Source organism: Rhodamnia argentea, chromosome 4 (genome assembly GCF_020921035.1).
Source record: "Rhodamnia argentea isolate NSW1041297 chromosome 4, ASM2092103v1, whole genome shotgun sequence".
Lineage (NCBI taxonomy): Eukaryota > Viridiplantae > Streptophyta > Magnoliopsida > Myrtales > Myrtaceae > Rhodamnia > Rhodamnia argentea.
The window spans coordinates 30,023,523-30,095,611 of NC_063153.1; the positions used below are offsets into that span (position 1 = coordinate 30,023,523).

Genomic DNA, 72,089 nt, shown 5'->3' on the forward strand with positions numbered 1-72,089 from the left:
CAAGCATGATAGCGAACGAAGTAAGTTTAATTTAAAATTGAGTGAACATCTAAAATTCTTAACTAGCTTCACGAAAAACTAATCTTGTGAGGAAATTGTCCAAAAAGTCATAAACATATCACATCTTTGTTATTTTAGTTCTAAACCTTTTAATTGTGTTGATTGAGTCTCAAACATTGTCGTATTGTGCAAATCGAGTCCATTCGGTCACTTTTGATAGAAAATTGCTAATTTATACGTCGCCCGTCCTACATAGCTCGATCAACATCGACATGGATAATTTTTAATAATATTGTAATATTTTTGTCATTTATTTATTCTTTTCTTTTTCCTTCTTGCTCCGGTCACAGGCTACGACCTCGCCAGGTCCTCTAGCGAGGGCGAGCCTCACTCGAGGCCAACCCTTGGCGGCCTTCGGGGAGCCCGACCGTCGTCCGAGAAGGCTGGTTAGTCTACCCTCGCCGTTAGTTGCCTTTGGCCCGTCGACGGCCATGGCCGAGGCTCGACGATAGGCAGAGGAAGAAAGAACAAAAGAGAAAGAAAATAAGAAAAATAAGAAATATATTAAGATATCATTAAAAATTATGCACTTCCAATTGAGCCATATAGGATGAACAGCATTCACATCAGCGATTTACAATCAAAATTGGTTAGATGGACTCAATTGACAAAACGTTGAAAAAGTTTATAACTCAATTGACATAATTAAAAGGTTTAAGACTAAGTTGATAAAAATGCAACGGGTTTACGACTTTTTTTAACAATTTTTTTCATAATCTGCCCTTAGTGGACGCTTGCCAAGAAACTTGTCTAATGTGGAATTAAGGCTTTATGACGTGGGGGTTGATTATGTACGAGGACGGATCAGTGCCCACGACGTTCATTTGCTTTCACATCCTCCAGAGTATTGAAATATAATTTATCAAATGAGCTGACAATCCTACAATTATGGAACACCTGGTTTTTTGCTTTGCCAGTATCACAGCTAAACGAACTCAACAAGACCACTTTAAGGAAACCTTGGAAAGGACTTTAGTTAAAAGTTTCATAAAAATAACGACAACAAGAGGATGGTTGAGCTCGAGCTGACGCTTGGCAGCGCATCGAGGGCTGAAAGCTTCGGCGGCAACTCGGTGCTGAGGTTTTGCGACCCTAGGCTAGCCGGCGCTAGAGTCGCACGGCCTCAGGCGAGCTACAGATATGGAGACAGAGGCTCGAGCAAGCTGGGTTTGGAGACCAGAGGCTAGCGTCAACCTCGGCGAGTCCCAACCTCGGAGACCCTCGACGAGCCTCGATCAGATGACAAGGCACGCGATGTTTGAAAGGGAAAAAAAAAAAATATCATCTACACAAAAAGCAGCATTGCCAAAATGCCGAATGTCAATACTAGGAGAGACTTGCATTGGCACAACAGGCTTTGCAAATGCTAATTTTAGGTCAAAGGTTCTTGGGAATATACTAAACAAAGAGCCTCAATTTTGGCCAGTGATCTTAGGAGACTCATCAAAGTTCTTTTAGAATGCGGAACCAAACGAACCCTTCGCGCACTGCTCACGAGTGTAATGAAATTCGTTTTTCTTTTCAATAGTTTGATTCTTCATAGTTTCAGAAATTTCATGTGAAGGATCTCATAAATTGCCCCTATATGCCACTCAAAAATAGATGACGTGGCACTTGCAGTTGCACTTTTTGACATAAGTTTCACAGCCTATACGTAAATTGCTTTGAGACTTAACTAATCCAATTAAATTGTTTAGGATTCAATTGCAATTTCAAGTTTACGTTCTTGAAAAGCTTTGAGCTGATCGAAAGGTCAAAAACTCAATCGCGTTCCGTACGTAAGGGCCAGGGCTTCTGGCGAAACCTTTTTCCGACAGCCTGTTGGATGTCCTTCGAGATGATAAGCGAATGTTCGTATACGGTGTGATTATTCCTCCTCATCGGCATGAATTCGACTTTGAGCGATCTTCGACCGCTATCCGGTCGATCCGGCTTTCCGTATCTTAAATATGGACCAAGCAGTTTATTGTTAACACAAAAATGTTGGGGGCCAATTTTTTTTGGAGGTGCGAGGATGGAAACACACATACTATGTAACCCATAAAAAAAAAAACACAAAAAAAAAAAGTACAAACATGAATAATGGGCCAAATCCTCGTTGGGCTTGACACAGTTAGTGTCTACTAAAGCCCTGTCCCTTACGCTCGGCCCAACTCTACTGAAGCCCTCCTCCTCCTCTCCTTCTTAGCGGGAAAATTCGCAACTTTCTGGCGCCCAAAACTCAGTGCGTGCTCGCCATAGCCCCTCTCCCCTGTCTCTCTCTCTGTATCTTCTCTGGTTCTGAGACGAAGAAATGATGTTCTCCAGCAGCCAATTCGACGGCTTCGTGCCTTCCCAGTCAACTCAGACTGCCGATTCCGCTTCTCCTAACCCCTCCAAGGTATCGTTCCGTGGTTCTAGATGCAGACCCATCTCCCTCTTTTAGCTCGTGGCAGTAGGATTCTTTGATCTAGATCGAGATTGTCGGTTTTTCCGGCCTTCGTGGTTGCAGAGCTGGGGGACGCAGGGGCTGATCCCTGTCACGGTGAAGCAGTTGAGCGAAGCCCATCAATCTGGGGACGAGAAATCGAACTTCTCCATCGACGGCGTCGACGTGACCAATGTGAGTAGGGCTTGCGCTTTCTCGTGTGGAAAAATGTCCTTGTTCTTCGTGCTCTAGGAATTGCATCGCGGGGAAGACCCGAAAGGAAGTTCCTTTTTCTCTGGCTTGGCGATATTCTGTTGTGTACGAAGTCACATTGCGATTCCCCGGTTTGGGTTTAGGTCACGCTGGTCGGGATGGTGTCTGAGAAAACCGAGAGAGTAACGGACGTGAGCTTCGCTTTGGATGACGGGACTGGACGAGTTGAATGCAGAAGATGGTATGGTAGCCTCCTCCTTGGACTGTAATGTTGCTAGTTGGGGCATTTCATTAGCACTCGCTACTTGTATGCATTCTCCAATCGTTAAGAAATTAAAGTTTTAATCTGAAGCATCAAGAAAGAGGTGATTATATTGGCTGGAACTTGTGTAATGGTAGATGTGGTCTTCTGCAGAACCAAAGTATACTCTTACCCTTTTTCTTGTATGAATAAATGGGTTGCACCAAGTAAGTTACATCTTTTGTGCTGGATAGGTTGAATGAAAGTTCAGACACCAAGGAAATGGAAGAAATTCAGTGAGTATTAATCCATGTTTTATTCTCTATAAAGTTGCTTTTGCACTTGTGGAAATTACGATTGCGCTGTAAATTGTAACACTTGTTGGTAAACCAGGCCACGAGGTTCTACGGCCTAAGAGAATTCACTGATTTTTCTTGCATATTTTGCTAGTGATGGTCTATACGTTCGTCTTGTTGGGCACCTAAGAAGTTCTCAGGGGAAAAAGCAACTCGTGGCCTTTGCTGTTAGGTATGTCATGTTCTTTGCTTCTTATGCATCCATAATTATTCTTGCTCTCTTCATATTGGTGTGTGCACTAGTGCAAATACTGCATCATCCATAATCACTAGTTATTATGACTTTGATGAGAAGCTTTATCATAGTAAACCATTCATGGAGTCATTATATTACCACCCCTATAGTAGTGTATTAAATCCTGTGGAGAAATTTCTCATTGTCGATTTGCAAATTATACCTCTCCTACTGGAGGACATGAACCAAACCTTGGCAACCTCTGCACGTACTAATTACAAAAAATAAAAACACTGGGTTACACCTGTCTAAAAGCTTTATGCTCCCAATTATGTGTGTTCTAACAAACTTGAATGCAACAAAGAATAAGCACCGATAGCTACCTATGTCATGGCATAAGATCTTCTGGACAAATATTGCTGATTTATTGGGGCATGAGACCTTTTAATATGCTTGATACATCTCATAATTGATGGTGATCATTCTCGTCCATTATGGCTACTTATTTGAGATTATGAGGAAGTTGTTTGTGCATTCTTGATTGCATACTGTAAATTAAGCATCTCATTTAAAGAAATTTGAAATTTCAGAATGGATCATGTTAGATGCCACTTCTTAGCTTGGAATAACTTAGTTTTTTATCTTTTCTCTGCACTCTTTAACTTTATTGTTGTTTAAAATTCTTTGTTATGGATTTTGCAGGCCTGTGACCAACTTTGATGAAGTTACATTCCACTTTATTGATTGCATACACCAGCATTTACAGAAGTGCAGAGTAAAGGTACTGCATATTATTGGTGCATGTCATTGTCGACTAAGAAGTTACATGACGTAACTTGCTGGTTATCACAAAAATAACACGTATAGCCACTTACATTGGAGTTGCAGGGTGATGCGAATGCTCATTCCCAAATGGAAGATTTTTCCACAAGCACTCCAATGAGGAACATATCAAATGGGTCTCAGGTAGCTCCCACAAACGAAGTATGTGAAACACGAGAACTTGTTTTGGTTTTTGAAGTTTCTAACTGTGCACTTGCATATTGAATCCAGAATACATCAAAGTATTATCACATGAGATTGTATTTTTCTTCGTATAGATCTCTGGACAATTATCTGTCGATGGACTCAAGGGCTCTGACCAGAAGGTCCTTGAATTTCTACAACAAAACTAGTAAGATAATCTCCGAAATCTGTGTATCTCCTTATGTTTTCCCCTTCTATCTATTAGGCCAATACTGATTTATAGGTACTAAAGACGCTAATTATTCTTCATTATAAGAGGCTCCTTGGCTTTGGAGAATATGTTGTCTTTATGGAGAAATGGTGCTTCAATTGAATGCAACATAACTGAAGCTGTTCCTTGGGGTTGAATGGCAATATTGATCCTTGATTCAGTTTTAGCTTACTGAACCTTTTTCATTCACTGATATCTGTAGTGCACAAGAGAAGGGTGTCCACAGAGATGAAATTGCGCAACAACTGAAAATTCCTGTCAATAAGATCATGTAATCTCTCTCTCTCTCTCTCTCTCTCTCTCTCAGAGCATGCACATGCTCATGCCTCACACTGGACCCCCCTCACACTAACTACATACTTGTGAATGGTTTTCCTTTTTTTTTTGTTCAAAATTTCTTTCGGTGAACAGGGAATCAATCAGGACTCTTGAAGAGGAAGGCTTGATATATTCAACTATCGACGAATATCACTATAAATCAACTACGGATGCTTAAATGGTCAAGCAAGTTGCTAGTTTGGTTTTAGTTATGCGTACTATCGTGTGTTCATACTTTTGCACACTTCCCTCTTTCCCTGGACAAAAAGAAAGGCAATCTTAAGGATTGTTGGGTATGGACCTCTCTTTTTTTGTTGGTTAGCTCTACTCTGCATTGTTATTGACTCATGAATTTAAATTTAGTGCTGAACACTTTGCTTTGTCCTAGGGGGCCCATAAATTCATTTCTGCACTTGCTAGTTATGAATTGGAATCAACATGTCTTCCAGGACACCCAGGGTCATGTAAATAGATGGTTCGAGTTAGCATTTTACCCAATGTCTGTTCAGAGCAATGAATCTGAAATAAATTACTGTAGGCTTGCAATGCATCTATATTCTCAGATGGCCTTTGCGGAGATAAATGCTGGACAAAGAAACATGGATCTTCTCCTTTTTCAACAACTGAATTGCTTTAAATCTTGTTTTAGCGATTTTGGCCAGTCTAGTCTCTGCTTCATTCGCTTGCCTGTGTACTGCAAAATGAATGCTTCTCATGTATAAATTGTTTCCGTATAGTTCTTTAAGATGGCAATCCTACATTAGGAGCATGTGTAAAGAAGCCGATGGTTCTAGGAATACCTATTTACAAATAAGCATGACATGAAAGCATTAGAAACGTATATGGAGAAAAGTACACTGTAGCCTCTCATTTGTTGGTCAACAATGAATCTATATCCCATGTTGAAGGAAAATCTCATTGTTATCAGTTTGCTATTGATTTTGCTAGATGTTGTTGGTAAGTTCTCGGATCTGTTCAAATCATCCGAGATGATGGAATGAGAGGTGTGTGAAGTGCCACTTACTCATAGATGCAATTCATGACTTATTTGACATATTTTTACGTGTTGTCATTGACGTGGATTATATCAAAGAGTAGTTAGCTAGATACTTATCTGTCTTGCACCCAAAACATAGGAGTTTGTCAGGCAAGATCAGTACTGGTGATCAGCAGAGGCTACATTGGTTTGAATTATTTGAGTTTCTGCCAGTGCGAAGATCTCTCTTGTATCATTGAAGTTATAGTTTCCAAGTCCAAATTGCGGAGATAGAAACTGGTCGGGTATTTGATTCGTTGCGAGACTTTCAGGTTCCTAGTTGTCACGAGTCGAGTCCGAGTTTTTTTTTTTTTTTGGGTTGGAGAGTCGGGTTTAAAAGGGGTTCCTTTGGACATACTAGTTTCTTATTGGTAAGGGCCGTCCCAAATCTGTCTCATTTGAGGCGGAGGCCAGCCATCTTATCGTCAAATCCTACCGTGTCCTGCTGCCCATTCCTTAATGGACCGACTTGACCTACATTTACGATCTCGATTTCGCGACAGCCAATCATTAGTCAAGAGGAACAACGTACGTCATACTTCCCATGTACAAGCAGACATGAAATGCCTTTCTTCCCTTCATATCGGATCGATTTGCCAGGCCCGGGCAGTATATTCTGGGTGGTTAACAATGCTTCTCCCTTGGGTGTTTTTTTCAAAAAATAATTACGAATTTGGGCCTCGCTCGACGGTTGATATGCTAAACGAGGAGCTGGGGGATATGCTAAACGAGGAGCTGGGGTGGGCCCTACTCGTCACTTGGCAGTTGGGCTGTCCAGTAGCTCTAGCTGTGAGCAAGGCCTGCCTGGGCCGGTTTGTTTTTTTTTGGGTGTAAATTTCATATATATTTTTAATTATTGATACTTATAACATTTAATTTATTTATATTTTTTTTTCTTGTGAAGCTTATCTTTATAACATAATTAGTAATAATTAATGTAAAAATTTATTAATATATTTGCTTACTTTATTAATGAAAAGTTCTATAGGCATTTTCAAACTCTTGGGCAACATCTAGATTAATTCGTCCAAGATTCAATGTATTTCGTAATGAACGTCGTCTTACCTTTAATTGCTCAATCGGAATGCAATAGAGAGTGAAGCGTTAGATTGAAGAGCACCGTTAAGAAAGTATGGGTTTAGTCAAATATTTTTGGACGTACGAACTCTCTCCCCTATGAGAAGAAATGAATTTTGGTGAACCCTTAGAAATGGTTTTCATGTGGCAGCATTCCCGATCATCCCATCCATCACATCACAGAACAAATGGTGGTGTTATAATGTAATATAGTCGCAGGAATATGTTGGAAACCGCAGTAATAAATAGATGAGAAATCGCAGCAAAAGAGTTAAAAACCGCATGGAAAAATTAAAAATCGCCGCAAAAAAGTGAAAATGAATAAAGAAAGGAGAAAACTTTGGAAGAGCATATCTCATTGCTCGGGCGTCCGTTTGGGACGAATTTTTTTTTTATTTCACGTAATTTTTCGAGACGAATCCATTGGCAAACTGCTGGTTTGGCCTGGCTTTTTCTCCAAAAAATGCCGTTTTCCTTGTCAATTTTGCATTTTCTCCCTCCGATACCACTTCTCGATATTGAATGAACCCTCTTTTTCTTCTTTCCTCTTTCAATATTTCCATGCCAGACTCATTAAATATTATAAGTATCAATAATTAAAAAAATATAAAATTTTAAAAAAAAATATCGGCCCCCTCAGCAGCTCAACCCCCCCTCCCTCTCTCTCTCTCTCTCTCAAGCTTTAGGGTTCGAGCGCACTAGGACTCTGGTACTAGAGGGCAATTCTTCTTTCCTCTTTCAATATTTCCATACCAGACTCATTAAATATTATAAGTATTAATAATTAAAAAAATATAAATTTTTTTTAAAAAAATCGGCCCCCTCAACAGCTCAACCCCCCTTCCTCTCTCTCTCTCTCTCTCTCTCTCTCTCTCTCTCTCAAGCTTTAGGGTTCGAGCGCACTAGGACTCTGGTACTAGAGGACAATTAGGAGCTTGAATTTCCTTTCGGACTCGTCAGCGGCCGTACAAATTTGGGTGATCAAAGAAAGCTCGAACGTGTTACATGCAATCACAAGAAAACTATCATAAGCCCTAACGGTACGCTCTCTGGATCTGGGAAAGAGGAGGGTCGTTTCCTCATGTTGCAGTCTCGGCGTGCTCATTTTGCCCTTTTGAAGGTTAGTTCGTTCACTTTTTTTTTTTTTAGGTGGGATCTTGTACGAGGGCCAGAAAAAGATAGGAAAATAAAATAATGGGATGAACAGTCGTACATCAGTCTTATCTACTCCTTTATTTGACGGGAGGCTTTGCTTTGTCTATCTCACAATCCTAGGGCTAAAGTGTTATAAATCAAATCAAATTCATGAATGTTGTCGATCGTACGGATGACAAGCTGGATATCAAGAACTAAGACTTGTCTTTATTATAGCGTTGCTCTTAAGATCTGTAGGTGGGATCTTGAACGAGGGCCGAAGAAAGTTCGAAAAATAAAATAATGGGATGAACAGTCGCACATCATATCAGACTATCTTCTGCTGGTCCTGTAGAGTTACAGAAGCGAAGCAAAGCTCTTCTAGAAGAGTCCTCGTTCTGTTTATGGTCGGCATAGGGGTGTTTATTGACAGTTAAGCTGTTCGACGACTCAGGGTTTGCTCTACGTTCCGACGATCTAAGGCAGGTGGTCGCCGTCGGACCGCGTTTATCGCGAACCATTGTAGTTTTTGAGTGTTACGACAATTTGTAAGAGGCTTATGAGAAAATAATGTTAATTACGGCCGACACAAAAATCGACCTATGGGTGGATCTTTATACAGATCGGACTATCAAAAAGTCTCGGAAGCCTCGTTGAGAATTGCTCCGACTTGGTCTTCGAGTCGCACGTTTAACCCCTTCCCAACTTGTCTCGCTCTCGTGTTCGTCCTTCTACTCGACTAAGTAGTATTCCACTCGTGTAGTGGATGTAATGGGCTAGCCTAGAGGTGCCCAAATGGACCGGTGGGCCTGGAACCAGCCCGTTGACCGGGCCCACGGTTCCAACCCGTTTTTTTTTTAAAAAAAAAAAGGGAGGAGGCCGGGTGAAAAGAGCAATTGGGCTTTGGAACCAGCGGTTCCGAACCGGAATTGGAACCGGCGGTTCCACGGAACCGGCCACGTCTAGGGTAGCCCACATAATTTCTTTCAACCATACGTTTGATTGGTTGATTACAAACATGGACATTGCCTGTTTTAAATTTTAGTTAAGGTTGCATGTCAGCAATGCCCATAGCTTGTAAATGTGCCAATCGGAGGCACTCCTCCAATTAGGAATGAAGGATAATATAGCCCGTATGGATTACCTCTCGAAGCAAGGCCGTTGGAAACTAACGTACTTGTCTTACGCATCAAATAGTGTTATTATAAGTGTAAGATTTTATGAAATTACTGTCAATTATTCTAAAGGTTTAAAATATTCGATGAAAGTGTGTTGATACTTGAATATTTCAAAATAAAAAGATGCTTACGATAAATGCTTTCACTGATACGTGAACTTGGGATGCCTCGTTACCGAGTTTGTCGTGTCTTGAATGACTGATTTGAACGAGGAGAACGAGGATTACATAATTGCATGCGTAACATCAAGGAAAATACCCTCGGCAGCCTAACACGAAATTGACACACTCCTCTTGTATGCGTGACCGTCCACGCGACCGGTTATCACGCAACCTAGAACCTTACTTATTGGTTGCACCCTTTTCTAAGCTCAACACAATTTTTAAATCTAGAATTTTATATGAACAGTTTCTTTTGGCTGCGATGTAGAAATTCTGTGGAGCTTTTCCATATGTAGCATTGTATTAACGGCGATTATGAGAAAATATTCTCTCCGTGAATCTAACGTGTCCAAGCCCTCCATATTGAACCATGAAGCGTAGATTTTATCTGAAGTTCGAGCCCTCCATACTGAATCATGAAGTTTTCCATCGAAAAGATATTCACCGAACACCGATACATATTAGGTCAATTATTAGGAGCGCACAGTACAAGTTCGATGCATTTTATCTAGGGAGATCATCAAGAGAAAGTTCAAATTCTAGCCCCTCAATAAATCCAGTTGGACCTACTTTCACTAAAAAACTTAAGCCAAAGTGTTAGGGGCTAACTAGAATATATTAATTACTCCATACCACATCAATTCTTCGAAGTGAGATTTTTCTAACACAATTCATATATGCATCCTAACAACATAGGCCGAGAAGAAATCTCGATCTCAGAAGTTCTTCCCGCCAGCTTGCAATCGAAGCCGGGACAGGTGGGCGTTCCGGCTTGATAACAAGAATCATTATTCCTTCCCGACAACATAGAACGTTTATCCTCGTGCTGCTCCTATCGTTCCTTAATCGACCGACTTAACTTACATTTTCAATCTCGATTTCAAGACAGCCAATCACTAGTCGAGAGGAACAACGCACGTTATACTTTCCCTGTGCGACCAGACTGGAAAAGCCTTTCTTCCCTTCATATCGATCGGATCGATTTGCCAGGCCCCAACAGTATATTCTGGGTGGTTGACGATGCTTCTCCCTCTCTCTCTCTCTCCCTCTCTCTCTCAAGCTTTAGGGTTCGAGCGTACTAGGACTCCGGTACTAGAGGACTCCTAGGGGCGTGGATTTCTTTTCGGATTCGTCATGGGCCGTACAAATTTGGGTGATAAAAGAAAGCTCGAACGTGTTACATGCAATCACAAGAAAACTATCACAAACCCTAAAGTCATGCTTTCTGCATCTGGGAAAGAGGAGGGTCCTTTCCTAATGTTGCAGTCTCTGCGTGCTCGCTTTGCCATTTTGAAGGTTAGTTCGCTCAGTTGATTTCCTTTTTTAGGTGGCACCTTGAACGAGGGGAAAAAGATAGAAAAATAAAATAATGGGATGAACTGTCGGACATCAGATCCGACTATCCTCTGCTTCATCTGACGGGAGACTTTGCTTTGTTTGTCTCGCAATCCTAGGACGAAATTGAATTCACGAATATTGTCGATCAGCATATGGATGACCTTTCGACTTTTAAGGCAGATGCAAGAACCAAGGCTTGTCTTTACTATAGCATTGCTCTTAAGATCTTTATTATAGCGTTGTCTTTATTATAGTGTTTATGAGTGCCCCACCTTCGATTTATCCCATCAAATTGGTATGAGAGCCTATGATTTGAGATCATGGCTTCAACAAAAACTCAACTTCTTCGTCAATATCCTTGTCTTACCAAAGAAAATTATGATAATTGGATTGCTAGAATGAAAGCCATGCTCCATGCTCATGATGTATGGGAAATGGTCAATACTGGCTATGAGGAGCCGGATGATGATGCCACGTGCAATCAAAATCAGAGGAATGCCTTGGAAAAGGTTTGGTCAAAAGACCAACTCGCCCTATCAATAATCTATCAAGTCTTAGATGATTCCATATTCGAGAATGTGTTGAACGCCTTGAAATCAATGGAGGCAATGGAGATTCTTCACAACATGCACCAAGGAGTTGAAAAAGTGAAGAAGTCTCGTTTTCAAAATCTAAGAGGCAAATTCGAGGTAATCCGTATGAAAGAATTTGAGTCGATTGCTGAGTATTTCACAAGAATTTTGGCGATTAATCAAATGAAAAGGAATGGTGAAGATGTTTTTGATGTTCGAGTTGTTGTGAAAATATTTCGGTCCTTGGACAAGAAGTACGACCACATTGTTGTTGCCATTGAGGAGTCCAAAGATCTCATTGTCATGACGATCGATGAATTTCTTCTAAGTTCATTGTAAGCCCATGAAGAAAAACTCAAAATAAATAGGCATGAACCTCCACATCCGAGATGAGATGGGCCAACATGGAGTTCCTATGCAAGTTCGAGGGAATAATCAAGAACGAGATCGAGGCCGAGGTCATTTTCAAGGAAGAGGTCGTGGACGAGGTAGAGGAGACATTACTTGCAACGTCATCAAAACCATAACCAAAGAAGTGTTAGTGCAAGAGGACGGAACTTGAGCGGCCAATGATATGATAAATCTAAAATTCGATGTTATCATTGCCATAAACTTGGTCATTATATTTCTGAGTGTTGGAGCAAAGAAAGTTGCGCTGCAGATGAAAAGGCAAACTTGGTTAATGATGCCTGTTGAGATAATAACGCGAAAACACTAACGAATCTTGCAAATAAGTCGATATAAAATTATTAGAGAAATTACGATGAACAATAAAGGACACCAGATATTTACGTGGTTCGGTTCGAGTGTCGATACCTACGTTCACGGGAGAGCTAGCAATATAATCCACTATAATCGGATAATCGGAGTTACAATCGCTCGTACGCTCGAGTATTTTCCACACCTAAACTAAGCTCGCAGCAAACCCACAAGTTATATCTCAATCTTTTACAGAAAACTCACTCAGAAAAACTCATAGAGAAAATTCGATACTTATTTTGTTTGCTCTACGTACGGCTGAACAAGAACGCCCTTCACGTTCTTTTCTTCTTTCTTCAAGCGGCATCAAGAGGCGCTCTGTACGGCTTCTTTTTCTTACGTGCGGCTCAAGCTCTCAACCGAAGAAACTCCATGCCTTGTGTGGCTGCGATAAGAGACCAAATGAAAGTACCCTCGCCACTTTTATTTTTCTCTCCTATTTGACCTAACCTCTTGGGCCGACAAGCAAATACATTGATAGAATAAAATATGTAAGACCATCTATTTTGTCTTGTAGTGATAGAGACTTTTCTTTTTCCTTTTGTTTAACCACAACAGAGGTTGCCTTTCTTGTACTTCTTTATGCAGTCCAACGTGGATACTTCTTTCAACCGTATCCTATTCTTTTTTTTTTTTTTATAAGACCGTATCCTATTCTTGTGCCCAAAAGATATCAACATCTTTTATTTCCAAAGCCACGAAACATTCTTGAATGAAAGATAACACCGATTTTGATAAGATCAAAATCCAACCTAAGATTTCTCTTGAACATTTAATTATCCTATAGTACCGATCACGTCTCAAAATACCATTTAAACTCGAGATATATTATAACAATGCCGACCAAGTTCTTTTATTGGCCTTTAAAGAAGATGAAGGCGGACAAAGCGATGCGTGGTATCTAGACATTGGTGCAAGTAGCTCCATGTGCGGGAGAAAGGAGGTGCTTGCCAAATTGCATGAGATAGTCAAGATGTTTGTCGAATTGTATGAGAGAGTTAGAGGGAAAGTCCCGTTTGGGGATAACTCCAAAATTTCTGTCCAAGGCAAATGTACAATTTTGGTTCGCTTAAAGAGTGGTGCACGTAACTTTATTATTAATGTGTACTAACATTTTGAGTTTGTGATAGCTTTTAGAAAAAGAACATGTCTTTTCCTGTGTTACTCTTTTGCCGGTAAAAAGCAAGGCTCACCTGTAGAATTACCGAAGCGAAGCAAGCTCTTCCAGAAGAGTTCTTGCTCTCTTTACAGTTGGCAAGCCGGTGTTTATTGTTACTTAAACCGTTCGACAACGAAGGGTTTGCTCTACGTTCCGACAATCTAAGGGAGGCGGCGGCCATCGGGACGCGTTAATCGCGAACCGTTGCAGTTTTTATGTGTTATGGCACCTTGTAAGGGGATTATGTGTTAGAGATATGCCCTAAAGCGACTATGTAATAGTTACATATTAGGGATTTCAGTTGTATTTTCAATTTATTATTTAATTAATGGAAAAGACGTATTTATTCATTTGTCCAATTATTTACTTATATGAATAAATTCCACAAGATCGGTTGTGGCTGGACCTATTCTTGAGACGTTGAGAATATGTGTGACAGGTTCACAGTTAAACCGAATCTTTAAACTGTTCCCTATTGATGGATCATTGAATGGATATCAATGATCCTGTTGAGACCGGTGTGTTCTTAACTTCACCATTGAGCATTGGATGCTTAAGGGAATGACGAGTCACAAGTCATTGGGTATTGCGATGCCCGAGTTAGAACACAAGTGCTTGTATTGGACAAGTTCACTGAACGTGACACGCATTGACCGATTAGCGACATGGAAGCTTTTAGCGTGGTCAATGTCTAATCGTTCATGCTTTGGTATTGTATAAATAATCCTTAGACCCGAGGCACAATGTTGACTTGTGTGTTGGATGGCTATGGTTCACAAGGACGCATATTGATGGTTCGTCGATCCGTCTCTGTACTTGATGGTTATAGTTCATACACATACGAAGTCACACGTGTGTGCAAAATGGAATCTATCTCCTTGTTATATTCAAGGTATGATATCCTATGCGATTTAATTATGACAATGCATTGAAATCCTCGGCCGGGGTTGTATTCGAGAATAAAATGTTTATGTCTCGTATAAATGCATGTCGATTAAATTTGTGCAAATGATCGAATTGGTGGCTTGACAAATATTCCATGGCCTTTGTTCGATCGGGATATAGTCAGACAGAGGGATTGAATTACACTGTAACTAAAGCCGACGGGTTCATTATGTTCTTAAAGCATTCACACTGTCTGGGTAGCCATGACATATTGCTAGATGTCACTCATGGCTTGTAGGACCTAGAGGTTGATCGGGACAATCAATTCTCTTGGAAGTACTAAAGTGTTAGTGCATGTCTTATTGCCAGCCAAGTAATGAACCTATGAATGTCACACACCTTAATCAATACATGACGACGATGAACGGAAAGACAATATTGCAAATATGTTTGCAATTACGATATACCGATTTTAGTCGGGCTAAAATTAAATTAAATGTGATTTAATTTCAATTTTATTTTTGGTCATAGGCGCAATTGCATATGATGCACACGTATGTCCTAAATCGACACAAAATTGTTGTGCCGGATTTGCACACATATCATTTATCTTTTGTTTTGTTTTATTATATAAATATATATATGATATATGTTTATATATAAAACTAGGAAACAAATTTTTAAAAGATAAAAAAAAAAAAATTGGTTAATGCACACGGTCAAGAAGTTGACCGTGTGCATTTGTTTATGCCGTGTGCTGCACGGTCAAGAAGTTGACCGTGCAACACACTTGCACGATCAGCAAGCGGTTGCTGATCGTGCACATGCATGATCGGCAACTGCTTGCTGATCGTGCGTTTCTTTTGATTAAAAGAAAGCGTCACAAAAACAGTTTTTCTCTCGTCATTAGTGTGTGTGCATTGAGAGGAAAAAGACGAGAGTGTGAGAGAAAAAAAAAAAAAACTCTCTTGACATTTAGGGTGCGTATGGTAACGCTCCAGGAAAAGTGTTTCTGTTCCCAAAGTGTTCCGGGAACACTTTGGGAACAGAAACGTGTATGGTAAAAAAGTGTTCCCAAAGTGTTCCGGGAACACTTTTCAGAAATGGGAACACTTTTGGAGCAGAAACGAGAAACAAAAAATACTTGTTTCTTTGTTCCCGTAACACTTTTATCAAAGCTTTTGAACACATTTTATGACGCAAGAGGAACACTTTTTGCAACCCTCTGTTCCTGGACTACTCCTTCACATTTTCAAAGACGACGACTTTTTATCAAAGCTTTTGAACACATTTTTTTTTTATAGTTACCAAACGCGTTTCTGTTCCCAAAAATCGTAGCCGGAAACAGAAACAGAAAAAAGTGTTTCTGTTCCAAAAGTTGTTCCGGGAACGTAAACGTTACCATACGCACCCTTACGTTCTTGCAGTGACCGAGAATCAAGCGTGCGGAGAATTTGTTGCCACGAATTGCTAGCACAATTAAGGTGGTAACTTTCGCGTGTTCGTTCTTCCGTTCGTCTTTGTGATTGGTGGTGTGTCCGAACTAGAGGCTCAACACTTGTGGGGCTCGGATAGAACGTCCGAACCTTTTTCGTTTCAAGCACGCTTCAAGAGGTAACTCGTTAATCCTCTTTCGTTTAATATGATTTTCGATTGAAACGCATGAACTACACCTCTGGAGATACGTGTATAGGTTTTTATTTACTTCCGCTGCATTTATGATTTATTTGCCTATGCATGTTACGCAAATCCCAACATTATGAGAAAATAACGTTAATTACGGCCGATACAGAAATCGACCTCCGGGTGGATCTGACATAAATCGGACTTTCGAATAGTCTCAATTGCCTCGTTGAGAGTCCGCTCCGCGAGAACATCCGCTAATCTCCGGCTTGGTCTTCGCGTTGCATGTTCATCCCGTTCCCAGCTTGCCTCGCTCTCGTGTTGGCCTTTCTATTCGACAAAGTAAGTATTCCACTCGTGCAGTGGCTAGCCCATATAATTTCTTCCGACCATGCATCTGATTGGTTCGTTACAAACTGTGGACATTACCCACTTTTAATTTTAGTCAAGTTTGCATGTAAGCGATGCCTATAATTCATGAATGTCCCTACAATTTGTAAATGTGCTAATCAAAGGCGCTTCCTCCAACTAGGAATGAATGATAATATAGCGCATGTAGATTGCCTCTCAACAGTACGGTGGAAACTTACGTACTTGTCTTCTACATGCAAATAGTGTTATTATAAGTGAGACATGACCACTGCCAACTGCTCAAAAGGTTTAAACTATTAGATACGGGCGTGTCTTAATATTTGAATATTTTAAAACAATAAGAACATGTCGGCCGTTAACGAATACAGAAACCAACACGCCCCGAGCAATGGTTATGATAAATGCCTTCAATGACACGTGAACTTGGGACGACTTATTATCGAGGTTGTCTTGTCTCCAATGACTAATTTGCAAGGGGTCTCAGGCGCAGGATTGCATAATTGCATGCGTAGCATCAAGGAAAAAACTCTACATGTGTTATGTTCGGCAGCCTAATATGAAATCGACACACTCGTCTTGTATGCATGACCGAGAAGAGAAGTTGAGATCGACACGACCGGTTACCACGTAACTGAGAACCCGGTGAGGGCCGCGACACCCTTGCCCTGTGCCGGCAAGGGAGTCCCGGCCCTAAGCCAAGGAAAAAAAAAAAAAAAGAAAAAGTAAAGAAAAGAAACGAAAAGAAAAATGAAAAGAAGAAATGTTTTTGATAAGATTCAAAACGTTATTAAAATATAACTACGTTAACGCCGGCTATACCATGTAGAACGGTCGGCATCCATGTTATCGTTTCTCGCCAAAATTGGCCACACATGTTGAATTGGCACAACGTCAAAAGGCTTAGGATTAAATTAACAAAAAAAAAAAAGATTTATGACTAAATTGGCACAATTGAAATAGGTTTAAGACTTTTTTGATAATTTTTCCGTAGCATTGTATTAACGGCGCTTACGAGACAATGTTGTCTCCCGATAGCGTGACTCTAACATGCTGTATTCGGCATAAGTAAAGTAGGCCCCGAAAAGAAATCTCGATCCTAAAAGTTCTTTCCTTCGACTTGCAATCGTAACCGGGGGCCAACAGCCGCTCCGGCCCCGATAACAAGAATCGACATTCCTTTCCGACAACACAGAACGTTTATCCTCGAGTTCGCCCCTACTTTGCTTTCTTCTCCTCTTCTTCTTCTTCCATGCTTCTTCATGAAGACGTACTTAATGTTCGACGCCAGATACGTGCCGTCAGGTGGAGCTGGCCATCGGGTTTTCGGTCCTTGGAATAACAAACTTTCAAATGTTCGCCGGAGGCGGAGGCGGTGACTTTCGCCACCATATTTTCTGGGTAGCTAGCGAACTTTCCAAAGCTTCCAGGGAGGTATTGAAGTTTAAGTGTGGAAGGAAAGATCCCCAAGGAAGGGTAGGCAATTGTGTAGTAATTTAAGTAAAAAACCCTACTTTAACATGGATTCAATTGCGTAGGTATATTGATTGGTCCAAGACGGTGAAAATGTAGGTCCGTCTCTATGGTTTTCCACAGCGGAGGAACACCCCCACATGAAAATATGCCTTAAAATAGTGGGGGTCGTCCCACTCCTCGGAGGTAGCGCCGGATATTTTGACAGCTTCTTTTCACGTGGAAGTCGGATCAGACAGCATTGGAGCTTTATATCATGTCAAAATGATTAATCCAAAAAGACTTAACGCGGAACATATAAACCCCATAAGCAAGCTGACGCGGGATGATTTAACACCCCAGATTGGGAACGACATGTGGACTTTGATGGGCGCATTCACGCTAAACATGTGGTTCTTGATGCTTTGACGAATCAGATTTTCTTGCAGTCTATCGTTTGAATTTCGAAACCGAATAAAGAGAATTTGAGTCCGGGAATTCTCCTTTTATATTTTGATAAGCGAAGGACCAACCAACTAATTATCAAATAGCAAGTAATCTCATCTGTACAATCCCAAAAAGTGGTCCGCACTACTCATGACGAGGCTGAAAAGGAGTGAACATGTGCACAACAAGTGTAATAATTGGACGCGTGGGGGATGCAGCCTCGACAAAATAAAGTAACCACGTACACGAGGTAACCTTTCCCCGTATGACATGCTCTAGAATTTTAGGGATTTATCATTTATGCTCTGATTTTTATTTAATTCTAGACACTTACAACTTTTCAAAAACATTAGGACGCCGACATATCGAAATTTCACATAATTTCCTCATTTTGTTTTTTTTGTGTGTGTGTAAAATATGTGTGATGCAGTCGCGAAAAATTATGGATAAGTACCCTGCAGCTTGAACCAATTCCTACGGTGATGCATGGGAGCGCATTATTCGAGAATTAAGAAGATCTTTTTTAAGTAAAAGTTAGGAAGTAGTCCTAACAAATGATGATTTGAGACGAGGTTCGGCATTTTTGAACTGCGAAATGCTCGGTTTCCATTTCGGTTGTAGGTGTAACCAACCTGCTATTAAGTATAAAGATCTTCATTGGTACATAAATCAACTATATACCACCATTGATGAATGCCAGAATAAGCGACATTCACTGAGCCAAGAGCGGCCCATCCGAGTAAAAGCTTCCATGGCCGGTTGGACCAAAATGAGAATCCCAAATGGCGCGAGCAATAGGTCTACGAGTTACAAAAAAAAAACAGGTAAGTCTTTGTGCCGCTCCCCTTCAAGCTTCGGCATGCGCCGCACGCGTATCTTTCCGTTCTTTACTAGGATCCGATTTCCGACACGACCCCAAAGCACGGCTCGATCCCCATCACGGATCGGGCGATACGATCGGCGAGCCGCTCGTTCGTTCGGGGTTCCGGCCTGCGCCCGCGATCCTGACTCTAGAGCCACGTTGCATTCAAACTAGACCTATATTACCAACGCGATTTGTTTCAATCCTGTGGTCATTACAAGAACATGATCGTTTGTCGTAAGTTCTTCGTGCTTGATCTCGCTTGGTCTGCTATAACGATTCAAATTGGTCTGAGAGTCCGGTTACCTACGGGAGCACGCAAAGCCTTCATTAAGGTCAAAAGCGTTTTTGGGCAGTTGCAATCGCAGAGCCGTCGGAGTTAAAATAATGTGGACTGTCAAATTACCTTTCTCACGGTCAATACTTGCTCCAACTTGCCCCAACCCGCCACATGTAACAATAATAATAATCACAAAAATCAGAGTAATAATAACTATAATTACGACAATAAATTAATAAATCCAAGGCTAACGCGATTTCGGAATGTTTGGTTATTTTTGTATGACCGAAAACCCGTTATCACGTCGATACGTCTTTATCCGGCGAAATGTCTCGCGAATAAAACGGGATCCAAAATTTTGAACGAGTGATCTGCGCTCGCCTTCATAACACGGGGAGCCGAACCCATTCCGGGAGCCCCCGCCGATGCGTCTGGCCCATGGAAGATTCCTAGATGAATACGGTATACGAACAGGATTGATTTAGTTCAGTACATGTATCGGATTCACGCGACGCTTGTCGTGGACCGGAACGGGGGTCCCCCCAACGAGGTTTTATTTTACAAATTATCACAACAGATGTTTAATTTAAAAAAGGACCAACATTTTCTAAAACCATGGATTCCAATCCAACCCGACCTTCTCTTCCTCCTTGCCTTTTAAATTCAGGGTGGTGCGCCCGCAATCCCAAAGCTCCATCGTCACTTCCCCATTCGAACCCTTTCTCTCTCTCTCTCTTCTCTCCTCTCCTCCAGGTGCATTCAAGAATTCAAGAGAGAGAGAGAGAGAGAGAGAGAAAGCAAACAAGAAGATGGGGAGGAGCCCGAGGTGCGACAAGGACGGGCTGAACAAAGGAGCGTGGACGGCTGCGGAAGACAAGATCCTGGTGGACTACGTCAAGCTTCACAGTGAAGGCAAATGGAGTCGCCTCTCCAGGGAAACTGGTAAAGTTAGAACTTTAGAACTTACCTATCTCCCTTACTTTCTCTCTCACAATTCCATGCACAGGAGGGAGCTCCTCCCCCGGCACACGCCCTGTCCACTTCTGGGTTCATGCATGGAATCCCTCTTGCTCTGCTGCGCGAACCGGTATTTCGATATCAAAGAAAGCCGTGCGCTGTTTGTCGCAGCAGTTGCTCCGACAATCAGAATTACCATCCTAGGCAGCTGTCCTAACGCACGACATTGGTGCATTCGGACTTCCCCCAGTTCGGCCTGAGCAACAGGAAAAAAGGGTTGTTTTCTCCACGTTATTATATAAGCTCGAACGCGACGACCGTACCCCGGAACTTGATTTTCGCGAGTGCTGTCAACCTTAAATGATGAGAGTTTGTACTCCTGGAACCATACCGCAATAATCCAAAAGGCGGAATCATGCCTGGGGACCTTTCCTGGCGGAACATATGGTCAAGACTAGGTTTTTTAGAGCCTCTTCTGGTTTAAGCTTCTTTAATATCAATCGCTTTTTGTGGCTCCTTTTGTCTTTCATTACCTCCTTTTTTTTTTTAATATTCTTTTTGGCAAGTTACGTCCTCTTCCTGTTGGACTTCTCTAGTCTTTCCAGAGATCCTCCGATAGAATCTGCTAAGCACTGTGTTTCGGAACAAATTCGACGGTAGTCAATTCGGTAATGCGGGCTTGTCGTGCTTCAGTTTTAACACTCTATGATTCTGGTGAAGGTCTGAGAAGATGCGGCAAGAGCTGCCGGCTGCGCTGGATGAATTACCTGAGGCCCAACATTAAGAGAGGGAACATCTCACCCGACGAGGAAGAACTAATCATCCGGCTTCACAAGCTATTGGGCAACAGGTTCAGATCATCACGTCCATTTTTCTTTTCAGCTGATAATTCTAGCTGGCATTAGGAAACCTAGCTGGACAGAATAAACGAAACCGAAATCTTATGATCCCGTAGATGGTCGTTGATTGCTGGAAGACTTCCGGGGCGCACGGACAATGAGATAAAGAACTATTGGAACACCCACTTAGCCAAGAAGCCCGAAACGTTGAGGTCGGTCCAACTTCACTATTCGCAACGAGAGCTGACGGTCCAACCTCGCTCGACGTCGCAGCAAGAGCATGAGCAGGAGAGGGTGCAGGAAAGCAACGTTCGTGGAGTCCCGGATCCAGAGCCGCAAGTTGCTCCACAGAATGCTACTGATGTGGAATTGGGACCATCCCCAGGCGGCAATGACTTGCTGAAGCAAATGCTTCCGGACTCGGACATGAGCGACGGGTCGTTGTCGTTCAACTCGGAGGAGGAACCGCCGGACTTCATGATCGACTTCAACGTGGAAGACATCTGCCAGATCCTCGACTCGGATTTCTCCAAACTAGGCGTCGACCAAGACGGCCATGTCCCCGACGAGGAGCGAGAAAGCAAGTATCCGTCCTATTTAAATCAGCACTTCGCTCCCTCCGGGGAAGCAGAGAAGGATCTGAACGACAGCCTGCCGGCATTCCAATCGCTGGCGTCGCTGTTCGAATCCGACGACGAGAAATGGGCAGGAGACGGCGACAACGCGGACTTTGCTTTATCTGGAAAGAATAGTTGACGTAGCTAGCTGAGAGCTGTGTGTTATGTAGTCTTGGAGTTGGTCGCAATAATCAATCATCATTCACAAAACTTCGATTCATGTAGGGCTTAGGGATCCATGTCACTCCTGGATAATAAATGTGTTATCAATGCGAATTTGATCCCAAACCAGCAAGTGGGGTTTCCCACAACGACACTGGATCGATCCACGTCAAGCCTCAACTAAATGGTCAAGAAACAAGTACACATATGCACGGCGGAACAGATCAAGATCGCAAAGATTTTTTTTTTTTTTGGTCAGCAAGATAAAAAAGATTAAGACGTTTCTGGTTTTGCCCTAGAGCCGTCCTCTGAAAAAATTACCAAAAAAATTTTAAACCTATTATAATCGTGTCAATTCAATCTTAAATTTATTTATTTTTTGTCAATTGAGTTCTAAATTTTTTGTATCTGTGCTAAATTTCCATTCGTCCAACTTTAGCCAGCTAGCGTCGTCAGCCGCAGATGTGGCAATTTTGAATAACATTTTAAGGCGTTTCAAATTTTTTTATTTATTTTTTCTTCCCCTTCTTCCTCTAGCCGGTTGTCGGATTAACGATCGGCCAAAGGCAAGGCGAGGCTCGACCTTGCCGTCGTGAGGCTCGACCTTGCCGTCGTTGGGTGAGGCCGACCTCGCCTAGCTCTAGAAAGGCTCACCCTCGCCGACAATGGCATCGACGATTGGTTGACAGAAGAAAGAGAGGAAAAAAAAATAAATCGAAAAAATATTAAAATTATCCACATCAGCGCTGGCGTCCACGTTAATGACAATCGATCGAAGTTGGTTGGATGGACTATATTGTTCTGGCTGTGCTGTTCAGGCTTGACGTTCAGATGGCTGAGGTGGCCAGCTAACTTTCAGAGGCAATCTGAGCAGTGACAATTCATGCGTGTGGGGATGGACAATTACCTGACAGGTTTTGAGCAAATCTAATGAAGCCTAGTCCCTAGTACGAGCACAAGCATGTGATCGAATGACGTTGAGGCCTCCATGTGGGGGACTTGGTAGAGAAAGGAAAAAAAAAAAAAGGTCCAGTTCTGGTCATTGTAGCAGTTAATCTGTGGGTGCCTATACTTGTACTTCAAATTTTGGCCTGTCCCTTATCTATGTAATGATTTCCTTCCTGAGTAGCCGCGGCCGTCACGATGGAACCTCAACGATCTTTTCAGTTCAGAAATTGAAAATTTCAATAGCTCGTTCAAATTCCATCGACTGCACATGACCAAAGGCCTGCAATTTAACTGATTCGTGGATCAGTGAAGTCTTTTATGAGTATCGGACGGTCGAGACTACGCATCCGAGCCCTTGAGTTTTCGAAAAAAACCATGGGTGGCCGGTTTGATGATCTCACAGTGTGCATTGTGCAATGCCTTATTGGAATTAAGCTTGTTTGATAGTTGTAACTAGTTTGGGCTTAAAATACTCGAAATAATTGAATTAAGTCGAGAGTTCACTTGTAAAGGGTGAAGTAAAGGGGAGATATTACTCGATTTATTTAGCAGAGAAATATGTATAGATGGCATTAGATTTTAAGACTAGTACCAAACATTTCCTTTCAATTTCAGCACTTTATGCCGGCAATAATAATTAGGTACTTAATTTCGAGTTGTATTAAATAAGTCATAAGTTTTGAAAATGGGATGAAGGACCACGTGGAAACAGATCGATGGGGCCTTTTAATCGATTTCGCATGCTCAGAGAGATAGCAATGGAGAGGTGGGCCAATCGTGGACTGGACCTTCAAATGAGATTCGCTCCTATTGCTTGGACCACCCACATTGAGAATTGTCTCCCTGGTTCCCTTCGCTTCTGTTTTTCATCAGCAACCGAAGAAGAGGCGCTTTGTTTCGACGTAGGATAATGCGGGCTCCGCTTCCATTGACACCGTGATGAGCGGCGGCGGCGGCGACGGGCTCGCTCAAAATGAGCAGTAGGTATGACTCAAGTAGAGCATTCTGTCATAGCTACAGAACTGCCGTACAACGCACGGTAGGATTGCCGACGCTAGTTGCCGCGTCATCATATTTACTTGCAATTGTACAGTTTCTTCTTCGTTTTAGGTTCGTGTATCACGGGCGTTTAAAATCAGGCAGACTCTAGTGACAAGACGACTCGCGAAACAACAACCAGGGTCACCAATCATATAAAATGTGCGATTAGGTGGTAAACAGTATAAAATTCAAAGGCTATAGAATATGTTGTTGGAAATTCTTGCAAAGGGATCAGAAGGTGAGGACACCGAGTCTTGGCTTTGTACGCCTCCATCCGTATCTGATTTGTAACATATCTTTCCTTTTCGTGGTCATACCCGGAATCAAACCGCCGTTGATTTCTTTCGTTTGGAGATTGTTGCATGTGTTAATATATGGAGTCATTACTTTTGAAACAATACATTGAAGTGTTAAGATGTATTCAACTAGGGCTGACAATTTGTTCGTGTTATCATGTTTATGTCATTCAGTTTCATTACCAAATTTCCCAATGCGATTACGATCACAAAATAATTTTTCAGTTAGACTGAGGCGAAATGTGCCTGCTCGAACTCGTGTCTCGCGGCATCCCCCACGTCACTCGAAGGGCTCGCTTTTGTATTGTGACTGAACCGGGGAGCCATGGCACCATTGATGAGCCTGTTACTGGGGGGGCGTCCCTGCACCATCGGAACGGGCACAGTCGGATATGAGTGATGGTAACATGGGAACTCGCGATAGGACTACTTGAATGGCATGAATATGCCCAAGCCCTTCTTCATGATCGTGCGAGATTGTCTCCGTCTCTTTCTTCGAAAGCGGCTCAGAACAGCACTACACGAGGGTGTGGATTCATTGCTGCAAAGAGGAAGAACCAACTCAGGCGAAATCGGATTTTGAAATTTCTTGAGCACCAAAGGATAAGCAGGACAACCCAAATGGATACTAATGCATATGCGCATGACCATGTGATGGGAAAAGACCTAGCAGGCCAGCAATTCTGCTTCCATCCTCCTCTTCCCTCTCCTCCTTCAGTTTGTCCCCCTGTTTGGGTCAGTCTTCCAATCTGATCTTCGAGTTACTACCGAATCTTCTCTGACCAGGTTCACTGTTGCAAACCGCTTCATCTCTTTGTTGATTATTTTCGTCCCCGATTCAGCACTCTTCTTCCTTTCCGTGGGAGCATTCTTCTTACTTTACTATTTTCTGTTCCATTAAACATATTTTGGTCAGAAAGACGACAATTAGCATTTCACAAAGGGCAGGAAAAAATGAAATAAATCCAGTCCATCCATCTGCACCCTGGTCTTCTAAAAAATATATTCCCATACGTTTTTGTACATAAAAGCTCGGGAATAGATACTCCTTTCCTTCTTGAAGACAGACGTAGAGAGAGAATATCAAAACCAACTCTAAGATCTATTGAGTCTCAGTAAAGGGAAATCATGACAAGGCCGAACCTTTTACTCCCTTCCATATGAAATGCAAATTTTGAGAACGCACATGTAAAGCAAGCGAAAGAACTTGATTTAGAATTAATCAGTTAAGTGACAGATGCAGAAGTAACAGATACCTTCAGTTCGCCAAGTTCACAAGTTTTCAGTTGTACCTCAGCATCATGAAGACGTATCTTGAGAAGCTTTTTTTCTAAAAAGCGAGCAGTATACTTTCCTCATCTCTGTGAAGCCATTCAAGCTTATACTTCCAAAATTTGTTCAGATCTTCTTTCTTTTTTCGCACAAACCTATCCATCTCAGCCTTCATCTCACTGTGATAAACAAAAGGTGTCAAACTAAAACCCGCCATGAAGAATCAGCACCACGTTACAGCAATCATTTATCTAAGTCAAAAATGAACAAGGAACTAATACCTTAAGACGATTGTCAGTTGCCTAGATTCACTCAGTTTCTGGCATACGTAGCTTTTGTCTAACCATATTGGAGATCTTGATATTCCTTACTTCACGTAAACATACTTTTCTTCTTCACTTGCACAAAACTGGTGAAAAAGCGCAGCTCGATCGACCTTTGCAAGTTCATTGACCTCCCTCGGCATACTGAGAACTGGTTATGTAAACTCTTCCTCCTCAGGCACCAATAAAATAAAATATACTATATCCAATTCCACTTCATGACCACTAGTGAAGGGCTGGTAGCACCATCGATGAGTCTCTTCCGCATCCATCCATGGTAAGATTCATCAGCATACAGAACCTTCACAAATTCATTCATGTGGGGGCCTGTTTCAATGTCTCAGCGAGTACAAGAACTCAAGTCAAGTCATCTTGTTCAGTTCTCAACTGCTCCTTAGTCTCTCCTTCACCATCCACAATCTGCATAAATTCACAAGTAAATTTGCATATATTCAATCTATAAGCAAGTTGCCTTTCCAAGACAGTTGCTCCGAATTGAGAAAAAGGCTCCTTTCATTATGTTAAAAAGAAAATCACTTTAACAAGGTAAATACCAGATTCATGAAACACCCACTGACCTCACAAGAAAAACGATTTGCTTGAAACAAGCGAAAAAGTTGTAATCTTTTCATGTATTTATGTCTTCTTCAATGTCAAGAAGATGCACAAGACCAAAAAAGGAAATAACAGATGACGTCACTCCATTTCAACTTTCAAATGGAAACATCACAATGAAGTGATTGAAGGATCGAAAAATTGCTATGTTTGCATGTATTCATATCTTCTTCAATGTCAAGAAAATGTACAACTAAAAAAAAAACCAAATGACGTTCACTGCATTTCAATTTTCAAATGGAAACATCACAATGAAGTTATTGAAGGGTCCATGGTTACTGTGACTCCTCTGTAATCAAGAAATGAAACTACTTAACTGAGGGAAAAAAAATAAAATTAAATCACAACCTGGGCTTGCTAAAAAAGGCTTCGAACTGGTTCGATGTCGAGAAGAATAAAAAGCAACATCTTGTGCATTACAGGTCTAGTTTACAATAGGCCACTCAACTTAAGGCATTCAAATGCTATCCTGGAGAAATAATTGGCTAGTAATCACAAACCAAAATCAACAAATGCAGGAAAAGATTAACTTACCCTCTTGTCTAAGCTCCATGTTTCGTTTGTATGGGCATTGAACATGGAGGAGATGCAGGAAGTAGATTAAAACCCATACAAGGTCAGTAGGGTTACCACTTGTCTAATTTTTTCTCTTCTTCCATTTCTGACAACTACATTGAGGAGGAAACTCAAACATTTTCTGGTGCACTTAAGTTGTCCTCAACAAGATCAAGTTTATTCAACAACTCCTCCAATTCGTGCAAAGTAATCTTGTAGTGGTCTTTGGATCGAGCGCCTTCCTCCACAATTGGAATGGCACGTCTGTACAGATTGCTATGCCACCAAGCCGGGTTATGCACATCAAGATCATTGGAACCATGAGGTATCACAGGAGGTTGTCTCTTGCAATCCTTGCTCCAACGTGAAAGAATATACTGCCTCGGAATTTCCTCCACACCATTATAGTTGAGAACATTCAACGCATGGCGACAAAGATAACCTTTGTAATTGAACAAGCTGCATATGCATCGAATATTCACTTGAGACGTCTCATACAAGACCTCATAATTTCTAACCTCCTTTTCATTTCCATTTACCACTCGTTCTTTCACTAAGTATGTTATGATTGCACCATTGACCTTTATCTGCCTTGTGTTGAAGCAAGAGTACATTCCCTCGACCTCAGACTGGAATCTCTTGAAAATTTCTTTTGTGTACACCTTGGAGAGCTGCACCTCAAAGTTGCATCTTGTTTTCAGCTCACAGTTCAAATTTCTGGACTCTAGCTCTGCCATGGCTTCTTTCAAGCGCTTCCTATGCAAAACTAAATCATATTTATCAACAAATTCTTTGAAAGACATATGTTTTTGTACATAACCATCAAAAAAGGCACTCTTGCTTTCACTTGCTTGAATAAGAATCATCCCTGCGAAGAATGTATCCTTCAAGTATACAGGAACCCACATTTGCCTATCCTCATATAGAGAACAGAGCCATTTATTGTCCCCAAGTCCATGTCTATGGATCATCTCAGCCCAAGAAGTTTCGAATTCAGCTATTTTCAAAGAATTAAAGACTGATCTCTTCAGCTGTCTTTGAATCACTTCATACCCCTTCAATCCACCCAGTTTTTCATGGACTCTCTGCATAATATACCATGTGCAAAAGCAATGACGAGTTTTTGGGAATACCTCAGAAATTGCAGTTTGGAAGGCTTTGGACTGGTCTGTAAATATTACTTGTGGAGGGTGATTCAACATGCACTTCAACCACGCCTGAAATATCCAAACAAAATTCTCAACTGATTCATGTCCAACAAAGCCACAGCCCAGCAAAACCGCCTGTCCATGATGATTGATGCCAACGAAGGATATCAAGGGAATTTCAAATTTGTTAGCCAAGCACATGGAATCAACAGCAACCGTGTCTGAAAAGTAAGCATAGTCAGCCCTAGACCTGGCATCAGCCCAAAACACATTTCTCAGATGCCCACCATCATCAATATCCATCAAATAAAAGAAATTTGGGTTGGTCAACTTCATGCGACAAAAGTAGTTATATAATGCATGGGCATCTCCCTCTTTAAGCTCCAAATGTTTGGCGCGATCAATGGAATTGATTCCATCTCTCCTACTGATACTCAAGTAGCTATTACATCCAGAGTCGATAGCAGCTGGCTGATACAACTTTATGATATGCATGTGCGTCACAGGCTCTGATGGTCGTTGTGCATTTGCAGCAATAGTCATCTTTTTATGTGACTTGTAGAAGCGCTTGATTTCTGGACTAACCTTATGGTTGTGCTCAAGCTGAACTTCAATTACTCTCCACCTATCAGAATCCATAAGCCTAATCACTATCATTGCAGGACATCCAGTCCTTGTTTCAGGCCTAGGGTTGTTGGCTTCACTTTTTTTCTTGAAGCCTGCACTACTGCAGCTTAGTTTTGCTCTATAACGCTCTTTCCTCTTTGATCTACACCATGAATTGCTTACTCTGATTCCGAAACCCTGTTCCTTTCCATACATATTATAGAAATCATAAGCTTGATCAAAAGAATCAAACTCCAACCCCACAGTAGGTGGTGAGTGTCCTTTCCTTGGTTGTGCATCGCTAACTTCACCCCCGTTAACTATAGCATTTGCATCTTCCTCAAACTCATATTCATTGCCATCATCAAAGAGAGGCTCACTATTTAGATGAACTTCTTCCATCTTAAACGTATTGGAGGAACATTTGCATACAAGCTCAAAGGCAAGGTCACCTGCAGAGAAAACCTTGTTAACGTTCTGAAGGTCAATGAACTGGAGAAAAATTAGCCTGATTGATCATGGCAGACTAGATCCAGAAGAGTACATTATGATAACGTTAAAATATCAATGACTCAGTAAAATGGTGGCCACCAGTTCAAGTGGGAAATAAGTCGGTGGCTCACACCTCAATATTTAATCCAAGTTCAAGCTCACAAGTCTATTGCTCTCCATAATAACAGCGTCACCATCACTAGAAACTCCTATAAGCACTTTATTTAAGCTTATTTAGATGCTCAAATGATTTAATCTCAGATCACCCAAGACATTCGCACACTAGAATCACTGAATTTGCTTAAATCAAGCTTGGTTACATGCCCACCAATCAAGTCAAAGTGCATGCTTCCACTTATCGTAACTTAACTACACATATACGTTTTCAGTTTGCTAGTAAAATCATATATATCCCAGTCACTCATGCCACAACACCTATACGCTCTGTTCTTAGTTTAAATAGATACACATGTGCTTGACTTTGGTTGTATAAGCACATTTATAGTCCGGTCTTCCATGACTCTATACACACACTCTCCGTGTTAGGTTAAATGCATGTTCAAGCATTTCATTATTTTCCCCATAACACATGTATGCTTGAGTGAATAGCCATCATCAAGATATAATCATTGTGTTAATTGATTTTATTTCTAAGTTAGTAAATTATGAGTTTATATGTTGCAATCACCACTTATAATCAAATAAAAGAGAAAAAAGATTTCGCTTTAATTCTTCGGTGCAATCAATCAAAATTTATATTTCCTCATTTAGGAACCATTCAAACGGGTACTTTTCAATAAACCAAAAGGTAATAATCACGTAAAGTAGTCCATTTTGGAATAAAAAACCATTGAAACCAAAGATAAAAGTTAACAAAATATCTAAATAGAATAACACTTCAAGGTGCTTTGCACCTAAAAGAATCCCTGATTTTCTTTTCCCTGAACTTCTTAGAAGATAAGAACTGCCATTTACCTTCAACCTACTCTTCTTCTTAAGTATTGTCTTTGCAACAGTTTTGCAATTTTTTAGGTAAAAACAAGACGAATAATGTTAGACATACTAAAATCCGTCTCTTAAATAGGTTTACAAAGTTATGTTACAGATTCAATTTAGATGGTCAAACGGGTCTAACTTAATTAATTATTTAGGGAATGCACATCACTTAGCAAATAACTTCGGTATCGAAGCATTACTCAAAATAAAAAATCTGTCAAGTGCTAGTGTTTGGTGGCTTTCTTCAGACTCATAATTTCCATATATTTACATTTTTTACTTTTAATTCTACAGTTTTCCTTCAGGATGTGGGTGGGGCCGGTGGGCTAAGTCTCTAATTTTACATTTTCAAGTGAAAATAACGGCCCACTAGGAGTCCTGCTTAAAGAAAAAGAATGGGCTACAAGGGGGCAACATGACAAAGCTCAAGACATACATATAAATAAAACCATATATCATGGTAATTTTTGGAGAGCTCAGTGCAGGCAAGTGCTCCCACACACTAAAATCTGTCCTTGTCTCTTTCCCTCACTATCCATCAAAGTGGAATTATTCATATTTATGGCAACCAAAATCTTTTGATTGGAACCATTAACCTTTTGCTTATTAACTTTCGCTTTTCCATTTATGTGAGAAAGGGAAAGAGAAGCTTCTTTCTGAGATAAGTAATAAAACAATGAAATATATCATGATCAAGGAAAAAACAAAGGATCAATAAAGATACTGTGAGATTTCGCAATTCTCAACTGTTAAAGTTTCTAAAGATTTTCAGAAATCAATTAACAAATTGCATGCCTAACAAATACCCAATGAACATGGTCTCAAAAAAGCATTGTGGGTAATAAACGAGCATTACTCCATGCGTGCTCGAACCCTTGAATCTAGGAGTCCCCTAGGTTTTTAAGCAAACCAATGGTAATCTATACATAGGTAGCTTGTATGTGATTACCCTGTCGATACCTAGGATATGGGGTTCCAAACGACCAAGGTTTTGGCTAAGTAGATTGATGAGAGTCAGACGATTGACTTGAAATTGTTTGTTCTTCCATAGGCTTAAACCTTGGGTTGGAAAGACCTTAGGATTTCCACACTAACAATGTGATAGTCAGGTTATCTCTTTCTTTTTTCCTCCCAAGACGATTCTAAAATGCCAGGGTCAAAAATGCTAAATAGTGCTGAACTAGGACAGGTTCATAGTCATATGTCCAAACATATCAAAGCTTATAGCAAAGATGGGGGAAAATGTATCGAAGGAAAACGGTGAAGATCAAAGGATAGAAGAGTTCTTTTGCACTTTGAGGCCCCCAGAACAACCTAGGCTTAGGGAGATACGACAAAACGAATGGACCATGCTGTGGTTTCATCTCTCCATCTCCAAGACATAGTTCTTTGGGTCAACGAAGCGACAAAAGTAGTGAAACTCTCAGTTGAATCAAAGAAAAAGGGCAAGAAAAGATGCAGGGAAGCTCAAGGCACTGCAATGAAGCCAAACTCGCAGTACACTCCTTATGCCCGTATAACACGTAACTCTCTACATCCTTCTTATCACCGTGTCCCATGCCATTGACCCTCGAAACTCATAACAGGAAAATTCTTATCCTACTTTGTCTAATATCCTGGCATTCAATTGCAGCAGAAGAGCTTCACGTTTCACTTAATCCTACTTTTAGGCAGTTCATAGAAAATGCAGATACAGAACTGTCACAACTATGAAAGCTCAATATTCAGTATCTGAACCGATAATTGGCATCTATTTATAGTTATCTGGGTATGTCTCACTCATTCGTCAGCGGAAGTATGAAAATGTCTGAACTACAAATGTAATCAACTTCACTGCCCTCTGCCCTGTGATCTTCAAGTAGTATCAGACGATTTTCCACAGCCTCGTTCTCATAATCTAGAAACCAAACCATAATCCCTCTCAAAACGTCGCGAAAGCGAACTGAGCACTTTCACATCGATCTGATCATGTCTATCTCATTTATTCCAGGTAAGGCATGAAATCACATAACGCCCCAGCCTAAATCATCTTTGTATAAGAGTTACTTACGTGAAGAGAGATTGAGAGCGGTTGCAGCTTTCGCGCCCGAGCTACAGGTGGAATACCAACATCGGAGGTGGACAGGAGCTCCCGCCGGATGCCACGGCAATCGCCGTCAGCTCAATCGTCCTCCCCTCCAGTTCATCCCGCGACAGTCAATAGTAAGCAACGCATTCATCTTCGGCTGGCTCTCCGACGGCGTCGATTAGCTCTCGGGAGTTGGGGATTCAAAGGGTTTCGAGGGTTTCACGAACCCAGAAAGGGAGAGGTAGAGAGATGGACCGCTTCGCAGTGCTTAGAACCATGGTGATTTGGGATTGATTCGCAGGCAGGGCGGTGGCTTCCGGTCATCGACGCCGCCGTTCCCGCCCGACCCACTCAACTTTTCGCCGGCCGGTGTCGCGCTGGACGGGAAAAGAAACGAGTGAGAAAACGCAACAGAGCTGTTTCCGCTGAAATGCTGACGTGGCCATACATTTGTATGAAATCGCCAATAGCCCGTTGCCACCTCCGGTAGAAAAAAAAAAAAAGGCGGAACAACAAAAGTCAGAATTAAAGATTAAATGAATAAAATATAGAGGGGCTTGCTCTTTGGTCTTCTTTACTCGGCCTTCCTCTTGTAATTGAGGGGGGAGGCGAAACTGAAATCCATCGGTAGATGTAGACCCATTGAGGGGCTTGCGAGCGGCGACGTGATTTCGAAGCCTTCAACTTGATTTCGACGAGGTAGTCACCGGAGGATAGTCGAGATTGAGAGAGAGAGAGATCACCATTGGTCGGCGAGGGTCGCTAGCCCTTGGTTGAGGACTGGCGACTCTCGCCAACACTACCCCACCATCAATCCTTTCCGATGGTGGGGGCAGCGGCGCCCTCGCCACTAGTTCTTTTTTGTTCTTTGTTTTTTTAATTATTATTATTTTAGCTTATTTTTTAAGTCAATTTAAATAAAAATTATATCAAAAATCAAATTTGGATCAAAACGATGTCGTTTTAGCGACATCATCACCACATAAGAAAGTGAAAATGTTTTGAAAAGCCACGTCCATATTTTTCGTTAGCCATTTTGGATGGAGTTATTGGAAGGATTTGATTGCACCAATATGATAAGTTTTAAGACTCGATTGTACTTATTGTAAATTTTTAGGACTCAATTGCATTTTCGTGGCAAGTTTTAGGATTTCTAGTGAACATATCCCATAAGAAAAAAAAAGGTTGAGCCTATAATAATGGAACATATATTTGAAATAAGTCTATACAGAAAGTAGAAGCTAAAATTATATATAACACGGAATGCTCTGTATTTTAAATAAATTGAGATCTGATCTTGTTTTATTTTAAATATTTAATTTTAGTTTTGAGATTAAAATATTGGTGCGATATTAAAGTAACGGGAGTTATTTGTTCCATTTAGTCTCTAAATAAAATATATCTAATAAATTGCGTTGGATATAGCTATAATTTTATTAAAATCCATACACTTCTCAAATGTATTGAATTTATTTGATCACAGTAATTGTTATTGCGCAAAATCAAATAACTTCAAAAAAATTGGTTATGCTTTAATCAACAAAAACATATTTACGAATAACGTGTATCTTAAAACGGAAGTCATTAGATTATTTTTATAAGCTTTACTTTAAATTATTAAAAAATATAGTTTTCGTAGTTCACTTTGATAAACATATTTTATAAACTTTATAACTAATTTGCTTCAAATATATTAAAATGAAGTGAAAATTAGTCATTCGGCAAAATAATAAGCACAACACACACACACACACACACACACACACACACACACACACACACACACACACATATTTGTGTGTATAATGGCACAACATTGTAAATTAAATGAATTTCCTTTAATTATCTAATTTATTGTTTCAGAATAAACTATATCATTTAAGAACATCTCGAAATATCCTTTCTGTATATTTACATTTTAAAGTTAAATATTTGAATTGTTGAAGTCATATAAAAGAACAAAAGAAGCAAAGCTCATGAACTTTGTCCTTATCCATGTTATTAAAATACTAAGCCAAGTGAATTTCTACATTACAATAAGTTTTATTTTGACATATAAATTATAGGTTTAATTACACGAAAAATCTCAAACTGGTATATTTGCGATAAATTTACTTTAAACTAATTTTTTACAACAAAAATTCTCACATTTCGATACACTTGTGATAAATTTACCACAAACTAATTTTTTTACCACAAAAAATTTCAAACTAGTACACATATGATAAATTTATCCTCCGTCAGTTTTCGTTAAATTTGGTTAATACCATGAAAAATCTAAAAGCGGTATGCTCTTGACAAATAGAGGGTAAAAACCCTAAGCTGGTACACTTGTCAACCGTCATGTGTTATCCAACTCAATAATTTGGTGGTAAAATTTAACGGAAACTAAGGAAGGGTGAATTTATCACCTGTGTAAGAGTTTGAGTTTTTTTTATAGTAAAATAACTAGTTTGGGGTAAATTTATAAAAGATGTATCAATTCGAGATTCTTTGTTGTATTAACCTAAACTGTAACACTTGTTCACCCCAGATAGTTACAAGAGGCCCATACGAACTTCTAACAACACAATTTCCTTAAATTCTTTCGCGGCATGATCGATCATATTGAGAGCTTTGCTTCATCTGGAAAACGTGACGCAGAAGGGCGAGCTTACACCGATCTTCCTTCACTCTTGCCATCAGAGAGTAGTCTGTGTCATTTCCACTTTACTTCCATGACACAGACGATGAACCGGAGAAGAGATTGACGATGATGAAGGGTGTTTGATAACGTCAGTCGGCATGCCAAAGTATCGCACCTGCCCGATTAGAAGATATTCCTTCAGATGTAAGTGAAGTTTGGTGAGGCGCAATCCGAAGCTCGACTCGGAGAGTTCATGACGCTCCCTCTGCAGAACAAGTTGCTGCATTTTGGTCCCAGGTAATGGCTCTAACGTGCCACACAAACGTGACGCAGTTGTTCCTGTGCATTCCATGCACCGCCGTTCGCGTTGGCCGTTACTACGGTTGCTTCCATTAATGTCATCTTTATTTCCTCGTGTTGAGGTTGGTTGGCATCAAAAGAGCGGTGAACAGCAACGATTCTTCATCCGACAAGATCATTTCAACTAACATGAACTCAGACCGACCAATGCCCAATTTCGTTTTAGAAAACTTGGCTCTTTTTTATAGGCTGAGTTTTTAACAGTTTGCCATAAACTTATATACAAGGAAAAATGATATAAATGGTTCATGAATTTTGATCTGATGTACAATGTTATCTCTGAATTTTTAATTTAGTTAATGTGATTCATGAACTATCAATAAACATTTCATGTAGTTCTTTCATTTTCTCAAACCACAAATTAGCCATTATTTGATAATTTAACATTTCCATGTTTTTATCCATCTATCTAGAAAAAGAAAAAACTTAGGGAGGTAATATGTCCCGACATGAATAATTATATCTTGATTTGAGATGAATAACTGACTTGGATTATCTGCATGTAACATTTTTTTTGTATAGCGTTCAAAAAACAAATTTGAAGTCATATAAGTATGTTCTGTTAACTTGAGTTAACGGAAGGATGATATCGAGTATTTTCATATAGTTTAGAGATTAAATTGAGTAAATTGAAATTTCAGTGACGACATTGCATATTAAACTGAAGTTCATGAATCATTTATGTCATTTTTCATGTATATATATTATTTTTATATACGTGTGTATATATGTGTATATACCATTCAAGCGTTGTTGTTCAACGTCTTGTCATTTGTTTAGACACCATCACTATGCACATCTTATGTTTGAAGCTATCTTGTCATTATGCTCGAAAGATTCTATCGTCAAAAATGGATATCTTGATATTAACCACAATGGTGACTTTCACAACCCAGGTTAATCTCTTGTCAATGAATTTAGAGGTGGCAAATGGGTAAGATGGATTGGGTTTGTGTGGGTCATAAATAGGTCCAGCCCTAGATTACCCATTTAGCTCATACTGGTTAGGGGTGAGCATGGTCCGGATGGGCGGTTTCCACCATGAAATCGGGAACCGCCCAGTAAGGACTGGTTTTGAAATATTAGAATCGGGAATAGCTACTTGTTTCCATGGATCCACCCGATTCCCTGGTGAATTCATGGAACCAGTCCCAAATCCCTACAAAGTTGCATTCATCAATAATATTATGGTAAACCTAGTTTTTATGTGGGTACTTCTTTGCAAAGGAAAATTGAAGGAAACGAATTCCAATTCTAAAACGACGAACGTGCGGAAAAACATACGAAACATGCCCAACGGAATCACAAACTTGTATCACCGATCGGGATACGATCTCATAAGGGAACGTATCCGCTGTCCACAGATTAAATGCTTTTGAAATGCGGCCTTGCAAGAAATCGTTGTTCGTTCAAGTGTAGGAGAGTCTCACGAGAGTTAATGTTCTTGAGAACGTTTTGGGAGAGAATAAACTGTCATAGTGGAACTAACGTATGTTCCTTTTCTCTTTCATCTTTTATTCAAATGAAAGATAACTGCTCCTTTTGGTAACCTTCGATAATCATTGTAGGTTATTAGCTCATCATGGGCGTACATCACATTATCATGGGATCATGGGAACCAAGGGTGATAGGTTAATTAATTCAAGTCAGTTAATTCCAACATCTCTCACTTGCACATTATGGGCTATACACAATGCCCTCTTCTCTACAAGGTTCATATCAGCAAATAATCTATGCAATCAACATACACAGGGAGCTCGTTGCTATGCATCTATTAGGAATATATAGCACCTCAAAATTGGACATAATCAAAAATAGATTTTCGTATACTTTACCCTAGGTCAATTAGTCACATATATATTTTTATCGATCTCTTTTAAGTATGATACTTTGTTTTCACAATTATGAATATACAAAATAATCAAAATTGACCGGTCGGTGAATACAAAACTATAATGTGACGCAAAGTCTAAATCGATCTTCTTTCTTCCCTTAAACCTCTCAATTTTAGTTCAGCTCACTTTTTTTTAGAAATGTCCCATTATATCGAATCAATTTCATAACAATTGGCATCATCATAAGATAGCAAATACCGAATAGAAATCTTGAAAATAAGTAATGTTGTGAGTACACCAAATGAGGAACACTTATCCTCAAGAGTTTCACATTGCTTAAAAGATGAAATTAAAATTTGTGCCATTTTTTATTGGTCGTCTCATGCATACATAGTATAAAATACGTACTATGGTATTTCCTCCCCCATAGAATGTATGTTTTTCCACTTAATACCATACGGATGATAATTCGGACATATGCAATGTCTAACTTGAGTTTACAAATCTACTCTGTTAAAAAAATTCATCAGAATTCTCATTTGGCATTAAACATAGGTAAAGCAAAATATGTGGGTTATTTCACTTTCGGATATAATAAACATTAAGTCCTCATCTTAACATTCTGTTAAGGCGACATTTGTATTTTAAGCTTGAGCTCTTAATTATCATCTAGATAATAAGCTGAAAATTATCTCATCTCTATTCATCACACTATAAATATGGGCAATTAATCGTGTGAGTGGGCTAATATCTCATTTATCCGACATACCTTTTCAATATAATGCACTAAGCATTAACATCTATAAATGTTATAAAAACTCATATGCATTACTAATGACAAACTTTTTCAATAGTGAATATTCGTGAAAATTACAATATCTAGTACATCATCTTCTACGTAGTGCTAGAGATTTTACATGACTATGGAAAGTATCTCTAGATATCGGCTTCATCATCGGATTTGCTAACATTTTATGTATAGATATATACTATATGTTCACACCCTTTCGTGCAACCATGTCCTTAACATATTAATACTTAATGTCTATGTGTTTGGTCTTATAATGGAACTTAGGATCTTTAGAGTAAGCTGTTGCTGCTTGGCTATCACAATACACCAATATTGGATTCGTAGCATCTTGCAACACTTATGTGATCTAAAAATCTCCTAAGCCAAACACGCTCTTGTGCTGTCATTGACAATGTCACAAACTCGGCTTCTATCGTGGACAAAGCTATACACTGTTGCTTCTTATCTTGTACTCCAAGATATGACACCATTATTCAGTAAGAATACATTTCCACAGGTAGATTTCCTTTCATCTAAATCTCCTCCCCAATCAGCATCAATATAGTCATCAAGTTGCAAATCACTTTATTGATAACTTAGCGAATAATCGGTAGTAGCCTTTAGATACTGAAAGATTCTTTTAACGGTGGACCAAAGTGCTTAACCTTGATTAGATTGGTACTACTTACCATTCCAACTGCCTAACAAATATCGGGGCTTGTATAAATCATAGCGTACATCAAGCTTCAGACGACACTTGCATATGAAACATTTTTCATTTGTTCATACTCTTGTGGAGTCTTAGGACACATTATGCAGCACAATCATTCATTTTTTGCAATATCAGTATCAATGTATTTACAATCTTGCATACGGAATCGTTCAAGCACTTTACTCATGTACGTCTCTTATGAAAGAGATAACAACCTCTTCGAACGATTTCTTGAAATCTTAACTCTAAAAATATATGCAACTTCACTAATATCTTTCATCTCAAAATTGTAAGACAACCAACTTTTGACTATCTTAACAAACTCCATATTACTTTCGCCAATTAGTATATCTGTCGCGACCTAAAAATTGATTTTCCAGGTTAACGGATTATTAGGTTAATTAGATTAACTAACCTAATTCGGACTCTCCCAAGTCCTACCGAATCGCAACTTAGATTCAATTACATGCCAAGATTTTAAATTGGAGCCGCCACTAATCTTTTGTGGTAGGTAGATTAGAAACCTAAATAAAGTATTCAGGAGAAAATACTTTATTTCATACGAACCAGAGATTAAATGGATTCGGAGACTTGGTTACATTAACTTTTCAATTAATGCCTTTTGGTACCCGATTTTCATGAAAAATCCTTAGTTTGATGATTTGAATTAATTTTTTTTTGGGTTTTCTTTTATTAAATGCAATGCTAATGCAATCTACCTATATGACATGTGAGATGTAATGACATGGCAAAAATGTGTGACATGGCATAATGACTTGGCAAATATGCACGACAAGGAAAATATAATAATGCAAACTAAACTATAATGCTATGCAACGTGAATGGTATTTTTTGGTATATTTTTGTGTATTTTCGGATTTATGAAAAAATAAAAGTAAAAACTACCTTAACGTGAAATAACATCTAATTTAATTTAAGAAATTGATTTCTCAAAGTCCTAATTTTATTAGACGTTATTTTCATGCAAAAAGTGAAGAGAAATGTGATTTAGCTTAAGAAAACGTGACGTCTTTTTTGGGATTTTTTAGGAATTTAATTAAACAAGAAAAGTATGAAATTTGAACAAAAATAAACAATTTTTCCCGTAATACACCTTTAATTCCGAAATTCCGATTTTAATTCACAACATTCCCCGAGATTAGGGCCAACACGTGAATATATTATAGAATTACCGTCGTCCCTATGTACATAGGGCATACCTTGAAATTCTATTTAGGAATTAGCAATCCGCTCCTCGAGATCAAGGATTTGATATCTAATTCACACGTACGGGCACAATCGTACTTCGACACCGAAGTCATATGTTGCCTTTATGTATATTTTCCGAGGGACAAGGCACTTTGGGGGGGAGCATGAATTATGGGCATGATTGTTTATTTAAGTGCAAATTTTAACAAACAAACAATCACATGAATAAATAAATACGCGCAAGGACATAACATGCAAAAGCCAAGGTTGATCGAAGGTGATACACCAAAGCAATGTCTCAAAAGTCCTTTGGTAGTCAATTAAAAGTTCATTCTTTTATGATCAAAATGGTTTGCTCTATCAACTTTTAATTACAAATTGATGCACATTTAGCAAGATACAATAATATAGGTGCAAGTTATCAATTGAATAAGCATAAATCCACAATCTAAAGTTGCAACATGTTACCTTTTCCAAGCTAAAAATCTGCGCTGCGTAATCCGTCCAAAATAACCGCTTTTTAGCTCAAATTTTCAGCAAATCAAGCTCCTAAATAGCGAAGACTCCACCACCAGACGTAGCTTTGTTAGATCTCAAGTAATGACAAAAGAATGAGCTGTTTTACCACCCAAATAAGGCTAATTTGTGCGCAGACAGAGGCTGGACAATAGGGTGTTGACGACTTTGAGCGTGCGGATGAACCTTAGATGTCGACAAGGCTGCACGAGTTGAGTTGGGATGACGCAAGGCTGAACGATGGGGCTTGGATGCTGCGCTGGATGGCAGAAGGTGGCAGCGTCTCGGTGGATGGCGAACGACAAGACAATGTCGGGATGATATGCCGCGGGGGAAGATTTTCGACCAAAGCTTGCTTGGACCCGAACACCTCTTGCCTTTTGCCTCTCTAAGCTCACGTGTATTTTTTTTTATGACAGTCCCCCCTCCAATGGTCTGGTGGTCTCTCCTTTTATATTAGAAAAAATGTCCATCTTGAGAGATGGTCTTTCCTTTTTTGTAAATATTCATGCATATCTTCTTGATTTTTATTTCTTTTTGCTCCTTTAGCTGATATATGAATATATTTGGCTTGATTTCCCCACAGCCAGACCATGATTCTTTCTCTCTTTATTGAATTTTTTTTTTTATTTATCAAAATCTCACGTGAACGATTGGCTTTTCTCCGCGAAGATTCTTGCCTAATGCCACGACGTCAGAATACTCCACATGTGAAGTACATGGAATTTTCAGACATGAGCCTAAACGAACTTACTGAAAAGTCACGTGTACTAGTCCAAATATTTCAATTGAGCTTCAAATATTCCAACGTCGCCTTTGGTCCACAATAACGCAAATGCAATATATGTTAAACTAAATTAAATATGCTAGGCATGAAAACTTATTTTTTTTGTGAGAACTAAAACTACCTTTTTTTATGCATGATAATTGATTTTAAAAAAAAATCAAAATTTAAGTGTCAACAATATCATCAACATATAATGATAAGATCACAAATTGCTCTTTGGATCTTTTCATATATCTGCAATTATTCTCATTAATCATTTCAAAATCATGAGCTACTAAGGCATTATGAAGACGTATATACCATTGTCTTGAAAATTGCTTAAAGTCATAAATCGATCTTAAAAGTTGACACAATTTTTGTTCTTGGCCTTCAGTAGCAAACCCAATGGTTTGTCCCATATAGATTTCTTCTTCTCATTCTCCATTGAGAAAAGCAGTCTTTACATCCATTTGATATAATTCAAGATATATACTAGCCACTATTGCCAAGATAAGGCAAATGAAGGTAATCTCACCACAGAAGAAAATTTTTCATCATACTCAATTCCTTTCTATTGGTTATACCCTTTCGGGCGAGCTTTATACCTTTCAATTGAGCTATCAGCTTTATGCTTTAATTTAAGAACCACTTGTTCCCAATGGTTCTGCCCCCTTTCGGAAGATCAACCAGTTCCCAAACTTGGTTTAATCTCATCGACTCCATCTCTTCTTCTATTGCATGATTCTATTTTACCTTCTCAAGGAATGATAGAGCCTCATTTACATTCCTTAGCTTACCCTCTTCTTATGGAGCCACTATGAAAGCTTCCCCTTCAATCTTAAAGCATCGATTGGCAATGCTTTCGTGACTTGTTCATCGTGAAGAAGATTATACTCTTAGTACTTCATTCTCCATTGTGCTCCCTCTCGGATTAGATAACAATGATATTGTCGCATCAAGTGGTTGCAATTGAGACCGATGTGTATCACGACCCTCTCAAATCGAGGAGGAGGGCTACTAAATTACTAAATCTCAAGGATGGATTTAGCACGGGTCCTCGAAGACTCATACCAAATCGCCATTGGGGGTTAATCAATTTTGGTCTTAATACGATTATGTGACTTGTGCAAAGGTGCACATGCTTAGAGTCACCACCGGTCTTTGAGGAGGGTAGACTGGATATCCTATTAAGCGGATGGGAGAAGTTGTTCGCCGAATCGCCGCAGGCGGTTAATCAATTTTGGTCTTAATACGATTATGTGACGTGTGCAAAGGTGTACACACTTAGAGTCATCACCAGTCTTTGAGGATTGAGGAGGGTAGACCGAAAATCCTATTGAGAGGATGGGAAAAGCCGTTCCATTTTGTGTAACCAGAGAATTTGTGTTTGGGGATTTTGGTTATGTTGATGTTGCTACTGACGCCTTTTCGATACCAAAATTTGGTATTTTTTTGACATGCTCGTGTAGATGGGTGTACGTCTATTCTATCAATTACAATCAACGTGCAATGTGCGCAATCAAGGAATCAATTCACAGGGATAAATCGCATCAGACGACTCTAGTAAAGCCCTCAAGGCTTAAAGAATGTTCAATTAGGGTTTGATTTCAATTTTGGGACGATTTACCTAAAAGGGCAAAATTGTCATTTTTTTGGATTTTTTGGAAAATTTTCCAATTTTTCTGAATTTCGTATATTTTTTAGGATTTTTCATGTTTTATTTTTTAATGATTTTCTAATTTCTTTATGATTTTATTTTATTTCAAAAAATTGTTCGGACCGGGGGGACCCAACTCGAGCCCATGGGCAGCCAACCCAAACTGTGTTGACACTTAAATTTTGATTTTTCTTTTTAATCATTCATTGCATAAAAAAATTAGAGGCTAACTTTAGTATCTAACAAAAATAATTAATTTTCATATGGTTTACGTTGCAATTTTTGCATGTCATTCATTGCATTTTTATTGGATCGGCGATAGGAGGATCGGACTAAGCCTGCATGGATTCGAAATGTGTCCAAGTCCATTGTATCTCTCTCATGGCCGAATCTGTAAGGTTAGAAAATATAAAAAAGAACGATGTGGCCAAATCCTGGTGAAGATACAATATACATTGATGTTGATCCCGACCATGAAAGGTGGACATATTTTTGGGTGAGCAAATCAATATATTTGTTTAGGGATTTGCACATGTCCACGAGCAGAAAGAAAGAGGATAAAACAAAAGGCAAAAGGAAATTGAAAGATTCTTAAAATCTCATTCCTGTGTATCTAGCTTTGCAAGCACATAGGACGAGTGTAATGACACAAGGATAAAATGGATTATATGGGGGAATGTATATTTTGAAGAAAAAATATTCTACGAGGGATTTCTTTTTCTCAAGTAGCTCAGGTTCTTGAGCCTATAAAAGGATCCTTCATAATGCTATGAGGGAGAGGTAGAGAAAAAAATTCAGAAAAATACTCAGAAAGTTTAGAGAGCTTCTCGATCCCGGCGGTCCACCCCAGCCGCTCGGCGTTCCTTATATTCCCGCCTATGCTGTCTGCTGCTATTTAGGCGCCTACTGCTCGACGCCCACTTCTCAATTGCACCTGCTCTCGGGATTAGCTTGACCATCTAGCGAGCTCTTTGATTGTCTACCGATCCACTCGAGGCTTCTCACATCAGCTGAAGCGGCGGTTCAGTCCACGATAAATCAAGTGGAGTCTAGCGAGTATTCGGCGGTATCCATAAAGGACACGAAGGAAGATAGAGCCAGACAAAGCTTCTTCAAAGGAAAAATTATTCCCACAAGTTATTGGCTTTCTATTATTCCCTGACCATTAAAAGACAAACTGATGATGTCACCTGCTCCATGTTAGTGGGTTAAGGTTGTTTTTCTTTGCTAATTTCATTGATGATCACACGAAGGAGTTTGTTCAGTACTTCGTCCGAATTACGAGATCACTACGAAGCTACCCCAGTTATCCAGATGTGCGCCAGCCATCACCCATTCTCTACCGATCCAAGAGTTCAAGTTTGGTCGTTAAGATTAGCACAAATCAAATTACGAAAACTCAATCTTGAAGAACAAGGTAAATCTCCTGTTTCGAACTTTAATATATTCACTTGCTTATTTGGTTATATTTTGCACATCTTGCATAAAAGTGGATATCATTTCCAAAATTCAGGTTGATTAGGAAAATTTTCTTTCCTAACCCGCAACTTGTCACATGATCGAGAATGTCCGTCTTTAAGATTATTGATGGAATACTCGATTAGGCAAAGATTTGAGTTTAATCGTTAATCGTATGATTACGAATTAAAGATTGATTTAAATATTCGCGAAATATTTCAAAACTTGATTGATATAACCACTTTCTTGATTGAATTGATTGGCATATTGACTTGAATTGTTTGATTGTCATAATTTTTAGAATATATCCGTCGCATGATGTAATCTCGAAAATTCTAAAAAATTTGCATTCATTCACTTTCCATATTTGAAAATTGCATATCTTTTCAAAAAAAATAGCATCATGTAGATAATTGCATATCTAATCCTTTTTTTGTAAATAATTAGATAAGATTGCATTTTAAGATAGAAATTGCATGTTTAAATAGAATTTCATGTCTAAAATAATCTATCTTTAATAGGTTAAGGTTTAGGCAAATTTAAACCCTAAAATATGCAAGATAATTATCTTTAGGCATAGTTTTTTTTAGGGTCGTTCATTATTCCGAAAATACAAAAATAAAGCATTCATGTCATGTCATCATGCATTGTACATCATCTTTGCCATGTCATATATATTGCATTTGAGTTTATATTGCATATAAGAATTGCATGTTTAGGGTTTTAATTAATTCGCACGTCATGTAGTCGATTTAATTAAACCGAACCGTCATTTATACCATAGTTTAATTTAATTGCATGTCATCTAGGTTAGTCATGTAGTTAATTAAATTAATTTCATATGTATGCTTAGGATTTCCTTGCATTTAATTTAATTCATTTGTATCTTAGACTAAATTCGTGCATTGCATACAAGTTAGTCTTTATCCCATTAAAAATGAAAATCCAAAAGTGAGAACAATTTCTCTTGGTGCATGCTCCTTGCACACCATTGACTTCTGGTTGTTATGTTAATTGATTGTGCACCCGTTTTGATCACCTTTGTTAGTGACTTAAGTTAAAATCAATTAATGTTGCCTTCTCAAATGACTTTTCATGAAATAAAATGGTATCGAAAGGGCGTTAGAGTAATTTAGCGTAATCAAATCCCCGGACTCTTAATCTATGGTTCGCAGGAGTAATTTAGCTCTCCTGCTAATTTATTTAGATTTTTAATCGACCTACCAAAAACGATTAGTGGTAGCTCCGAATTTAAAATACATTGCATGTTAATCAATTGAACCTTAAGTTGTGATTTGGTATGGGCTTGAGAGAGTCCGAGTTAGGTTAGTTAGATAATTAACCTAATAATCCATTAACCTAGGAAATTTCTGAATTTTTAGGTCGCGACAAATTGTACGAGTCCAAGTTGGTCTAAACGACATCGTATTGGGCATTTTTTTGAATTTTAGAAATTTTTTATTCTTTTTTTATTTTTTTATTTCGGGACAAATTCTGATCGCGAAATGTGGCACCTTAATGATTGTTGGATTAATTTTATCTTTTTATTATATATGCTTGCCGACGTGGCATGCCACATGTCAGACACGCGGCGCCAAGTTAGGTTTCGTTATAAGAAGACTCTAGGAGGATTTTAATGAAGGAATGATCTGTATGGTGGGTACCGAACATTCGATGACTCGTAAGGATGGAGCCTAGCCTAGGAGTGATCCATAATGACAGGATCTAAGGAAAGATTATCTTATGGAAAAGATTCTCTATGGAGCATTCTATAAGAAAATATTTGGAGATGGATCATCCCATAACATTGGCCTAGCGAAAAATTGACGTGACATTTCTTATTATTTTCTCTCTCCTACATGGTGTTGACGTGGCTAAACAAAGAAAGATAAGTCCAAAATGACGTTATTTTGGTTCAAATTTGGTTTTAATAAGTATTTAAATAAAATTTAAAGAAATAAATACGAAGAAGCAAGACCAGTGAGAGCCCTACAGGCCGTAGGCTTTACCATCGCCAAAAGGCCGGCCTAATTGGACGGAGTTAATAGAATGAGTCGATCGCATTAACTTGACAAGTTTTAAGGCTCCGTTTATTTTGCGAAAAATGAGTTGTTTCTGAAAAATGTTTTCCCGAAGGTCAATTTTTAGGAAAATGATTGTATTTTCTAGTAGTTGGTTGAGACTTTAAAATGACTTGGAAAATAGTTTCCATTGTTTTGTAAGGAAAATCTAATTTGAATTTCTGCACCATCTTTTGGTCAGAAATCATTGATGTGGACCTGGTCATCCTACATGACATGATCATTGCTAATATAGACAAATTATATATTTTTTTTAAAAAATAAAATTTTTTAATAATTTTCATTTATGATTTTTTTATTACTTTTTTATTTTTTATTTTTTACACTTCATTCCTCTTTAATTTCTTCATCGCCCGGTCGCCAACCAAGGCGGCTACTGATGATCGGCCACGAGTGAGGCTCGACCTCACCCTAGTCTCACTGGAGGCCATCAAGTTGAGGAGTGCCTCACTGGACTTGGAGAGGTGAGCCTCGCTCACTCGAGGCTGAGCTAGGCCTCACCGGATCCGGGGAGCCCGAGGTTAGCGTCGCCGACCTCGGGCAGGCATGTGGCCGGCGCCCGGTGGAGAAAGTAAAAAAAAAGAGAGAAAAATAAAAGAAAGATAAAAAATTATAAAAATAAAAAAAATTCAAAACAAAAGAATGAGAAATAAAAAATAATATGAAAGAAAAAAATGTGAATGAGTGGAGTGAGCAAATATGAGGGAAAATATTTTCGTTTATTAGCTTATCTTCCCCGAACCAAATACTGGAAAATCCAAAAAATATTTTCTTGAAAGTTGTTTTCCATAAAATAAATGGCACTTAAGATTAATTGCACTTTCTGAAAGTTTTAGAACTTAATTACATTTTTGTGACAAATTTTAGGATTTCTAGTGCATATATCTTTTTAAAATAAGAAAATTAAGAACATACAAAGATGCGATCCGTCCCTTCCTTCGCCATGTAGGAAATGAACATCCATTCGCCCCTAGGAGAGAGAAGGGAGACTGAACTTGATTGCTGAGCATGATCGCCATTGTTGGACCTAAGCTGAACTTGCAGGTGAAGAAGGGTTGCCTAAGATTGCCTTGGATTTGGAATGCCCGAGGGCTCCACTCAGGTTCTTTGTCAAATTGGAACATGAACCGAGGGTCAAGCTCCGCCTTCACAATCACATTGAACTGAGCCGATGAAGATCCCTTCGTCTCAGTGTCGATGTTGATCCTCCCACTGTGGAACACGCAAGCACTCCACGACAAGAGCCCCCCCTGTAGCCTCTCGGAGCTGACTTCACAAGTTGTCCCCCATCAGCCCATGTAGATGGAGACCTTTAAGCAAACCTTACCCAAGAAGATGGATTTCTCAAAGAGCTTCTCGAAGTCGAATTTGCTGAGGTAGAAGATGGCGCTGCTACCGCCGACAGTGGAGAGTACCGTCGGAGGCGGTCTTTTCCCTTTCTCCCTCTGTTGAAGGAGAGAGGGCTCTTTTACCGTGGATGTAAGAGAGTTTTTTTTTTTTTTCCTTCAGCTAATGACTTTTTTGGGTTCAAAATGAATTTGTTTAAACTCACCAAAACTCACATCTAATTGGGCTTTTGTTTCCCTAACCCATTATGGCCCACAGCTTAAGTTTGGAATGACTCATTTATGATCAGCTTCCACAAATATGAGTTAAAATAGGAGTTTGTGGCTCATTTTGACAGCCCCACCAATAATAAGCATGTGCATATCAAAAACGTCTTACAGTGTCCAATTTCTGACTTTAAGGTAAGTCCTCAACTTTTTCTAATGTAATATTCATAGAAATTAATCGTTTTAATGAACAAAAAGATTGTCATATTGTATTGGAACATGCACTATTATTTTAAGGCAAGAATTCTCACCATTGAAAGTGTGGAACAGATGGAAAAAACAGGGTCTTCACGCATTGGAGAATGATGGAACATACCAACCGCGGTACAAATGTGGCGTATTCAGCAAAAGTAGGATCAAATGTTAAAAATTTGTGTGAGGCATTCTTGAATAAAATCAAACAACAAATGCTTTGTAGCTTTTGGCATTTTGCGAGTCTACTTTCACTATCTTTCTAGTCTCTTGAGAAAAATTGACAATTAACTTTCATGTTCTTGAAAAATAATGACGAGCAAATACATGTTTGAATTCGTGATTGACGATGGGACTAGACTAGTGCCGGTGACATTATTTTAAGTTAGCAAAGCCACGTCTTTATGTTTTTTTTTTTTATTTTCATTTTCCTGATTTCATTTTTTTCTTTTTCCCTTGTCTTTCCTTTTTATAGTCATCTTCCTCTTTCTTGGTTTGATGTACTGACCATCTTCCCCTGCTTCAGCCTCTCTCTCGTCTACGATCTTGACATACGCGTCTGGCACTCCCTCTCTATCCTCCGCGTTCATCTTAATGGAAAAGGGAGATTTTGAACTCCATACTTAGCAGGCACAAAGATGGTTTGTGGGTTATTAGAGTTAGAGCACACAGTTTGGGCTTACCGGGGACAAGTTTTCTAAGGGCAAATAGGAACAGAAAGGGAAGACCCTCGTTGAGACACACCACTCCGATGTAAGCAGCCAACAGATTTTTCCCCAAACATGGACTTTCCAGTCATTCCTAATCCTCAGAGCGGTCGGATGCTGATGTGTGTCTGTCTCTCTGTCTCTCTCACATGATGCTTTCAATGAGTCTCGCTTTATGTCTTCAAACTGGGGTTTACCTTCCTGGTGAGCTCATCTCAAACCCTGAAGCATATGCATCATTCTTCTGTAAAGATCGATTGACCTTTTTCGAAGAGAAATCTGGGGTTGTCTCTCCCTCTCTCAAGATCGATGGACACATGCGTCAATCAAACCGGGCAAATGAACTTTGAATTGTTTTTGCCATTTTGCTTTCTACTTTGAAAAAATTACAGAAATGGCCCCTGAAAGTTGGCTTAATATATAATGTGATCCATGAACTTTTAATTTGTTCGATGAGATTCTTGAACTTTGGCCCAATGAGCAATGTCATTTGGGACAAGGAAAATCACCAAAAAAATTATCCACGTCATGCTGGTCGCATCACATACGATAGCCAGCGTCCCAATAGGATAGCCAGCATCCATGTTTTCCATTTTGTCCAAAATTGGCCGTATGCACTCAATTGGCACAAATGCAAAAGATTTAGTACTGCATTGACAAAAAAAAAAAAAAGGTTTAGAACTGGATTGGTACAATTGTAATAGGTTTAAGACTTTTTTGGTAATTCTTCTCTTGGACGACATTGTACATTGGGCCAAAGTTCAAGGATCATATTAAGCAAATTAAAAGCCTTGGGATGACATTGCTCATTAGGCCAAAATTCATGAACCATATCACACACACAAAAAGTTCAGGGACTATATTGAACTAAAGTTTAATGACTATTTGTCTATTATTTATTCTAACTGCTCTTCACAATCTTTGGTGGGGGACATCAAGAGACCATAATTCCAATATTGTCTTCCGAGCAGGTTTGTAACGGCAATGGTGCTATATTTTGGAATAACATCGCCAATGCAGTTTATCAAGATATTGATTTTACCTTTTATGCTCGTGGGATGTCACGATGACAAATCACTCTGTACTTCTAATTCATCTAAGGTCATTTGAAGTTGAATAGCAATATATATATGGACACACTCTATATATAGACACACTTTATATATATAATTGGAACATAGCCGCATTCAACTGTCCCATGGCCAAGAGTATGGATTTTTTTTTTCTCTAGGTAAATTTGAATGTGTTGTCCAAAAACCGTTGTAGAAAAAAGATGATTGTAACTTTGTTGGTTCTTGAAACATGTTGTACTTGCCCCCAATGACTTTTTTTTTTCGGATTCTCTAGATTTTTTTATTTTTCTGATGTGCCACCATTGCGTATTGTATAAAAATAATAAGAAAAATGACACATCAAAATTTTCTGTTAATCCAATGGAATGGTACTAACAGAATTACTCGATTGCCCAAACTAGATGAATTTTAGGACTTATCCCCAAATTAAACCAAAAGAGGGAATTTTTTCTAATCCAACTTAATAAGGTGTCATCCGGGTAAAGCGTTTGTGGTAAATTCAGAGGCTGGTTAAACTTCCCAACAATATAAGTAAAGAACAAGGAAAACTGACATTTGTGCTACTCCATAATGCCCTAATATGTCTCCATGATTTCCTCCAAGCCATAGAAAATCAGTTTTTTGTAACAGCAATAACAAGCATTTCCCTCTTGGCAAGCACAATTTTTGACACGCTCAGTTAGAACTGAAGTCCTTCAATATAAACCCCATTAGGGTTTCACCCATAGTATTCAAAGCTCATTTGCAATCCAATTCAATAGAAGGAGGGGGCAAAAGTACACTAGAAGTGCCATAACTTTTGTACGGCGTTCACTTAAGTGCCATAACTTTCAAAACGTTCACTTAAGTGCCATAATTTTTAAAAATCGTTCACTTGAGTGCCATGTTGACGTGGCAGCCGGAAAAGTTACTGTAGACGCCGGCAAAGTTACTGTAGTATGCCGGAAAAGTTACTGTAGATACCGGAAAGTTAACGTGGCACGCCGGAAAAGTTACTGCAGCACTTAAGTGAACGATTTTGCTCCGACGTAGCACTCAAGTGAACGATTTTTGAAAATTATGGTACTTAAGTGAACGTTTTGAAAGTTATGGCACTCAAGTGAACGTCGTACACAAGTTATGGCACTTCTAGTGTACTTTTCCCGAAGGAGAGGGAAAAAGACAATGGCCACGAGGAGCACAATTCTCGCTATCAACGTGATCGCCGCGCTTCTCACGGCACGTGCCACGTCGGCGAAACAGGACTGTGTTTGGGAATGTGTGCCGAGTTGCATGGCATCGGGCGGGAGCAAGCTGGTGTGTGCAAAAGAATGTTCCGGGGCCTGCTATAAAGCGCAGCGGCTAATTGGCTTTGATGATTGGAGTTGGGGTTGGGGTTGGGGAGGATTGGATAAAAAGGCACCGCATGTCCCTAAAAATCAATAGACGATTGTTGTATTAAACTTTTTCACCCAATCACAAAAGTGATCATACATGTATTAACCTCAAGTGAAGGCAAGGTTATGCTCGTGTTATGATAACTTAAGGTGAAGTGCATGCGTATCACGAAAGACATAATGAAATGACTGAAACGATATTCTCCCCGTTATAATAAAGTCGAGTAATAATCTGTTTATCCTGATCCATCTCTCGTTGATTTTCTTACTTTTGTTGGAGAATTTTCAAGCAACAGTTTGCAAATTACGTTATACCAAATTTGCATACTGTTCATATCTACTTACAAAAGGAAACAGATGTTTCTTCTTCATATCTCTTTGGTCCAAGTCTTTTATGAGAGATTCTTAGGCAATGCCATTTTGTTGATGCTGGGTGACGAAACATCGTGATGCCTTTCTGTCTTCATCTGCTAAAATTTCCATCTCTATTTGCCTCGAGCAAGTTGTCCTATCTTGATCTGATGCTGATAGGTAGAATGGAAATGCTTGTCAAAAGGGTCAAAATTTTCATGCACTTATATTCCGGGGTTATTCATCAACTGATATGAATCTTGCTATGCCAATTGAGCCAAAAGGAAAAAAAGACGCTTTAGGTATAAAATAGTTTGCAAACTGTTGCTTGACGATTCTCCAACAAATGTAAGAAATCAAGGAGAGATGGATCAGGATAAACAGATTATTACTCAACTTTATTATAATGGGGAGAATATTATTTCAGTCATTGCATTATCTTTTTCGTGGTACACATACACTTCACCTTAGTTTATCACAACACGAGCATAACCTTGCCTTCACTTGAGGCTAATACATGTACGATCACTTCTGTGATTGCGTGAAAAAGTTTAATACAACAATCATTTACTGATTTTTAGGGACATGCGGTGCCTTTTTATCCACCTCTCCCCAACCCCAATTCCAATCATCGAAGCCATTCGGCCGTGCTTTATAGCAGGCCCCGGTACATTCCTAATTAGGGTTTCTCTTCTGTCGAAAGTTTGTGGAGTAGGGACAATGGTCGGGTGGCGCAGCTCTTCGTTTATGTCCTTCCATACATCAATCACTTGTTTGTGGAGCACCTCCTTGGCCTCTTCCTCTGTAGCTCTGTGTTGTTTCATGAAACACATCGCTGAAGATGACGCATCTCCTCTCTCTTGCTCAAACTGTAAACGGATATCTCGTGAAAGTCATTTTCTTTTCTCCTACCGATAAAATCTATCAGACAAAATTTAGAAGAATTAATGTTGTTCACGTCGCTGGTATAGCTATTACATCCTTATGTCCAGCAATGCCATCCATGAAGCGACAGACTACAGTCGAAGCCATCACCATCTTTGGGTCGCTGAATAACCAGTCAAAATCATTTTTATTATGACATCTACCAATACCCGTAACGATGTTGCCATTAACAGTTCATAACCAATGGTAATTGAAGCAATGGGCATGTACTCCACCATCGTAGGTACGTGGTTTTGGTGGAACCATTTGGCATCGGTGAGGTATGCTCTCACAATGTTTTTCATCTGAGATTTTGTAAGCTACATCAATGCACTAAATCTAATGTATGTGGTGGACTGGGATATGATGATATTTTCTCAACCTTATCAAAAAGCCCGGTGTTTTGTTGCTAGTGGACGGAGTAAAAATTCTATTCATTTAATGTAACATTGAATGGCTTACGACTTCTTTTGCATAGAAGAGGCGGTATGATTGTCCTTTTCTGGTCAATTGGCAGCCAATTTCATCATACAAATCAAGAACTGTCTTGTAAAACACTTTCATGTTCTCTGACAATCCATCTTTGGCATGCAATCTGATAACGCCCTAGCCTGCATCATCTTTGCAAAAGTGTCACTTACGTGAAGAGAGACAGAGAGCGGAAGCAGCTTCCGAGCTGAAGCTGCGCCCGAGGTACAGGTGGAAGACCAACATCGGTGGTGGACTGGAGCTTCTGCCGGATGCCACGGCAATCACCGTTAGCTCACATGAATTAGGAGAGCATTTATTTTGGATCCTAAATGATGATCCCTCTGGAGCTATATGAGGAGGAGTGGCTCTAGAGTAATAAAGTTTAAGTGGATTTTTTCATGTGTGTTTATTTTTCTCAGGGGATTCATGATCAGATTCTTCATTGGATTTTTCCATGCTCTGGAGAGTCTTCTATGACAAGTCCTCTAATTTCTCAAAAGATTTCTTTTTGTTTTTTATGGCTTTAGCAAATTTTGAACTAAGGGTTTTAGAAAACTCAAATGTTTTGAAAATTGGTGAAATTTGGTGTTTTAAGGTTCTTCATTTTACTTGTGAAGATGATTGAATAGATGATTCTATTCTATTCAAGTGATCTTCAATAGCGTGGAGATGCTGATTTGCATAATTATTTTGTTGTTTTATTTTTATGGTTTGAAGTCCATCGGTTTTCTGACCAAAAAAAAAAGAAGTCCATCTGTTTCAGTTATTATTCTGAAAGGAGTAGCTGTTATTTCACTATCCCTATGTTGAAATTTAATTTTTCTAAGAGGATGGTGATTGGATTCTATGGTTTGGCGATTATCTAGTTTCCATTTATAAGTTTGATTTAAAACTTAGATTTCTTTTGATTGGAGAAAGTATTCCTCAAACCAAATCAAAGAAGAGTTTATGAACTTCATGTTTTTGCATGTACTCATAATATTTTTCTTCATTTCTTTGGCTTGATTATGGAACATACTTAAAAATCGTTCTCTAATTTCTTTGTTTTCTTCAAAGTTAAATTCTTGGTTTAAGAATTTTCAATTAGGCTCAAATTCTTTTTCAAGAGTAAGGACTTCTGGATCAACTGTTTGGTTCAGATTGTTCTTGTTGATAAACAAGCTTGGAAATACCAGATCTGTGATCAAGGCCACTAATATTTGTAATCGAGGGGTTATTGTCTTGATCTACAATTATTTTTGGATTGCTTGTACTACTTTGGCTTCTATTAGTAAGAGTAATAATAGGAGGAAGATTCGGGTGAAGATCAACTGACCTTCTGGAGGAGGATGAATGAAATGAGGGGATAGTTCTTAAATCAAACGATCTTCAACTGAGTAGTCACTCTTTCTTCTGGATGTTGTATTATATTGGTTGGATCATTATTTCTAATAACTTGTTAGGGAACTTGATTTTCTAATACGCATTGTTCTGGTAGAGTTATTTCATTCCAATTGATTGATCTAGGGATGATCATATTAGCTCTAGAGATATCAGTCTGAAGGAGGAGAGTTTCTCATTTTGGACTATGTTTGCAAGCTTTGCTTCCAAATGCAAAAAGCATAGCTTTACAGTTATCCGTTTTAATCTAGAGGGTTTTCCAAAAAAATAAAATCTGCAGGGTTAAAGATTTAAGGATGTTTTTGTCTTTAAGTGACACGAAAAAATTGAGATAACAATCAAAATGGATTGCACCATTGCATAGACTTGTTTCTACAGTTCCTAATATTGATTCTTCAAAATTTTAGAGTCGTGAATCTCTTAGAACTAAGAGGATTGATGTATTTAATCTTCTTTAGTGAGAGGTTTCATCACTACTTGAATTAAATCTATATGAATGTAACTGGATTTTTGTTTTTGTTTTTAAAGATTCATGGTTTAATAGAAGAATTGATTCAAAAGACTTCGAAAGCAGAATGTCTCTTTGTTCGGTTGTGATTACATAATCTGATTTTTCAAAAAAAAATTATGTTTTGATTGTTGGTAGTTTTGATTAGGCTGGACTATAGGGATTTTCCAATTTTCTATAGACCTATTGAAATCTTCTATACTTATTTCTTTCCTATGTATAGGACCCTGATCTAAAGACATTTGTAATGCAGAACTAGAAGAACATATAGATCTTCTTAATAAATTCATCCTAATATGTTTGTTTTCACACTTCTTAGGTTACCTAACAGAGGTGACCAGTGGACTCATTGGGATTTACAGTTGGGACCACAACTGTTTTAACATTCCTCACATAAGGAAGGTTCAAGCCTAACTCGACTAACCTATGACGTTTTTATTAAGTTACTCAATAAACACCCTTGGCTCTGATATCAAGATGCCCTTGGGGATCTATATAAAGAAAAGAAATAAAAAAAAAAACTTAATGTTATACATTAATTGATAACATTTTTGGATAACAATCAAAATGGATTGGACCATTGCATAGACTTGTTTCCACAATTTCTAATATTGATCCTTCAAAATTTAGGAGCTGAGAATCTCTTAGAACTAAGAGGATTGGTGCATTTAAATCTTCTTTAGTGAAAGGTTTGATCCCTGCTTGAACTAAACCTTTATGGATCTAATTGAATTTTTGTTTATGTTTTTTAAGAGATTCATTTGATTGTTGATAGATTTGATTAAGCTAAACTTTACGATTTTATAATTTTCTATAGGATTATTGAAATCTCCTATACTTATTTCTTCCTTATGTATATGACCTGATATTTTTTTTGGTCAAAATATATGACCCCGATTTGAAGACATTTGTGATGTAGAACTACAAGAAGATATTGATCTTCTTGATAAATTCATCATAGTAGGTTTGTTTTCACACTTCTTAGGTTTCCAAAAAGAGCTGACCAACGGATTCACTACCCTTAGACTGCGTTTGGTCATCGGGATTTCTGGTCGGGATAGGATTGGATAGGATAGGATAAGAAATCTAGAGATTTGGCCATATCCTATCTCTTGTTTGGTGAACTGCGGATTTAAAGTCGGATATTCTCATATCCTATCATATCCTACATTTGTTAGAAACCGTATATCAATATAAATGACATATATGCCCCTACGTGATGCTCATGAAATATTCCGATCTTATTATTATAAAATAACGTTCTCATACACAAAAAAACTTAAAAATATACACATTTTATTAGATTTTCAAACCTCTTTGCAAAAAAAAAATAAAAATAAAATGAAAATAGAAACAAATGAGACAAGAAAGTTGTCATCATTCTAAAAGTTAGCTTTTATATGACGGATAAGAGAAATCCTATCCGACCTTATCCTACCCCCTCCCCTCGGATTTTTTTATCCGGGTTATATCCCCTCTATATCCGACATTATACTATCCGAGACATTTACCAAACACAGGATAGGATAAAACATATTTTATCCCCAGTTTTATACGGACGACCAAACGCAGCGTTAGGGGATTTACAGCTGGGACCACTATTGTTGTAACACTCCTCACCTAAGGAAGGTTCGAGCCTAACTCAACAAACCTATGATGTTTTTATTTGGATTTGGGCGGCTTTAAGAGCTCATATTTCTAATTTTTGATGGTTAATCTCATTCTTGAGATCACTAATGTTGATAGGTCTAAATTGAATTTTCCTATTTCTGTTAAGAACATATTTGAGGTTATAGGTAGTGTTGGTTTTGGAAGTAATTTTCATTGAGGAATGGAGCCTTTCTAGGTATTCTTTTTTAGCCTCAGGCTTAGGTACTAGGTCAGCTATGTCAAGAAGATATTCTTCTTCTTGTGTTAATACATTTATTTCTTTTGCAGGTTCTTTAGAAGAGGGATCCTCAGTTTCTGATTCTGAAGAAGTTTCAACTTCATTAATTGGAGAACTTTTCTTCAATGACATCTTCTGAAGAAGTATCATCATCAGTTGCGACCATGATGTTATTTAATTGATAGAGAGTTTCTTCATCTATTGAAAGTTCATTTAACCTTTGTGTTTATTCTGCAACATTTTGAGATATGTTATATTTTCCCACATGTATAACATTTAATATATTTATTATTTTTTCTTTTGGATTTTTGTTTAGACCCACTACGTTTGTCTTCAGGGGGACAATATCCTTTACATTTTGATTTTGTGGTTTCTGTATAAAAGGGATCATATTGGGCACAAAAATCTCCTAGATCCTTATTTCCTTTTAGTAAGTGATTGTTCTTTTTGAAGTTGTTGTAATTTAATTGAATTACACGTTTCCCTTGTCTAATATAAGAAATTAGTTCTCCATAGGATAATAAGTGATAAGGGATTTGACCATCATATTCTTCTATAATTTTACTGCGTATTTGGTCTCCTACTAGACGAGGTAATCCTGCAACAAATTTTTCTTTCAAAAAAGGTTGTTTACAATCTGGTCTGACTAGAAAGTAATCAAACTAATCCATCAATTCAATAGTGAGTTTTATTATGAAATATAAAAGGTATAAACTCAATAAAAGTACTAGCATAAAAAAACTAAATTGCAATAATGCAAAACCATCCACAATGGCAGTAATCCACCTCTCTAATGGGGTGTGATAAATGTAAAGCGATGTAAAGATAAATATAATGTGACTTTTCCAAGGGCGGTAATCCGCACGAAAGGGTGATCCCACTAGTAATTAAATAGAATTTACAATGTGACCTTCCACAAGGGCGGTAATTAATCCACACTCAAGGGAAGTCTCACTAAGAAATAAGAAGAAAATAAGACTATTAGCAAGAATGATCACACCAACTATGATTTAGTTGGTAATCTTGATGTAATAAGGAAACTTACAAGAAAATGTAATCCAAAAGTGATACAAGGCTTACAAGTGGTAATGGAAAGATTGCAAGAGATATGAAAGAAAATTACAGAGGCAAGGTTTCTAGTGAGCAAGAAGAAGCCTTCATTAGGGGAGGAGTGTCAAAATAGTAGTGGTCCCGAATGTAAATCCAATAGGGGTAGTGAGTCTGTTGGTCAGCTCTATTTGATAACCTAAGAAGTGTGAAAACAAATCTATTGGGATGAATTTATTAAGAAGATCAGTATCTTCTTGCTAGTTCAGCATCACAAATGTTTTCAGATCAGGGTTATATATATGGTGAAGAAATAAGTATATAAGATTTCAATAAGTCTATAGAAAATTGGAAAATCCCTAAAGTCCATTTTATCAAATCTATCAGCAATCAAAATATCATTTTTTTTTCAAAAATCAAATTATGTAATCGTAAATGAAGAAAGAGACATTCCTCTTTCTAAGTCTTTCGAATCAATTGTTCTATTAAACCATGAATCTCTTAAAAAAACATAAACAAAAGTTCAATTACATTCATATAGGTTTAGTTCAAGTAGGGATGAAACCTCTCACTAAAGAATGATTAAATACATCAATCCTCTTAGTTCTAAGAGATTCACGACTCTTCAATATTAGGAACTATAGAAACATGTCTATGCAGTGGTCTTTTTAATTGTTATCCACATTTTTCAGCATCGCTTAATTTTAAAAACATCCATAAATCTTTAACCCTCCAGATTAAAACACAGAATTATAAAATAGCCGGAGGATCTATTCCATTAGCTCTTGTCTATAGAATTCATTATAAAGCTATGCTTTCTGGATTTGGAAGAAAATCTTTCAAACTTAGTCCAAAAGGAGAAACTCTCCTCCTTTAGACTGATATCTCTATAGCTCTTACAATCATACCTAGATCAATCAATTGGAATGAAATAACTCTTCCAGAACATTGGGAATTAGAAAACCAAGTTCCCCAATTGGTTACTAAAAATAATGATCCAACCAATGTGATGCAACATCTTGAAGGAAGAGTGTGCGTGTGTCTACATACATACATACATACATACATACATACATACATACCATTCAAGCTTTGTTGTTCAACATCTCGCCATTTGTTCGGACACTATCACTATGTAAATCTTACGTTTGAAACTATCATGTCATTATACTTGAAATATTCTGTCATTAAAAATAGATGTCTTGACATTGACCACAATGGTGACTTCCACAACCAAGGTTCACTTGTTCACACCAGAGACTAAAGAAATTATGTTCCTTTTTTGAGTTGATAAAATAATCTTCTACTAAGTTTATATGTTGATAGCACTTACATTTTATTTACTTCATTTTACTATACAATGTTGCCTGGAAAAAAGAAAAATGAACTTAATCTCTTGCCAATGAACTCAAGTAACATTTGCTAGTCTTGATAAAAGTCAAGGTATGATAAGATTTATCCTATGCTGTGCTTGGTTCCTGCTCGGGATGGGATAAAGTGGGATAAAAGAGGGATATAGCCTAAATAAATTATCCCGGGGGGGAGGTGGGTTAAATGTGGATAAAATTTCTTCTATCATGGTAAAAAAATTATTTTTATGAAGAACAATCTTCTTTAATAAAATCGATTCCTTACCAAAAAAAAAATCTTCTTTAATAAAAAATTGAACTAATACTTATATCTAAATTATATTGGAATTATAATGTAAAAAATTATGTTTGGTTTTATTATTATAGTTTTTATTTATATATTTAACTTCTTTCTACTTTATAATATATAGTTTGTGTGTGTGTGTATATATATATACCTAGTATCTATATCATCACATATTTTAAGTATAATAGTATAGTTTATTATTTAGTACAAATTTTATTAAGAAATGATGGAAGGGAATATGAATAATTATAAAAATAGATTTAAAATAAAAAAATAATTAAAAAATGAAGTAGAAGAACCCAGATTTTAAGTGAACATATTCAAACTTGAAAATGATCTTTCTAATTCGAAGAATGAGTGGTAATGAAATTTCTTTAGGAAAAATAACATCCCCATCTCCTTCTCATTTGAATTTATAGTTCATGTTGAAGTTTCATAACTTATTTGTAGTTTTTTAGTTCACGACAAAGCTCTACGAAAATGGCAAGAGAGTTGAAAATTCTTCTCCTATTTAGCTTTCTAGTTCATGTCAAAACTCTATGAAAGCAGAAAGAGACTCAAAACTCCTTCTCCTCCATAACTTTATGGTTCATTTTGAAATTTAACGAAAGTAGCAAGAGAGGCTAAACTTTTCATAGTCGTAAAAGTGAATGATTATTTTTTCTCTCTTATGTTTTTTTTTTTCTGTGAATTATGAGAGATCCTTATAGTTTTCGTTTGTGCATTTTCAGATTCATTTATACCGATATGTCATAAATACCAAATAATAAACTAGAAAGGATATGAACCTATCTGGCTTTGTTATCACAATTCACCAAATAATAGATATGATATGACAATATCCCTTGATTCCATATCCCATCATATCTAATCCTCTCATGGCTAAAAATTTGGACAATCAAACGTGGCCTTAGAGGTGACAAATGGATGGGATGAATTGGGTTTGGCGGGGTCATAAACAGGCCAAACCCAAGTTTACCCATTTAGCTCATCTTGGCTAGAGTATTCCCGGTGGCCAGTTCCCACCATGTAACCGGGAATCGTCCACTAAGGACCAATTCCGAAAAATTGGAACCAGGAATAGCCCGTCGATCGGGTTCCCTAGTTGACCCATGGAATCGGCCCCCAATCGCTACAAAATTGTATTCATCAATTAATATCATGGTGAAATTAGTTTCCGTGAGGGTACTTCCTTGCTGGGGAAAACGTAATAATAATAAAGAAATATGTATTATGGTTCTGCTCTCATTTGAACATTTGGTTCCACCTCTTGCTTATCATTTGACAAAAGGCCAAATAGAATTTGGAGAACCATTTGATTCAGCTTAAATCCGTCATCACAGTTTCAAATGCTATACATATTCTTGCTTCAAATGTTAGATGAGTCAACCAAAATAGAATATGCGCATCAATGCTCAGTAGCTATGACTGGATGTTCTAAAAGACGCAATTTGAGTAAGTAGCAATGGAGAGAAACAGAGAGAGGCTGACATCGAGCAAAAAAGCATCCAAGTAGAAAACGTTAATCTCGATGGAGCGTGAGGGGGTGAGAAAGATTGTAGGGAAAATGATAGCATCTTGATGTGTGTTCTATTTGAGCACCGCGAGATGCTAGTAGAAATGTTGGGTAAATGGCAAAAAGCAAACAAGAAAGACTCACTTTCACTAAAAGTGAGCGACAATTTTATATATATACTAGTCTCGGTCGATGAATGGGTGGGCGGTTTCACGCCCGGAGTTGAAAACCGAATCGGTACTTACCTATTCCAATAAATTGGAACCGGGAACCTAGTCCGTCCTTATGGGAACCGCTGGTTCTGAGCCGGTCCAATCTAGTTCTTAGTGGTTCCTAGTTCCTTTGCACACCCCTAATACCGGCCCATTCATTTTCTAAACAATTTAAAATGGCTATACCAACCCAACCGAGATCCCACCCAAACCAACCCAAATAACTCGTATATTTTTACTATACTAATTTAACATTTAGTAAAATGTTCATTGAAAATCTTAAAACTTATCATGAAAATGCAATTGCATCCTAAAACTTTTAGAAGTGCATCAAGTCCAAAAACTTATCAAATTGGTGTAATCGAGTCATTCTGTTAACTTCGTCCAATTAGGATAATAAAAAAAATTGACGTGACTTTTTCTATTACATTCTCTCTCCTACACAGCACTAACGTGGCTAAATAAGAAAATAAGTCCAAAATGACATTGTTTTGGTTCAAATTAACTTTTAATATATAAAAATTACATTAAATATAAAGATTAAACAAAATTAGAGAAAATAAATAAGAAGAAGCAAAACCGGTGACGACCCTGCAGGCCGTCGCCCCAAAGATCGTCGGAAGGACGGTCTATTTGGATGGAGTTAACTTGATTGCACCAATTTGACAAGTTTTAAGACTTAATTGCACTTTCGTGACAAGTTTTAGGACTTCAAGTGCACATATCCCTTTGAAATACTAAAAGTAAGAAAATACAATGCAATCTACCTCTTTCTTCGTGAGGTAGGAAATGAACATCATTTTGCCCCTAGAAGAGAGAAACGAAGACTAAACTTGATCGCTGAGCGTGGTCACTATTGTTGGACCTAAGTTGAACTTGCAGGTGAAGAAGGATTGCATAATGTTGCCTTGGATTTGGAATGCCTGAGGGTTGCACTTAGGTTCTCTGTTGAATTGGAACATGAACCTAGGGTCAAGCTCTGCCTTGACAATCACGTGGAACTAAGCCAATGAAGATTGCTTCGTCTCATTATCGATGTTGATCCCTTGGAATTGACCACGGCAGGACTCTTCCCCTGCAACCTCTCGGAGGCAACTCCGCTAGTTGTCCCGCTCCGACTCGTGTAGACAAAGACCCTCAAGCAAACCTTGCCGAAGAAGATAGATTTCCCAGCGAGCTTGTCGAAGTTGGATTTGCTAATGTGGAAGATGGCATTGCTACCGGCGGTAGCGACTCAATGTTGGAGGTAGTCTTTTCCCTTTCTCCCTCTGTTGAAGGTGAGGGGGCTTCTTTTACGGTGGAAGAAGAGAGGTTTTTTTTTTTTTTTTTTTTTTTTCACATTTCTCTAGCAAATGGGCTTAAGTGCACTCCAAGTGCCATAAGTTGTGTACGGCGCTCACTTTAGCACCAAAAATTTCAAATCGATCACTTTAGTGCTAAGTTTTTGTAACTTCGATCACTTCAGTGCCAAAACTTTCAAAACGATCATTTAATTGCCAACTTTTTTTAAAAACAATCATCTAAGTGCCAATATTTTTAAAAAACGATCACTTTAGTGTCAATTTCACCGAGCCACGTCATCTCAAATATTAATAAAAAAAATACCACGTGTCGAATTTTCGGCAAACTACGTTAGCTCTGGCACTAAAGTGATTGTTTTTAAAAGAAGTTGGCACTTAAGTGATCGAAGTTACAAAAACTTAGCACTAAAGTGATCGATTTGAAAGTTTTTGCACTAAAGTGAGCGCCGTACACAACTTATGGCACTTGAGGTATACTTAAGCCTTAGCAAATGACTTTTTTGGGTTCAAGATGAATTTGTTTTAAATTCACCAAAACTCACATCTAGTTGTTTTTTCTTTTCCTCTGTGGAACCCATTATGGCTTACATCTTAAGTTTGAAATGGCTCATTTATGATCCGCTTCCATAAATATAAGTTAAAATAGAGATTTGTGACTCATTTTGATAGCCCAACAATAATGAGCACGTGCATATCAAAGTTGTCTTACAATGTCCAATTTCTGACTTTAACGTGGTACAATTGTGGCGCATTCTGCAAAAGTAGGATCACATGTCAGAAATTTGTGTGAGGCATTCTTTAATAATGTCAAACAACAAATGCTTTGTTGCTTTTGGCATTTTGCAATTCTCTTGAGAAAAGTTGACAAATAACATTCATGTTCTTGAAAAATATTGACAAATAAATACATGTTTGAATTCGTGATTGACGATGGGACTAGACTAGTGCCGGCGACATTATTTAAGTTAGCAAAACGAGGTCTTTTTGCTTATTTTTATTTTTATTTTTATGATTCCTTTTTTCTTCTTCTTTTTTCCTTTGCTTTCCTTTTAGTGGTCATCTTCCTCTTTCTTGGTTTGATGTACTGATCATCTTCCTCGTCTACTTTCTTGATATCCGCGTCTGGCAGCTCTATCCTACGCATTCATCTTAGTGGAAGCGAGATATTTTGAACTCCATACTTAGCGGGCACCAAGATGTTTTGTGGTTTGTTGGAGGTAGAGCACACAGTTTCATCTTACTGGGGACGAGTTTTCTAGTGCAAATAGGAACAGAAAGGGAAGATCCTCGTCGAGCCACATCACTCCAATGTAAGCAGCCACCAGATTTTTCCCCAGACATGGGCCTTCTAGTCTTTCCTAACCCTCAAAGCGATCGGATGTTGATCTCTCTCTCTCTCTCTCTCTCTCATGATGCTTTCATTGGGTCTCGGTTTATGTCTTCAAACTGGGGTTTGCCTTGCTGGTGAGCTCAACTCAAACCATGAAGCATATACCTCATTCTTCTGTAAAGATCGATTGACCCTTTTCAAAGTGAATTTTGGGTTTGTCTCTCCCTCTTAAGGTCGATGGACACAAGCGTCAATCGAACCGACCAAGTGAACTTTGAAGTGTTCTTGCTGTTTCACTTTCTAACTTGGAAAAATGACAGAAATGGTCCTTGAAATTTGGTTCAATATGCAATATAGTCCATCAACTTTGAATTTGTTGAATGCGATTCTTGAACTTTGGCCTACTATGCAATATCGTCCAGGACGGGAACAATTACCAAAAAAGTCCTAAATCTATTATAATTGTGCCAATTTAGTTATAAATATTTTCTTTTTATCAATTGAGTCCTAAATCTTTTGTATTTGTGCCAATTCCATCCATCCGATCAATTTTTGCTAGAAATTGTTGACATGGACGCACGACCAACCTACGTGGTACAACCAGCACCCACATGGACAATTATTAATAATATTTTAATATTTTTTTCTTTTTACTTTCCTTCTTCCTCTAGCCGATTGCATGACCTTGGAGACCTGCCAAAGGAGAGGGTCGATGAGGTCGAGGTCGCCGCATTTGGATCGGGCGATGTCAAGCCTCGCCGGATGGGGCGGGGCTCGCCCAACTCTTGAGAAGCTGACCTCACTTCGGGCCGATCACCAAGGTCAAGCGATGGGCCAGAGGAAGAAGGAAGAACAAAAAAAAAAAAAAGAGAGAAAGAAAGGAAAAAGAAAAAAAATAGATAAAAAATTGGAGAAATTTTAAAATATTATTAAAAAGTATCCACGTTATGTCGGTCGGGCCATGTAGGATGGGCAGCATCTATGTTTGCCATTTTCTTCCAAAATCGATTGAGTGGACTCAATTGGTATAAGTGCAATAGATTTAAAACTGAATTGGGAAAAAATGTTTATGATTGAATTGATACAATTACAATATTTAAAACTTTTTTGGTAATTCTCTTCCTAGACGACATTGCACGTTGGGTCAAAGTTCAAGAATCGCATTGAACAAACTAAAAACCTTTGGATGGCATTGGTCGTTAGGCCAAAATTCAATGACCATATTGAATACACTAAAAGTTCATGGATTGTATTGAACTAAAGTTTAAGAATCATTTGTGCTATTTATTCGAACTTTTGTTAACCTTCTTTGGTGGGGGACATCGAGAGACCATAATTCCAATGCTGTCTTTCCGAATAGGTCTGTAATGTGCTGACAATGCTGCTGTATTTGGGAATAACAACGCCAATGCAATTGATAAAGATATGGATTGTACCTTTTATGTTCATGGGATGTCACGACGACAAATCACTCTATATAAATTTTTTTTTCTCTAGGTAAATTTGAATGTGTGTTGTCAAAACACCATTGTTAAAAAAAGATGACCGTAACTTTTTTGTTTCTTGAAAACTTGTGGTACTTACCCAAATGACTTTTTTTTTGGATTCTTTTTTTTTTCTTACTTTTTCTGATGTGGCACCATTTCACCATTGCGTATTGTAAACAAATAATAAGAAAAATGACACATCAAAATTTTCTATTACTCCAATTGGATGGAATTGACAGAAGTACTTGATTGCCTAGCTAGATAAATTTTAGGACTTATTGCCAAGTTAAACCGAAAAGGGAATTTTTTTCTAATTCAATTTAATATGGTTTTATACGGGAAAGTATTTGCGGTAAATTCGAAGGCTGGTTGAACTTCCCAACAATATAAGTAAAGAAAAAGGCAAATTGTGACGTTTGTACAGCTCCATAATGCCCCAATGTGTCTCCATGATTTCCTCCAAGCCACAGAAACACATTTTTCGTAACAGCAATAACGAGCATTACTCTTGGAGAGCACAATTGTTGCACGTCAGTTAAAACATAAGCCCTTTTATATAAATCCCACTACGGTTTCACCCATAGTATTCAAAGCTCATTTGCAATCCAATTCAATAGAAGAAGGGGGAAAAAAGACAATGGCGACGAGGAGCACTATTTTCGCTATTACCGTGATCGCCGCGCTTCTCACGGCAAGTGCCGCGTCGGCGAGACCGGAATGTGTTCAGCAGTGTGTGCCTTTTTGCATGGCATCCGGCGGGAGCAAGCCGGTTTGCGCCAAGGATTGTAACGTGGCCTGCTATGAAGGGAGGCAGCCGGATGGCTTTGATGATTGGAGTTTGGGTTGGGGTTGGGGACTGGATAAAAGGGCACCCGCTCCTGTCCCTAAAAATCCGTAGATGACTGCTGTATTAAAATTTTTCACCCGATCACAAAGTGATCATACATGTATTAGCCTCGAGTGAAGGCAGGGTTATGATCGTGTTGTGATAAATTAAGGTGACATATTTGCATACCACGAAAAAGATGATGAAATGACTAAATGGATACTCTCCTTGGTCAAGTAATAATATGTTTATCATAATCCATCTCTCCTTGATTTTTTCCTACTTTTGTTGGAGAATCTTCAAGCAACAGTTTGCAAATTATTTTATACCAAAAGCTTTTTTATTTTTTTTCTTTTGGCTCAATTGGTAGAACAAGATTCATACTAATTGGTGAATAACCCCGGAATATATGGTCTGTCAGTAAAAGTCAGAACATAATGCCTTCCACTAAAGAAGGTATACAAAATTTGATGTCCAACATAACGCGACAAATGCTTATAAGGTGTTTGCAAATATCTAAATATTAATCTCTTTAAAAATGCCGTGTCATACTGTTAATCTAACTTGCAAACTAGTTTTGAACCTGTTGTCCCACAATATTTTAGAAACGATCCTACAAGTCCTCAAGCTCGAGATCCAAAACATTGCGTGGACATAATGGATCGATCAGCTTAGTGGTGTGTGTTCGGTTATTGTGTACGTCGCACTAACAACTATATGAAATGGCAGCATACACTTTCTCATGATCCATGCAGGTAAATTTTATTGAGTGTTCCCAAAAAACTGGTTCGCAGTGAGCTACCTGGACAAGTTAGATATCCGTACCTAACCGGTTCGCAATGTGTGTTCTCTGTGCTTCCATGCAGCTACCTCTGCACTCATGCGTCCGAATATTTTTCTTTAAAAAAAAAGGTTTGTCACGTTCCGCACCCATCGAGCACGTCAACATTCCTTCTCGGTCGTTAAGCTGTGACGTCCCAGGATGCGTCACCGACCCATTTAAAATTTTATCTTTTAATTAAGCGCATGCGAAATGTGCTTCTTCCCCAGACAACATTTAAACGACAGTAGGGATAGCACAATAGACAGTCAAATCAATCAACATCAGCAAAACAACACTTGTATTTATTTATTTCGCTAACCCTGGGAAATACATATATTCAAGCCCTACCTAAGGGTCACTTTCTACAACCATAAAAAAAAAATGCTAGGTTTATATTAGGGTTAACGCTACTCCGTACTAACTCAAAAAGGGATCTTTGTCCACTTCCAGCTTTTCACATCTAAGGACAAATAACAGCCGGCGACGACGAACGAACGGCGGCGATGACTCGAGCACGACAACGGCAATCCTCGGCGCTCTCGGCCTCTCGGCTCGGCATGGCAGTCGGCAGCTTGAGCTCGAGGGTGGCTTGGCGATGACAACTCGTGGTGGCGTGGCAACGAACGATGAATGGCGGAATTTGAATCGACGTCGAACGAATCGGGTCCCCACGGACCAGCCTCTATTTTGCTCAGATCCACCAAATTTCATCAACTTTCTGGACAATCAGCCCTCATATCCAAATATCCCTCGATCTTACGGTTATATAGGAGAAAACAGAGCTCAATTCGCCCTCCGAACGAGCTCAAACGAGCGATTTCTTCTCAAGTGCACACAGAAATCCGAGAAGACGAGCTCTCGGGCGTGGGAGAATTTTGGGCGGCATGGTGACGGTTCGGTTCGGCTCGGCCCACGGTGGTTCAACACGGCGAAAAACGACGACATGGCGGCGATCGGTGGTGAGGGAAGGCGACGACGAAAGCGGATAATATTTTTGTCATATATGAATAATATCCAGAGGCAAAACGGTAATTTGGATCACTAGAGGTAAATTAATCTACCGGTATTAAAACTGGGGGCATTATTAAAATCTCACAATTAGGGTTCGATCGGGGCTAGGCTCAAGCGCAAAGCATCTCAGCATTACGATCCGACAGCTCGATTACCCGGGCTTGACTTTCTCTGACCAACGTCTCGGGACAATCCCATTATTGTCTCTTAAATCTCAAAAATCCCATTTTACTCACCGGACCGAAATTCGTGGCTAAAATCCATCAAATTTATCTTTCCTATAGACTTCGAAATTTTGGGATGTCACAATCTCCCCTCTTTAGAAAATTTCGTCGCCGAAATTTGGCCTTGAAACTCCTTCTTTATCAAATGTAAAACCCTTTTGGTCATCATCTCACTAAACTATGAGGCCTTACTATGCTTTCGTTGTGCACTCTGATTGCTTGTTTTCCTTAATTGTCGTATGTCGTAATCTTAACCTTATTCTGGGTCATCACCGACCTTAGTAACTCATAGATTCAATTGGCAAACCACAATATGTCATCCACTCATAACTTGCCATTACGAACCTTTCACGTTCATTTCCACAACTCTTTGATCAACATGCTTGCCCGTGGTTCCGTTGGTTACGGTCTTCGCACAAAACACAATTTCAAACAAGTCTGACTCAATCCTCGAATCTTTGGGAATCAACCTCTAGGCATTCCGTGATGCAATCTAGATCTCTACGGGATACATCACTGCAGGCACATATAAACAACACATCCCTCACAGAGACGGGAATCTTCTCCGTCAACAACCTCGGAGGTATCATAACGGACTTTCACCAACTTCCCACCGGGCAGTCCAAGCATTTTCACATCCTTGTCCATGGTACTTCAATCCACTCATCGTTCTATCATTCACCATTCTGATCTTAGAGATGTAATGCTATGAATTTTCGAAAAAAAAAAATTTTCACTTTGAGAACCAACTTTAATGCACTGTATCTTTTAATAAAGTTAGACTTAGCACAACGCCTAGACTCACCTTTCAATGCGTAACTTGGTTCATTCATGCCCCCATCGCCATCTTAGAAGCTTGCCAGAAGCCGCTTCTTGCTCGGGCCATTTTGGCCCGGTGTCACTTCCCGCCTCGTTAGACCGGGTCGTTACGAGTCCATCGGCCTTTGCCTGGTTCGTCCCCAAGTCTGGCATCTACTAAGAAGGTCCCGTTCGACATGTCCCATACCACATCTCATTACGGTTTATAGGCATCCCGTACAGCTTGTCCCATACCAAGCAACGGTTTATCAAGTCCGACAAAATAATGATATGCTCATGTGTGCACGTTTCTCAATTTTCGTTTTAATGCAATAAACACGTGCAATGCATGATCATCCTCACTACTCATCATACAATACTCATTTCCATATCAATCCTTATCAATCGAAACTTTCTAATTCCACAAGCGACCATCACATCTCAAACATCAATTGCCTAAGATCAATATATAACCTCATGTCCGATAGTTGACAATCTAGGATCACAATCATAGAGTCCAACCGGCCCTTTGTTCATAAGCAATTCACTAAACCTCAAGAACATTTACTAGCTCGAATCCTCGTTTAAAACTTCTTGATTATCGTTCGCTTTCTTGCGAATTTCAATCATATCACCCCTCAAGATCATCAATTAAAGGTGATACTAAAACCGTTAGAATACAACACAAGTTCAAACCTATAATCCTTGAGATTTAATGGCACTACATGATCCTTAATCTTGGGTTTCATTCCATCTTGAAATCTCATTGTCCTATCCACAGGGTCCTCAACCATCCTTAGCACATACTTCAACAGCTTGGTGGAATGTAGCTTGGCTCCTCACTTGCTGCCTTACTATATCTCCTAGGGCTTCCAACGCCTGCAAAATCCTGTCCACTCTAGGATCCTCCTGCGTTGCCCTTTCTCTAGGCACTCTCTTATTACGATTGCTCAACTTGTAGAAACCATATGGAATTTTGCTTGACCAAAGTCAATACACCAAGAGAACTCGAGAACAGTAATCCAAAGGTCACTTAACAATCACAAGCATAGGGTTTGATAACTCTAACTATCCCAATTCCCAACACACCTTATCACTCCAGGCCATGATCAAATGGTTTAGGTTGACCTTACTCTGATACCACTTAAATGGGGATGTTACGTCTTGCACCCATCGGGCACGTCAACATCCCTTCTCGGTCGTTAAGTTGTGACGTCCCAAGATGCGTCACCAACCCATTTAAAATTTTACCTTTTAATTAAGCGCATGCGAAACGTGCTACTTCCTCGGACAACATTTAAACGACAATAGGGATAGCATAGCATGCAATCAAATCAATCAACATCAGCAAAATAACACTTTTACTTATTTATCTCGTTAACCCCGTGAAATACGTATATACAAGCCCTATCTTAGGGCCACTTTCTACAACTATAAAAAAAAATAGTAGGTTTAGATTAGGGTTAACGCTACTCCGTGCTAACTCAAAAAGGGATCGTTGTCCACTTCCGGCTTTTCACAGCTAAGGACAAATAACGGCCGGCGACGACGAACGTACGGTGGCGATGACTCGAGCGTGACAACGGGGATCCTCGGTGCTCTCGGCCTCTCGGCTAGGCATGGCGGTTGGCAGCTTGAGCTCGGGGGTGGCATGTGGCTTGGCGACGACAACCCATGGTGGTGCGGCAATGAACAACTAACAGCAGAACTTGAATCGATGTCGAATGAACCGGGTCTCCACCGACCAGCCTCTATTCTGCTCAGATCCACGAAATTTCATCAACTTTCTGGACAATCAGCCCTCATATCCAAATAGCCCTCGATCTTGCGGTCGTATAGGAGAAAACGGAGCCCAATTCGCCCTCCGGACGAGCTCAAACGAGCGATTTCTTCTCAAGCGTACGCAGAAATCCGAGAAGACGGGCTCTCGGACGTGGGAGAATTTTGGGCGGCATGGCGATGGTTCGGTTCAGCTCGGCCCACGGTGGTTCAACACGGCGACAAAGGATGGAGTGGTGGCGACCGGTGGTGAGGGAAGCCGGCGACAAAGGCGGATGGAGGAGGAGAAGATGGTGATGGTGGTTGAGCAAAAATGGAGGAAGAGAGGGGTAGGAGAAAGAGAGAAAGAGAAGAGAGAGAGAGAGAGTGATGTGAGGTGAATTAATGGGGGTGGGGCCCACGGGTCAAATCCCCATTAATATTTTCGTTCTATATGAATAATATCTAGGGGCAAAATGGTAATTTGGTTCACTAGAGGTAAATTAATCTTTTGGTATTAAAACTGAGAGCATTATTGAAAATCTCACAACTAGGGTTCGGTCGGGGCTAGGCTCAAGCGTAAATGGTTTCGGTACTACGATCCGACAGCTCGATTAACTAGGCTTGACTTTCTCTGACCAACGTCTCGGGACAATTCAATTATTGTCTCTTAAATCTCTTAAATCTCATTTTATTCACCGGACCGAAATTCGTGGCTAAAATCCATCGAATTTATCTTTCTTACAAACTTCGAAATTTCGGGATGTCACAAAGTTTCCCTAGAATTGAGCAATGGAATCTGTATTTCAAAAGCGACGCTCGTGTGCTTACCCCTAAGGTTTGCATTTGATTCTTTAGATATTTCTACCTGATAAGAGAAGGTTGGATACGATAAGCATAGAATGAATTTTATGATATTTTATGCACGGTCTCATTTATGTCCAAAAATATATTATCCCAATGCATGTTTTGTGTATACGGGAACTAATATTCATTGTATATAAGATATGATTGCTTATTCAATGGTTAAACTCCGTTATTTCTAGCGGTTTTATTTTACTTTTAGCCATTTATTAATTCAAACTGTAAAACTGTTTATATTAATAGAAACATATTATTTTTCTGAACTATCAGACTTTAATCTGATTTTTGTAATTACATTCAACACAGAGCGCATTGATTTTAAAATGTATTTCAAAATAAATGTTGGTTAAATGCGTAACACTTCTTTTCTGGTTCTAATTAGGTATGGTGGATTAATTCTAGAGACTGAAAAATTATGCAGAACGTCAAAATGGATTTTCTAATTTTACAATAGAAGCAAAAAGCGATT

General features: G+C 38.9%; 3 protein-coding genes across 10 annotated transcripts; 2 read left to right on the forward strand and 1 right to left on the reverse strand.

The window, feature by feature from the left end:
• Nucleotides 1–2,276: 2,276 nt before the first annotated feature.
• LOC115748818 (replication protein A 32 kDa subunit A-like) lies at nucleotides 2,277–5,411 on the forward strand. Of its 3 annotated transcripts, none has more exons than XM_030685462.2 (10): nucleotides 2,277–2,440; nucleotides 2,552–2,662; nucleotides 2,824–2,921; nucleotides 3,176–3,217; nucleotides 3,372–3,449; nucleotides 4,155–4,233; nucleotides 4,335–4,436; nucleotides 4,553–4,626; nucleotides 4,892–4,960; nucleotides 5,101–5,411. In XM_030685462.2, exons 1-10 carry the CDS (start codon nucleotides 2,354–2,356, stop codon nucleotides 5,183–5,185), a joined length of 825 nt encoding a protein of 274 aa, XP_030541322.1. In that variant the 5' UTR covers nucleotides 2,277–2,353; the 3' UTR covers nucleotides 5,186–5,411. The 3 variants fall into 3 exon arrangements, with proteins under 3 accessions (XP_030541322.1, XP_030541323.1, XP_030541324.1); XM_030685463.2 differs by having other exon boundaries at nucleotides 4,341–4,436; XM_030685464.2 differs by having other exon boundaries at nucleotides 4,341–4,418.
• Nucleotides 5,412–20,148: 14,737 nt separating this feature from the next.
• On the forward strand, nucleotides 20,149–21,984 carry LOC115748817 (transcription factor MYB1-like). The gene is made up of 3 exons (XM_030685461.2): nucleotides 20,149–20,281; nucleotides 21,017–21,146; nucleotides 21,252–21,984. The coding sequence occupies exons 1-3, from the start codon at nucleotides 20,149–20,151 to the stop codon at nucleotides 21,889–21,891; spliced, it is 903 nt and encodes a 300-aa protein (XP_030541321.1). The 3' UTR covers nucleotides 21,892–21,984.
• A 2,777-nt stretch (nucleotides 21,985–24,761) lies between these two features.
• LOC115748816 (protein FAR1-RELATED SEQUENCE 6-like) lies at nucleotides 24,762–53,280 on the reverse strand. Of its 6 annotated transcripts, none has more exons than XR_007198083.1 (5): nucleotides 53,162–53,280; nucleotides 26,944–29,170; nucleotides 25,753–26,214; nucleotides 25,492–25,650; nucleotides 24,762–25,088 (listed from the first exon to the last, which is right to left on the reverse strand). XR_007198083.1 is itself a non-coding variant. In XM_030685458.1 (2 exons), the coding sequence occupies exons 1-2, from the start codon at nucleotides 53,232–53,234 to the stop codon at nucleotides 27,096–27,098; spliced, it is 2,148 nt and encodes a 715-aa protein (XP_030541318.1). In that variant the 5' UTR covers nucleotides 53,235–53,280; the 3' UTR covers nucleotides 26,770–27,095. The 6 variants fall into 6 exon arrangements, 1 of the variants encoding a protein (XP_030541318.1); XR_007198084.1 differs by having other exon boundaries at nucleotides 25,077–25,252; XR_007198082.1 differs by having other exon boundaries at nucleotides 25,077–25,252; nucleotides 25,456–25,650.
• Between the last annotated feature and the right edge of the window lie 18,809 nt (nucleotides 53,281–72,089).

What these genes read in the sequence shown, in the direction of transcription:
- LOC115748818 (XM_030685462.2), top strand. Translation starts at nt 2,354, where the DNA reads ATGATGTTCTCCAGCAGCCAATTCGACGGCTTCGTGCCTTCCCAGTCA. An exon ending in ACGGCGTCGACGTGACCAAT is followed by an intron (nt 2,663 to 2,823) that starts GTGAGTAGGGCT and finishes GTTTGGGTTTAG; the next exon opens with GTCACGCTGGTCGGGATGGT. An exon ending in GAATTTCTACAACAAAACTA is followed by an intron (nt 4,627 to 4,891) that starts GTAAGATAATCT and finishes TGATATCTGTAG; the next exon opens with TGCACAAGAGAAGGGTGTCC.
- LOC115748817 (XM_030685461.2), top strand. Translation starts at nt 20,149, where the DNA reads ATGGGGAGGAGCCCGAGGTGCGACAAGGACGGGCTGAACAAAGGAGCG. An exon ending in TCGCCTCTCCAGGGAAACTG is followed by an intron (nt 20,282 to 21,016) that starts GTAAAGTTAGAA and finishes ATTCTGGTGAAG; the next exon opens with GTCTGAGAAGATGCGGCAAG. An exon ending in CACAAGCTATTGGGCAACAG is followed by an intron (nt 21,147 to 21,251) that starts GTTCAGATCATC and finishes ATGATCCCGTAG; the next exon opens with ATGGTCGTTGATTGCTGGAA.
- LOC115748816 (XM_030685458.1), bottom strand. Translation starts at nt 53,234, where the DNA reads ATGTTGGTCTTCCACCTGTACCTCGGGCGCAGCTTCAGCTCGGAAGCT. An exon ending in CGCTCTCTGTCTCTCTTCAC is followed by an intron (nt 29,171 to 53,161) that starts GTAAGTGACACT and finishes TTTTCTCTGCAG; the next exon opens with GTGACCTTGCCTTTGAGCTT.